The sequence below is a fragment of the Lates calcarifer genome, linkage group LG5 (genome assembly GCF_001640805.2).
Source record: "Lates calcarifer isolate ASB-BC8 linkage group LG5, TLL_Latcal_v3, whole genome shotgun sequence".
NCBI lineage: Eukaryota > Metazoa > Chordata > Actinopteri > Centropomidae > Lates > Lates calcarifer.
Window position 1 is genome coordinate 2,288,580 of NC_066837.1, and position 60,948 is coordinate 2,349,527.

Below are 60,948 nucleotides of genomic sequence, written 5' to 3' on the forward strand. Positions count from 1 at the left end.
GATCAGCACCACTGGGAGCTATGACACAGTCAGGGAGTGTACAGAGAATATTTGTACGAGTATGACTCACTGGTGATCTTACAATAAATAAACAAGCTTCAGTGTATTAGAAACATGGAACAGGTTTTGTTTGTTATGCTGTTAAAATGAAAAGATGCTTCTGTTTGTTTTTTTTTTTCTTGTGGTCACATAAAATATTGAATTTACTTTATTATTTATATTATATTATTTATGTTGACCTTTTAAAGTCCTTATTCATGAACATTATCACAGTTTGTGAGATGAAATTTTGGTCTTTGAATGCACCATTGGAGTATGACACAGCATATCTGTGTTCTATATCTGTGACTCCCGGCCCTTACCGTCCTCATCCACCTTTTGGATGGGCTCTGAGGGCACAGAGGCCTCGCTGGAGCCGTACATGTTCACCGAATACACTCGGAACTGGTACTTTTGCCCGTCTTGCAAATCAAAAACCGGGTAACGGGGGGAGTGCAGTTTGACTGCCGTGTTGATCCGCTGCCACGCTCCAGTGCCTGCTAAGCACTGTGGGAGAGTCGGGGAGGGGAGGGGGGTGAGAAGGTACAGCCATCTGCAACAACCTCATCAATGTAGCATGAACACAAATAAACTATATTAACTATAAACCTGTGATAAACCTGCATTACCCACCTGTACAGGTCAATTATTTCAATGACATTGAACATGTAAGGATCCTTCTATGGATTTCTCTCTGCGTTAATTACAACTAAGTGGAGCCCCAACAATGCAAGTACAGTAGCATGTGGTGAGCCTTCAGTATGTGTCTGTAATATTACATAAGCATAAAAACAAAACACATTTAACCTCTTAAACTGAGCCGATAGCTCCGTCTTTACAAACTGCATCTGAAAGTTTTCCAAAATAGAAATATGTCTGAGTGAATTTGAAATTGGATTTAATATTTAAAATGGTGCGACACGGTCACGCAGCGAGGAAGAAGCTTCAGGTAACATGGAGGATAATTTACCTCCCAGAGTTTAAGAGGTTAATGTCTTTTATTATATTTCAACTACAGCACTGAGTTGAACAGAGAGCTACATTGATGGCAATGGATGGCCAAAAGGTGAAGCGACACACACCTTCTCGATGACGTACCACAGCGGGGCTCGTCCGCGAGGGCTGGGAGGCTTCCAGCTCAGCACGACGTACGATTTGAAAATCTCAGACGCATGCACGTCGGTGGGCTCCCCCGGGATAGTTACGTAGCCTAGATTGGGAGTGAACGGTGTTGAGGCATAAAGTACATACAGCAGCAGCGACTGCAGAAGTCCCACATTATGCAGTGTTCTTTTTATTGAATGTTTTTAATGATGCATTTTAAATTTACTTTATAAAGATGCTTTTATCCAAAGTGAAGTGTCCTTGAAGTGAGAATAAATCTGTTCAAGTGGAAGGAAATCAGTTTAAAAAGTTCACTGAAAGTGCTAGTTAGGTGTGTTTTATAACAATTTGCCAGTAACAAGAAGTTTGTTTAAAAGAGGCACTACTGAATTAATTTAAAAAAAAAACATCCTTGATGGGTCGACAGCAGCATTTTGTACAACTCTAATCTGAGAGCTGAAGTGCCGTCCCCCTTCTAAAGCTGCTAAAGACAGATAATGTACAGTATTTACTTAAACAGGGTGCCTTCCAGTGGTCTTTCTAAAAAGCAGGACCATCAGTTTTCTGTCCCTTGTTACTAGACTGGTTTGTAAAATTTGACTTTTGCATTTTCCCAAAGGTAAGAATAGATAAACCTCAGCGTTCTATAACTCTAATGACCTAAAGTTTAATCAGTGCACGGCAGTAAAATGTGGGACTTCTACAACGGCCTCACGTGTAAAATCATAGCAACGCGTCAGTCAACGTTATTTTTTAGTTTTTAAATTAGTTTAAAGTGGAAAACGACTCGACACACTTTGAGGAAGAAAGAAAACTCTTTGAGTGGTTTAATTGAAAAGTGTTTTAAAAAGTTTCAGTGTATTAAAATGTGAAAGGAAGGAGGTGGAGTTAGATCAAAAATGGCACTGCAACAGAAAAAATGGAGGGATGGTTTTGATTTGCGTTAAATTCAAGAAGTTAGAGCAAATGACAGATTAGTTTTGAGCTGATGTTTTTAGTTTTTATATTTGTGTCCAGTGTGACGTTTTTATTTTTCATGAAAAATGAGAAAAGCTTGGCTGGTGTCAGTTTGTAGAAAAGTCTGGAACTTAAAGCAGAAACATCTTTACTGACATACTGTACAGTAAAGATGTCATAACATATTATCTAATGTAAGAGCTGCATGGAAAAGAATTATGATGTGAATGTGATACAGCAAATAAAAAATCTCTAATATTTTCATGTTAATCTCAGAATTCTGAGAAAAAATGAATCGAGGTGAATCCTCATCACTCTCTTTTGTACCATAACAAGTCTCAGTGTGTGGCTGTGAAGATGAGGGATGATGAAGGATGTTTTCACATTATACTCTGTTTTTATTTACGGTACAACTCCCCCTTCTAAAACGTAAAGCTCAAGTGTTATGATGGTGATGATGGATTTGGAAAGAAGGATTGTTGTTAGTATTTGGTCTGTGTGAGATTATGAGGAAGTGGTTTAAAGGATTAAAGGCAGATATCTGAACCCAGATCAGTCCTTGTGTACTACTGTACCTTCCAGGTCATCGTCCTTGATCACTATGTCGTATTTTCCTTCGATTTTAATCACTGTTGCAGGAAGTGACGACAACAGACCCATCAGAAAACATTTGCTGTCGGCTACCATCGTCGTATTTTGTATTTACCTTCCTCGGTACCTTTCAGCCTCTCGCTCTCGGCCTCGTCGAGCGCGGTCACCTTGTCTGACTTGCGGGATGGATTGCTGATGCCGGCGCTGTTCACGGCTCTGACCCTGAAGTGGTAGGAGTGGCCCACGCTCAGGCCGTGCACCGGGTATTTACAAACCTTCACCGGGGCGTCGTTGCATTGGACCCAGGTGTCGCTACCAGCTTCACACCTACACATCAGGACAGGGAGATGAGCGTCATCAGCAGGTAAATCTCATTTTCATGCCCCCAGATTTGAAAAAATAAACAGAAAACGGAGCAGAATTCACTATTTTCTTAAAGCACACAGTTTATATTGAAAGGAAAATTAACAATTCATTGAATAACAACAGTGAACTGAAACATTTAGACATTAAACTTTAACATTTTTTCAAATTAAAGCTGCAAGTAACTCTTTCTTTGTTGGCCACTTGGGTAAAATAAACTTCACAACAAGCTGCACACATTAGTGCGTGTCTCAATTCACATACTTCCATACTCACACTCACTATCTGAGTGCATCGTGTGTTCACACTGTCAAATAGGAAACATGCAATGCACTATAGGTTCCTGAACGGTGAGTCAGAACGGTCAAAAGGTCGAGCGTGGAACGACGGACACTTCTCACCCTCAACAGTCGCCATCTTGGCTGCGTAGCAGAAGGGGAGAGGCCGCTAATGTATTTTCAAACTTGTGAAAATGGCGGTGTAATTTACAAGAGAGTGAAACGTTGACTTTTAAATCAAGAGAGCAAAGCAGCTGGTGGATATTTTGGCAGGTAACAATCGCGGTCACATGTTGCGATGGTCATTTTCGACTAATAATTATAGTTCCAGAGAAACAGAGAAACTGCTTCTGATACAGAAGCAGCAAATCCTCACACTGGAGAAGCTGGAGCCAGACGATACTTAGCAGATTTGCTTGATCTAATGATTTAAATGATTGTTGCTGACTCTGTCAATCAACTAATTGATTAATCAACAAATTGTTTCAGCTCTAGTGCAGAGACTGAACCACTCAGTGCGACCTACACGAGGCTAAAAGGCTCTGAGCTGCAGAGTTGGTGATAATTGTCTGTGGGTTTGAGTCATTTGGTGTAAAATTAATAAAATAAAATATTGATTACTGCCGCTTTAAATACACACTATGACACCAGATCATACTTTTAGTAATTTCCTGTAATTTGACTGTATTCACGTTTATGAGCCAAGGGCTGAAGAGGTTTCAGGGTGCAGACTGACCTGTCCACAAAGTATCCGATGATTGGCGCCTCGTTGACGGTGTTGGGGGGTTTCCAGGCAACCAGGACGTAGTCCGAGTTGATGTCATACGCCTTCACGCTCATTGGTGCACCAGGGGCTCCAGGTGTAGAGGGAGCGGCATCTAGGGACGAAGAAAAGGAGGATGTAAGCTGGGATTCCTCCATCACCTCAGGGTATGGACAAGAAAATCTTCTTCAGTGTTAAGTTGATGGAAACATGGGCGAAGAATTAGAGGAAATAAAATATACTGCACCTCCTTTTATCTATTTTCCTCCTCATTTTTTCTTTTAGGCACAATAGATTTTAATCTTTTTGACTCTATTCCTATGCACCTCTTTGATATCTATGTAATTGTGTCATTTAACTTGAATTTGTATCATAACTCAAATATCTTACGCTGATTATCGTGGGAACTGCAGAGATCCTGACTGAAGCCCTCACTAATTAGCAGGTGCTGTGGCGCTGCAGTTATAAAGAAAATGATCCCTCATTTTGTCGTGTTGAGGCACATTCTGTGATCAGGTTTGGTGGGAACTGGGTGAACTCTGACTGTCTGTCTGCTACATGCTGTCTGCTACTGATGTGTGAGTGTAAAGGGCTGAGATTTAACCTGTAAAATCACCTGTCAAATCAAAAACACCTGTACAGGTGGAGCTGAGATGTATTTACATTAAATGAGGTGGACGCTCCTGTTTTGTGCTTTAAATATATTTTTCCACCGTAAAGACCTAAAAGACCAAAACCTAATCAAATGTTACAAATCTTTAAAATCAATATGGTGATGATTTATTGATATGAAAACGCCACATGATGCAGAGCGTTGCGTCCTACCTGAGACAAACAGGTAGGCGCTGTGCTCAGCGGTGCCATCCTTAGTAAAGATGAGGAGGGTGTAGAGGCCCTCGTCGTCCTTGGCCAGGTGGGACAGCGTCAGACGGGCTGTGCCTCCGCCCAACGCCATCTCCACCAGCTTACTGGGTTTCAGCAGTTTACCTATTGGCAGACAAGATGGAGGGAACAGTGAGTAACACTAAGCTACGCACACCAGCACCACAGATGAACGAAGGAGAGGAGGAGTGATTATTACCGTCTCTGTACCACTGGGCGAGGGGCGGCACGTTGGGGAGGTCGGGGATGACCACCATGGTACAAACCAGGCTGATGGAGCCGCCTTCCACACCGAAGCTGACGGGGAACCGGTCGAGCAGACTGACCTCCAGCTTACTGGCATGGATCTCAGTCATATGAGGCACTGGACCGCAGGGAAACAAGAAGTAAAACATCAAACAACTTCAAACCACCACCTTAAAAACAACTAGAATGATATGATTTCTGTCTAAAGGAGGTACTTTTATATTCATTTTCAGCAGGTTAGAGTACTGTAATGGTGCCTTCACAGGTCTTAGTAAAAAATCTACCACACAGTGGCAGCTCATCCAGTTTTTAAGTCCTTAAAGTACCGCGCTGCCTTCCTGTGCACCAAAGGATTTATTTTAAAATCCTATTTCTTTTCTATAAAACTCTACATTTGTACCTTACAAAACATCCAGACTCCTCAGTTCATCTGGGACAGGTTTACTAAATGATCCCAGAATCAAAAACAAACAAGGTATCTAAGATAACTAAGATAAAACTGTACTGACAATAACTTAAATCTGGTGTTATGCTCTTTTAAATGCACTTTTAACGTCTTCTTTGTGTCTTGTTCCTCTGTAAAACAATATGAATTGTGTCTGGAAGGTCCTTGTCTTTATCAGTAGATGTTGTTGTGTTTTAAAACAAACTGGGCTCATGATGATCATCATTACTCCACTGCCTAAATACTAAAACATATGGATGTTAACCCAGATCAGCACGTGTTCCTCTACACTGACTGTGTCTTAAACAAGGACAGCAGCTCCTCACAATAGTTTCCACTGCTTATCAGGCCCCTCACATGCACTGCTATTTGTAGCCAAATGATCCCATGTGTTACTGGTTTGTGTCCAGGCCTGATTCCAACCAAAAATGAAAAAGACCCCTCCCGCCCCAGCTAGATTCTCAGTTACCGCTCCCCCTCTCCTCTCACCTAAACCGAGCTGGCAGGACTCTCTGGCTTCTGCTGGTCCTGTGTGGAGAAGGATTCACGGTTAGAGAGAGAGAAACACGACAGGTGGAAGCTTTCTTTAATGACATGGTGTCAGAATAAGAGGATGGCTTACTCTTCACAGTGACTGTGGCCTTGCTGGTGGCCGTACCATGCTGGTTGATCGCCACGGCACTGTACTCTGCAGTATCCCTCGCTACACACCTACAAGAGCAGACGGCAGGGAAACATGTCAACATGTCAGTCAGATTTTAGCAGAAACTCTAGTTCTACACAGGCCAGCTTTCCCAAACTGATACCTGGAATATTTCCATTGAACGGAAAGGTGCAGCCTTAATCTATAAATAGTTATAAGGAAGAGTTGGATCAAATCAGTACTAAATATATATGTGATAAGCTCTGATCATAATCTAAGGAAGCAACTTCTTCCATGTTAGCAAGAGAAAGAACGAACGATTATGTGTTGTTTTATGAGCGGAGAAGAAAAAATATTTTTATCCACCTACTACTTCCTCAAGTAATTCACGAGTGGTGATTGTGTATTTGCTTTTACTGCTTTACCTATTCAATATGTTCAAGATTTGTGTCTTTTAGGAGTCTGTTTTAGTAGATTATTATAATTACATATTCTCCTCTTTAAATCAAAATGTATATTCAACCCTGTGAAGAGTCTGCAGGATAAAATATTCTGAGAAGCAAAACCCAGGCTGAGGAAAAGCTCACACACCTCTTTGAATAAAGCAAATTGTCAGGGTAAAAGTGGAGGGAGAAAAAGGATTCTGAGGAGTCCCCACATTCCCACCTGACTTTATGTAATTGTGATTTGTGACATATTCACATTTAACTTGACAGACGAAAAGGATCTGAGCAGGAGAGGGAAGAACCAGCTGAAAATCAAGCCCATCTTTAAGTCTTGCCACCGTAACACAGTCAAATGTTGGTACATGAAGCAGTTCAGCTCTTTCTTTCCTCAACAACACCTCGGCAGCTCTTCAAGGCCTTCAAGCGGCAACCTCCTCAAGTTAATGTTTGATTACTCTGTTGAAAAATGACCTCACTTGTTGGGAGTGTGCTGAAAAGAAGGTATTACCCTTGTGACAGCAACTGAAGAGGAGTCTGAGGGTGAGAATAGAAGGAAGAAATGTGACCTTCACTCTGCACAGGACTATTTTAACTGTGATCCATTTTCTCAGCTGTGGGTGACATCGTCTCTAATTGAGTCTCTGCTCCTTTGCTAACACAACTTTTCACTTTTGCACTTCAGAAAATTCTTGATTTCGATTCAGTTGGATACAGAAAACGTCACATCACTGACCCTGCAGTGTAATGACAGCAGGCCGGTGATATTCATTGCCTCAAAGAAAGAGAGAGAGAGAGAGAGAGAGAGAGAGAGCAGTGGGAGGAATTCATGGCTCGAATGACGCAAAGGTCAGCACTTCAACACGAACAGCTGAGGAGTCTTGAAGATGACGAACAGGCCAGCAGGCCGGGCCCGAACCCTGAATCTACACCTCCTCTCACTCTGTGTCCCTCTCCAGCCAGCTGTCTTTGAACTTTTGACACCAAATATCAACGCAGAGCTGAAAAATGAAAAGCTTCAAGTGCCTCAAAGGAGATTATTTAGCTTCACAATAATGAACTCTAAACCCTTCTAATCCTGCCAGTAATCCCTCTGTCTTTCTCTGTTTTCCTTCGGCTTTCCCTCTTGTGCCACAGATTCCTGCATGTTTTACAAATCTTAAGCAAACAGCAGCAAAAAGCAGTTTCAAACGTGGATGTATTAAGAGAGCTGGATACAGGGCACAGTTTTGACGCCAGTTTAGCACAGCGGCTGCTCGCAGCGCTAAAAGTATTTTCCCCAAAGACCACCATTATGTGAGAAACATCTGTGAACCGTGAACTACAAACAAACAACTACATTTTAAAAATACATTATATGTGTGTTAAACTTTCCCAAAGTGTGCAATATTGTCCCAGTGTAAAGGCAATAGGAGAAGCTAGAAACCTTTTTTTCTTGGTAACATCTTCTAGTCTGGTATCCAGTTCCAATCATAAATGTATGGTTTCTCTAAATGCATATTTCCTCCCTTGTTTTTCAAAAGATTTCTGTACACTAGGCCAGTAGATGGTGATAAAATCAACGACACGTCAAATATCACAGAGGAAAATTCTGAGCATGTGTAGCAAGGTTATTTTTCTGGCAGTAAAACTGAAATAATAGTGGCTAATTATTTATTCATTTCTAGTTATTTGACATCTGTGTCTTCAGACGTGTGTGTGCCTAAAAAGCTGTTTGTTCTCAGGATGGAGAGTGTAACTTACCTGCAAATGAGCAAACTGTGGACTCCATACTTGTTTTCTATCTTGTACTTTCCTGGAATCCTCAGTGGGTCGACCGGCACTCCGTCTTTATACCTGTGAACAATCAGCAGTCAGTCATTTCTTCTCAGGGTGTTTCATACCTACATGCTATCACTCGCAGCTGGTAAAGTTTGTGTATAGGGAGACAATAAAGCTAAATGTGTTGCGTATTTAAATAGCAGCAGATATTTACAAGGTGCTGGCTGCTGAGAGGATGTGCTAAATGTTATAGGGATTAAAGGAACAATGCTAACAATGCTAACAAACCTTTTTTGGGGAGATCAAAGGATCAATTCTAAATTTCTTCCCCACATAATTAAAAACAACTTTAAAAAGAGGCACTGTTTCTTATGGTTACTCCTGGTTCTACAGTATATGCGTGATGTGAATATTCTGACCATTTGACGATGGGCCTTGGGTTTCCCTGCACAGTGCAGAGCAGTTTGACAGGAGTCTTCACCCACACCGTGTGGGGCCGCAGGGCCACCAGAAAGTCCGGCATCCTGGGGATTTCCTCCAACAAATCCACCCTCCTGGTCATCATAGCCTTAGCCTGGAGAGAGGAAACTGCATCAAGTGAATGTATACAGCACAGTGGCCAGGACGGTGACATATTGTTTCTACACTTAATATAGTTAATACTCATTATAAGTACTTTAATACAACATGTTGTCATCAGCAACATTTCCCAGCTGAGTATCAACAATCTGCCCAGTCCAGAAGGATTAGAGAGGTGAGGTCAGCGGACAGCAGTCTGCTCTGCAGCCAGCTTTCAACTTCAGCATCATTTGTCTGTCCTCTTACATCTGCTACATGAGGCAGGGCAAGAAACTTTCATATTTAGAAGAAATTATTATTAGTATCTTTTACTGTATCTACAGCTGATGTATGATAAACAAAAGGGCTCATCATAATCTGCTATACCACTCTAGGAAAACCAAAGTGTTAGAAATAAACTGTGGCCTGTCGATACAGATAAAGGATAAAAGGAAGAAAACACTTCTTTCTATTTGTAAAACTATTCAGAGACATAAACTAAAAGGTATTTAAAGAATGATTAGTTCTACTTTATTAAAGCTTCTAGCAGCTGTCCTGAAGAGAAATGAACAGTAGAGTATCATCTGCATATTTGTGATATAAAATGTTCTGTAATTAATACTGAATGATTTGATCTTGGTTTGTAATTAAGTCAGTGATGTCAGGGTGCTAAATAAACACTGTTGGCTGTGAATAGGTAAGCTAATTAAAGAGAAACTCATTTAGTTTCAGTTTGTGTAACAAAACAAAAACAACCAACAAGACACTACAAAAGTGCAGCACCCCAAATATCGTCCACTTGGTTCCTTACCTCTCTCTGGATCTCAAGACTCTCCACTTGTGCCTTAGTAGCAATCCTCATCCTGTGGAGCTCCTCCTGAATAACAGCCAGTCCTTTCCCTACATTTGTGGCCACTCTCTGGTATTCCTCAGTCTCATCAGCACTCCTAATGACACATAAATCATATTAAATCTTCCACTAAAGTTGGAACCAGCAAACTAAACAAATAGGATTGGATGACTTCACTTGAGTTTCTGAGGGTATACGCCAGAAGTTAGACGTATTATAAATATTTAATTGTGATGTTCTACCTGATCCACAAAGAGGTTTTCATCTCTTCAAGCCTGACATTGGATAAAACTGAACTTGAAGACAGAGATTTAATAAATTGTGTATCTGATCAGTGGTTCTCTCGCTGTGCACCAACAGTAAGAGACCAAGTGTTTCCATAACCTCAGCTGTCAATCTAACACATTGTAGATACAGATGCTACAATCATATCAGCTCTGCAACACCTGAATCCAACACAAAATAATCACCAACGCTATAGAAATGTGCTGTCTTCACTGGGCTCAGCTAATAAGAGACTGTAGTTCAGTATTACCTTACACTTAAAATAGCCTGACATATGACAGCAGCCAACGGGAAAACTCACCTCTGCCGGAACGCCGGCACGGTATAGGCTGGTTCCGCCATAGCCTCTGTGGCCTGGGCCTGCTCCTGGCTCACCGATTTAGAGCTTGATTTCCTATTGAAGGGAATCAGAGTCTGTTATTATGAAACAGCAACTGAAGGAGAATCCCAGCATAATGGACTTTTGGGTTTTAGTTGAGCAGAAGCAGTTGCTGATCTAAAACCTAATGATGTTAAATAAGAGCAAAAAATGGCACCAAATTCCCACAAATGAAGGTCTACTTGTCAGTAATGTCATGTGTTAATATTCTTAAATTAAAATGGATGGACAGAATATGGCACCAATCTTTTTTTTGATCCTCCCTTGGACCTTGTTGTTGGAAACCCACTTTTCTCCTTTTCTGCATACAACACAATCCTATACTAGAAATTTGGTTTAGGGAGCAAAAACTGTGATCTGTCTGCAGCCAAATCTATTGTGAAAAGGTTGATGGTGGATAGTGTCCAACATGGACGTCAAAATTTGGATTTTATTTTAAATTATCAATCGATCAAACTGAATTTTTTTAAAATCACATTCTGTATAGAAACAAAGTAAAAATAAAAATTCAGGCCTCCGTGTTTTTCTTCTCCAGTCACTCTGATGGAAAACTTCATGAGAAACTCGGTCAGTACTGATATCAGTATCTACAGCTCTGGCCACTGGCCTCAGATGTAGGTCAGGTTCAGGGGAGTGGCATGTGCCCTCTGACATAAGGCAGCGACTACATGATAACATAGAACAGAACTTGGCTCATAGTGGCTCAGATCTGAGACTTGAGGCAGTTTTAGGTCCTGCGTATCAAACTCGGCAGAAAGCGTAACTGTAGTAAGCTGCTTGGCAGAGCCAGGTGAGGTGCAATGCTTCGTAAAAGCTTGACAGAATGGTAAAATAAATAGTTGTCATGTGTCATGACCTGCACAACAATACAAAGCTAAATCTGTTGGCTGAAGCTGTAGAGCATGAGGAGCAACTTCTGTGGTCTTTACCTGGAGCTCCAGGTAGAAGTAAGTCACCGATGTCCATCGTTAGAGCAGATACTTATTCTATTTTCCAATTCTTTCAGCTTCTCCAAACTATGTCGCTTGTACTTGAACACACAGGGTCTTAAAGTATTTCCTGAGTGCCTTTACTTTAACATGCGTCGTGTTTTATCTCAAACCAGATCATTGTCAGATGGAGAAACAAATATCAGCCTACAGAGGGCCACAAGCATAATCCAAACTGCTGAAGCTACATGAATCTGGAACAGCTTCTCAATATTTTCTTCAACCACAAACTGAGTAATCTTAAACTTTCGCTTGTCGTTCGCCATTTCCATAATTATTCAGTTCCACTGTGCTCAAAATGACGTAGCGCTTTGTGATGAGAAACACTTCTGTGGGAAACTTTGCACACAGACAGCTGCAAGTGGAAACAAGAGATACAGAATTTATAGTATCATAAGTCAAAGATTACCCTCTAAAGCTAAACTGCACATTTGATGCTTGCTGGAAACATGTATGAGACTGTTGAACTATACAGATGTAAAACCCAACGAAAACAAACACCAAACGGTTTTGAATCCACCTGTTTTGTTGACCTAAGTCTTGATTCGACGCTCATCCAACCTCATTGAGTAATTTATTGTGACTTTAGAGTATCTCAATGATTAAAGATTTATTTCTGTTGCCTTCATCACTTTGTACTGGACAGACTTGTTCATGAAAATCTGGTCCTGCACGGCTTCAAATCTGACGTCAGAAGACAAATGGACAGCCGGCTAGGAAGCAGACGCATATGCAGCAGGAAGTCCAGCACCCTCAGCAGCAGCTCTATGTTCTCTACCTGGCAAAGCAGCAAAAGCCGTACTCTCCAAAGTAGGTGGTGAAGTGCACCTTCATACCTTTCTGTCTGCTGCTTGACAACATGTTTAGTGTGATGATAAGCATAATCAGTTTTGACTTGGCTCACATGCTTCTTCTTATACCAAGGTATGACTTTGGAAGCCATGACTGGAACACTTCAAGGAGACCTGGCCGAGAGCACCAGGGGTGGGGGGGGGGGGTGGGGGGAGGGGAGACCAAACATGTGTTAGCCATGTTAGCAATGTCAATACAAGTCCTCCCTTTACCATTACTGTTACTGCAGCCGTTGTGGAGTCTCTGTGATACACGTTTACTGGATTAAATCAAATTAAAGAGATGCAGGATAAACAGATACTGAAAGCATCCACAGTGTTTCTTAACTGCATTCATACCTCTATACAACCTGCAGCGTTAATAATAATATCTGTGGCTGTATTCAAACTAAAACACTGATATTTAAAGAATCAATGAATACCATCTTAATCTAACAGGAATACACGTCAAAAGTCCAACATTTAGGAGACATCAGGACGGTTCCAACATATTGCCAGAGCTCAGCACTTCAAATGTTTCACCTTACAGCCTCACACAGCTCAGCTATGAATAGCTTGCAGCAGTCTGCCTCTTCCATGATTGGAATAATGAAGGAAATAAGAGTCATTACCAGTCGTGCACAGTCTTTATGCTATTTAATTAAAACTGTCATCTAGGAAATGGGACTGATCAGACTGTACAGGCTATTTTAATTTGAACAAGACTAACTTCTAAACCGAGCTGTCAAATCCAAACTCTAATTGTGCGTCCGTTGTGTACAATCAATTATTTCAACACAAGAATATTTTTACCTGAGTCTATTTGGCTGACACAAATTAGGAAAAGAGGGTCAGCAACCTCTTAATGCCCTGGTATGTAGGGAAGTACTGCTCTGGGAGATTACAACTGACTGCTGCTGCTTCCCCACACAGGAGACAGATTATCTACAGCCCATTTATTACAAACACATTTCACTTCGCCCACGTTTGACAGCAGATAACTTGTCTTCCAGCACTGATCTTCATTTTGCTAAAGTTATTTCTCCACTAAAGAAAAATCAGCCTATACTAGTGAGCAAATATAAAGAAAAGTGACTTACCCCAAGAGATTAAAACAGCGCAAAGCGGTGGCAGACCAGCCTGATGCCGCTTGGGAAGCACTTGCTGATGGTAACAAAAATATTACCCTCTCACTGGAGGAATGCTGTTCCCCTTCCACCCCATGTATGGAGGCACTTAAGACTATATATAGCATTTACCCCCAAATTTTGCTCTCATTCTGCACTTTGGAGATGAAGAGTGTGCATCTGTACCTGCAAATTTATTAAAGTATTTTGAGGTATGTTTCATCCACTGAATTTAACCTTTATTTTATTAAACTTTTAGTGAAAGATTAAGGCTTTAAAAATTTACAAACATTCATGGGGTCTGGATTTGTAAAATGAAATATTTTCACCCAACAATATTTCATTTCAGAAACAAATCAGTGTTAAAGTGTCATGATGCAAATCTTCACATTATTGACAAGAAGACTTCTAACAAGTTTACCAAGAGGTGTCTCAGCTTTAGATATCAAAAATATTCATTTATGCAGCAGCAACAAAGGTGTTTTGAGATCATTTTCTGGCAGATAACAACACTGAAAGCCTTATGAGACCTTTTTAGGTTTCTCAAGACAGCCTGTCCTCCTTGGCTCAACACTTGTGAGCAGCAGTCAGGCTATTTTTAACAGCAAGTCCTCCGTTACAGTGATACCCCCAAGAGCCCCTGGCAGCTATTTATATTCACACAGTCTATTTAAGAAATGAAATAACTGAGGATGCAGAATAAAAACTTCCTATGTGGCAGAGTTAATCAAACTCTGATGTGACAGGAAACGTCACAGTGAACACAGGAGGCCTCGAGTTTATTGCCCAGACCACCTGCAGTTGTTGCCACGTGGCTTCATTGGAAAGATCACCTGCATTTTTCTGTTTAGAGGAAACTGCTCTGCAACTTTACTTTACTGCAAATTAGATTCTCTATTAAAATACATACTTGGAGTATACAAACGTCCTCCTCACAACCCACAGTGTAGGATTTAGACATTTTTCAGATTTTGGCGACACCCAGTGGAAATATCAAGAAAGACACTGTGACATTAGTGCATGTCAGTAACCTTAATTTAATACATGTAAGGTGGGAAAGGGGACTGAAGGAGCAGTGTAAAAATAAACCTGACCTATCTATATATACATTTTAGCTGCAGTGTGGGAAGGTTTAGGTGGAATCAGGGAAAAAAAGAGAAAAATTCAAAGTGGTGATCAATCAATTAAGTAACTTAAAACAATGCAAACATAAGAAAGATGGTAAAAGGTTGAAGGTAACTATTGCATTGGCACTTACTGCAAGTGTGCTGACTCCAGAGCTTCATCCTCCATTCATACAAATGGCCTCTCCTGCAAAGACAAACCCTCAGTTCATCCACACATGCAACATAAAACAAAGACTGAATTAACACCTTCCTCTTACTGTATTCAAAAGGGAAAAAAGCAACATACAGTATATAACATAACCTCTCTGTGTCTGACCTCTGGTGCCTCCTCTACTTATACCTTTAAAATAAAATAAGAAACAAAGATAATAATGTATGCAAAACAAAAAAGTGTGAGGCAGCAGAGGCTGTGATACTCCAAAAACACTGGATCCTACATGTCCCATAATGCAACTCAGGCAGAGCTTCTGCAGTGTTGGCCATGACTGGTAAACTGATTATCATGTGAAACATTGGTGGAGTGCCCCTTTAAATCCACATTCAGTTTAGTGTTATTGTCTGTTAAATGCTGCCACCTGCTGTCTATTTTTAAGAAGTTGATGTGTGGATGATGTTTACTTTCTCTGTTACTAATGAGGACGACAGGAAGCAGGGAAGCTTGGAGCTTTGCAATTATTTTGAATTTTGTAAGTAATAATAATAATAATAATGATAAACTTTATTTGCTCCCAAACGTACATGCATAATTAAAGTAATGTTTGTTTTCTACATTTTCCAATGCAGTTAGTGTTGTTTCATCCTTTGACCCTGAACAGAAACTCTCTCAGGCTTATTTTAACTACAGACCACACTCACAGGAAATGTTCACTAACCATCACTACAACATCAAACTACATGAGTAAAGAGCAGATCGTCACCAACACGATGACCTGTGCTCCCAAAACAAAATCAGGCTGAATCAACACCTCTGACCTCTAAAAATCAAACATTATGAGCTTCATCTAATTGATCTTTTTTGTGCAGAGAACTCAAGCCTGGTATGTGTGTATGTGTGTGTGTGTGTGTGTGTGTGTGTGAGCCTCATTCCTCTCCCTGGCCCCAGCACACGGCATGTTTGGAATAGGACTAAAAGAGGTTATTGGAGCATGATAATATGATGATCGAGAAGTTCACAGGTTTGAGGGGCCTTGTCACAGCGAAGCAACATCCACCTCCGACTAAAGACTCTAATGAACTTTGAGACCATAAGAGACACAGCTGAAACGCATGATAACATTTCTGACTGAAGTAATGAGGAGAAATTCCAATATATTGCTACTGGATAATAAACAGGTCAATAACTTTTTCTTTCACTGCTGTTGTTCGTAATCTGGTCTGTCACTTGGTCCGTTTACTCGTCCAACACTTTGATCATGAGCAAGAATCTTAGCAGCTACTGACCTGATTTTCATGGTATTTGCCCTGGATATTTATGCCCCCTGCCCCAGAGGATGATTATAAATAATATGGGTGACCCCTTGACCTTTCCTTTGGCTCGCTGTCATGCCAAAACTTCCTCTTAGCAACACTTTAGTTAAGAGAAGAAATCTTGAAAACTACTGGCTGGATTTTCACAACATTTGTTGTTAATATTGATGGTTTCCAGAGGAAGACTCCTCATATTTTACGAGTACACAAGAAATATTCCTAGTGAGTTTAATGACCCCACCATGTTTCCTCTAGCAGCACTTACAGCCTAACTTTCTTTACAGATTCACTGAAATCAGTTAAAACAAACACACAGAGCAGAAAACCTCCAAAGGAAAGTTTAACGCCATCTCTTCCCCAGTTAAATGACACACATGCACCCAGCAGTCCACATGATGTAAAAAAAAAAAAACTTAAAACACATCACTTTCAAGAACAGTGACAGTTCACTTGCTGCACTAATGGTTTTAAAGTTGAGTCTGACTGTTATCCCTGTTTTCTTTCTTTCACTCCCACTCATTCTAAGAACAGATCATTTGCGTATAAATAAACCACATTTCCATAAAGTACAAATAAATTAGAATAAAATACTTCCATGCTAACATCTGCAGGTTTAAAAACTACAGTTATAGTCGCTCATTTTTGTCACTTCATAAAAAATAACTACATGTACTTTATAAGTCCTCAATGTGACTCTGATTATCCCTCCAAATCTTTAAAGCCCTGTCCTGGCATCAGTTCCTTGATTACATTGACAAAAGGTTTAGTTAGAGGGTGTATTGGGTTTCTGTGTCAGCAGGCTCTGAGTCAGTAGGGGCACTGTCACGACTACACAAACGAAGGTCACCCGAGAAGGTCACCCTGAAGCAGCCATGACACCAGGCAGGACATTCTGCCTCAGAGGGGAGAGAATGAATGCTAAGCCCTCCCTCCCCTCTCTGTTTTTTTTTGAAGGGGGAAAGGACAGGACAGGAAAGCCGTTCTTTTCATTCATGCACTCAGTGAGTCGTGGTTGCAGCCTGCAGGAGATGGGACAGAGGAGGAGGGAGGAGGGAGGAGGAGGGGGAGTTCAGGAAGGGAAGTCCTAAAGTGCAGTGGTTCAGGGGGGAGAAAAAGAGGGACGTCAGAGGCTCTGCACGTCACAGAGTCAGCAGACATGAGCTGTTTTACGCAGAGCGTGGTGACGTAACTGAGCTGCTGAGGGGGTGGGGGGTCGTGTCTGACTATGTATAGCAATTCTGAGATTTGTTGCATCAGGTCTCATCAGTAATTCAAAGAGGGCCTTCAAACCACGTGTTGTCTTTAACTGAAAAGGGTTTTCAAAGTGCACTGCGCTGATGAAAATGGTTTCCTTACAGCGGATTAATGTCACTCCTGTTGTCTGAAAGGCTGAATGCTTCACGTCTGACTTTATGTTCTTTTCTTTTTAGTTGTAGTTTTTACAGGAATTAAAAACACAGGTGATGCACTTTACTGTGCATTTGACCTTGTGAATATTTGACCTTCGTGCTGATAAAAGAATCCACCTGTCATAGCGTTAGATTCAGTTTCATTTTATCTACTTCCATCCAAAGCTATTGTTCTCCTAGTGCAGGGTGAAGACTTTATGTCGAGCATCAACCCTCTGTAAAGTCTATTCACACAAAAAACTGGCAAAGTAGAGAGATAAGAGATAAGGTGACAGACATGAACACTACATTCGATGAGAAACCCAAACTAAACCTCTCTGTTCTGTTCTAGAGGCCCAGAACTACACTAGCTTCTGTGTGAGCTTTCCAATCAGTCACTGATTTACACCTGGAGCTGCAACTGAATGTAATTAACTTCCTGGCAGAACAGAAAACCAGCTTTCTACTCAGACTACCACCATATATACTTTAAGTTCCCTGTTTTGACAGATATCACACAAGAAATAAATGTATTGTGTTTTTCTTACATTTTTTGGTGTAGATTAAAGTTTGGAACATTTTGTGTTTTTGTATAACAGAGCAATTCTCAAAATAAGGATGTTCTTATGCTGCTAACGCCAACCTTGCAGGCAATCCTTGGGAGTGAAAATACCACGTTCAGCCGTCTACTCTGAGTTTGGATATTTAAATTATCAAGCAAATTTTAGAACAGTTTGGAAGTTGCCCAGCATGACTTGGGGTATCTTTCTGCAGTGTGACTCTGCTGTGGGAGGGGAGGGGGCTGTTGCAGGAGATAAGAGAGTCAGTCACGAGCCTGTTACTCTAACTGTAGTACGCATAAAGCTGTGAGGAGATGCTTGGATATTTCAGCTTGTATCTTGACGCCCTTCAGCCCGTAGATGATGCTGAGTGCGATGCATCATGAGGAGAAATGATGACATCATCATGTGGTCGCCCTGCCCCTCCGCACGTCCACCTCTGGGTGCCGTGGCAACGTGAGAGACGTGCCGGCCGGGGGAAGTCTCTCTGCTGGGAGAGCGGCAGGTTATTGTGCAGATGCAGCTTCCTCCCTCCCTCCCTCCCTCTCTCCCTCTCTCCCCTGCTGCCTGCAGGAGAAGCCCCCTCCTCTCGTCTACCCCTCCCGTTCTTCCTCTCCCTCACATCCCCCAGCTCAGCCAATCAGAGTGCTCAGTGGGGGCAGGGCATTGGAGAACAACCATTCCAGTGCAGAGCTGCTGCATCTCCCCAGAGCTAACAGGGAGCTAGCGGCTCGGAGGGAGGAGACACGGTCAAACCCAGCCTCTGTGTGTGCTTGTGTGTTTAAGTGTGTGTGTGTGAAGCTGTGAGTGTGTGCCTGTCGCAGACTAGCAGGCACGGCGGCTGCTGCACTCTTGTTTCACCAGACTTTTTCCTTTTAACCTTGCCTTGCCACGGCGCCCCAGCGCAGGCCTGCTTCCTGCTCCACTTCAGGATAAAGAGGGATCAGCGTGGGGGGACAGGAGAGAACGGACGGCAGCCTTCCTCTCCCTCCTTCTTTACTCTCTAACCACCTCGTAGTCGCTGACAGCTCCTGGCGGACGTGCAGGCAGGATGATAGCGGCTCAGCTTCTGGCCTACTACTTCACCGAGTTGAAGGATGATCAACTCAAAAAGGTGAGTGAACGCAGCTTTAAACTGCCACGGTGGTGCTTTTGTGTTGGACTGGAGAGTTGTTACATATGACAGCAGCCTGGTGGACTGCCATGGATGCCGGTTAACGGTGGCTGCATGTCAGCGTTTGGCCTGTGGGGCGTATCAGGCTGGGAGAGGAGGATGCAGCATTTGGGAAGTAGAGGAGGAGGAGGAGGAGGAGGAGGAGGCCACGATTAACTCTAATTTAGATTTGATTCTATTTTAGTTTGTCCAGGGGTTAGCAGTGTTTGACGTGAATGTCCTTGACAAGTGGGCTGTGGTCAGTGATGGTGGGGAGGTGCTGCAGAGAGACCCTCATTATCGAGTGTTTCCGGAGCGCCGGTTGCCAGGGCGTCTGAAGCAGACAGGTGTCTGTGAGCGGCTGCTGGGAAAAGTCGTGAGCTTTATGATCTCTTTCTGCACACACTCATTATTACTCTCTCTCTTGTTTAACCTCTTCTCTCTTTACTCGGTTGTTCTTTTATAACCTCTGGTTATAAGACTCATTTAGCAGAGCACAGATGTTGCTCTGCATCAGTGAAATCTGAGCTGCAGCCTGTGGCCATCCAAACACTCTGACCCCTGGGTTCAGTGGAAATTAGCTGCTGGATGGGATGATGGACCAGCAGGATGCTCCCAGGGGTGAGGCAGCGGCGGGGGGGGGGGGGGGGGGGGGGATTCATGATGTCATGCGTGATGTCACAGCGCAGTATCTGCACGTGCCTCTGATGAAACAGGCCGCTGCAACTTGACTCGAGTCCCTGCTGGTGTGAAAGCATTCCTTGGATGGATGAAGGTTCAACCCTGTAAACCCTGGATGTGACTGGTACACTTAAGACCATATTAAGAAATGTAGTCAGATTTAGCGGCATGCAGAATGACTTTCTGTTGGTTACAGAGGAGCAGTGATAGGACAAAAACAAAGCGCTGAATTTGCAGCACACTTTTCACAGAACTTTTCCAAAGAAAAAAACAGCGCCTGACTAAATTTCCAGGTAATGTATCCAAAATAAAGCTTTATACAAACAGAAATAACGTGGTGTTGAATGTTGAATGAATGACCAGCCTCCAAAAGGCTGACGGTGAAGGACAGGAATAAAAATAAGGTGCTTCTCGTTTACTGGAAATCATCTTGTCTTGCTGAGAGGCTAATAATAGTAAAGCTACACAGGGAAACCTGATGAGAAACAAATGTATGGACTGTGTCTCATGCCACAGAATAGACTGCTGGACTGTGGCGTGCCTCATGGCATGCACTGTGTGATTATGTAACAACAACAGCGAGTGTCCAGCACAAATCTCCTCCTAACAAACCTTCCATTAATTAGATGTGCTGTAACTGTAACACAACAATTAAACTGCACAAAGCAGCTCATTATTACACTGTGTCACTTACTGATGTAGTGTTTTATAAAGGCAACATATCCAGTCATAAAACATGATGACAACATCTCCATCTTATGTTGCTCTGCAGTTATTTTTCACAGTTTTCACAACACATGGTACTTTGTGTTAAGTGAATCAATCTATTGACTTTTTAACTACCACTCCGCCTCAGGATCCAATCTCCCAACATGCCTCCAGTGCAGTTTGAAAAGCAAGCGGTAACACAATCTAAGGTGTCCTGACATGGAAATAATGGATGAGGCGGATGGAAACAATCCACAGTTAATTGTTACTTCACAGTGCTTTGCTGCATTTATACCATTCTGACGTAGTAAAGGAAAACAGGAGGACAGGAAGAAGTTAAATTAAAGTTAAGGAAAAAAGTTCAAATGTCTTGCTATGCCTTTACTTTATTGTGTATTTAGGCATGTTTTTCAATACTCCTTTGTGTCTGTTCGTCAGATCGATAAGTACCTGTACTCCATGCGGTTCTCGGACGAGACGCTGAAGGACATCATGAACCGTTTCCGCAGGGAGGTGGAGAACGGGCTCAGCCGCGACACGAACCCCACCGCCACCGTCAAGATGCTGCCCACCTTCGTCAGGTCCATCCCCGACGGATCAGGTAGAAACAGTCTCAGGGCAAAAACAGAGCATATAACTGAACACATATGTACAGTAAATCATCTTAAAACTTAAACTTAATGCACTTTACAGCTGAGTTTCAAAGTATTTAAAATATCAGGGGAAAGTTAGGTATTCAGGAACACTGTCGTCTGAGTTACTTTATATTTGTATTTGTATGTATTTAGTCTGAATATTCATAGACTGAACATTACTCAAATTACAACAGAAATGTATGAAAAATACCAGGTATCATCAGCATTAAAAGAGTTAACAAAACCATATTTTTCTTGAGAAAATTACCACCTTCTACGACCATGATAATCCATTAAAATGAAATGATTTCACATCCTAACTGTGAGGCTGTGGCTTTTATTCATGACGCAGTAAAATGCATGACATTTATATGACAACCCATTCAAAGTGAATCCCTTTCCTGTGTTTTGTCCTTTAATAGAAAGTGAGTTATACTGTATACAGTCCATCTATACTGTAAGCGTGTTAAAGCACATCCTGATGTATCTGTTTAAAAGAAATGTGCTGATGTGTTAAAATCGTCAGGCCTGTTCTGTGACATAAGCCTCTTTGTGCTCTGGATTTGGACTCAGTAGATCACTATTGTTTTAGCTGCAGGGCCAAACAGTTCAAACTGCCTGATCACATGCTGTGTTCATCTCTGAACATACAACCACTGCCAGACGAAATAACATAATCTCAGTTTTATTGATTCTGATTTAAATCTGATGAGGGACAATTTAATGACCTGTGGGCTCCTATAATCCATTCACAAGCTTGTACAAGTTATTTTCCATCATGATTGTGTCTTGTTTATTTTTAATATTGATAACAGACTAGGACAAACTAAAGCTGCAGTGTAAATGTAACTTCAAGATAATAAGATGGAGAAGTCATTCCACCATTAGCTGAAGAGTCACAGTAAAAAAAACTATAAAGTTGCAGGAAAACAAATCTGACTTTGCTTTAATTTCAGGTTATTTTAATAATGTAATATTACAGGTTATAGTAAGTAACTCACTGGAGAGAAGAACCAGGAATATGGAATTAATGGGGCAGTAATCTCATCTGAACAGCTCTTAGAGTCACAGTGGTCAAAGTCAAGAGGTTCTCTGCACAAATCAGGCCCGTACACTGCCGAGCTCAGTTTGTCCTTGTTAGTAAACAGTGTCCGTACACAGAAATAACATCGAGTGCCTGTTGGACATGTTGAGGCCCCAACAGGGCCAGTGGAGGAGGAGGAGGAAGAGGAGGAGGAGGAGGGGGACACTGTCTCACATTATAAATAGCCTCAGGTTTCAACAACTACATGAGGTTGGAGGGGATCAAGCAAAGGGCAGAGTTGAAGTTGTGGCCAAACTGATAAACATTAGATCAGGAAGAAGGCAGGAAGGAGAGATTTTCTTCTCCTGGAACTCGTACTGCAGCCTTTCTGTGTCCTTTCTGTGTGTCTCAAAGGAAAATGACTAAATTAAATCATGGCTAAGCTCCAATGATGTCAGTTCACACGGTACAGTAATCTTTACCGCCTAATAAGATTAGAATAAAAGTAAAAGCAGATGAAAATATAAATGTACAAAGACCAGCTCATCCTAAAATTTCCCTTTTCAGCCGCCTCACAAATCCAGTCTAAATCTCAGAGTTTAGTCTTGACTCGTCATCTCATCTCATCCATGACGGGCACGGTTTCCTGTGAATCCCCTGTGAGTTGACTCTTGTAAGGGGAGGGTGGACTCTTCAAGTTAAGAAAACTATACAGAGAAGCAAGTAAGCAAACACTTCAAACGGCTATTGCTGAAGGAAATCCAGCCATAAATCATCAGATTGGGTTTTGATACGATAAAAATACCTTAAAATCTTATCTCAAGGTCTACTCACTACTGACAGTGGCTTAGTTGTCAAAATGTTAAAGTGTAGTAGTGAATTTTGGTCACAAACCAACTGTGAAAATGCATCGGATGCTGTTGAAAGCCCCTAAAAAGCTAGTGAGAGGACTTTGAGTTAAGATTTTTTCGTCATAATGAACTCCAAACATGTCTGTAGATCTAAAATCAAGCAGTTCAGCTACTGCTAGACCTAATTCTTCTCAATAATAACCATGAAATTTTGTGTTTAGGATCAGTCACCACGCCCTTCCAGTGCAAAAACATCAGTTTCCTGCAAAGGAAATCCATATGTAACTGTCTTTTGATTGTTTACAAGCTTATTCAGTTGTCTTCAAAGTATTTTAGATGTAGATCCATTGACCATATATCATGGAAAAGTCCAGCAAGTCGTCCCAGACACAACACTTTAATCGATACTCCAGAGTCTTGGTGCTTGTGCATCTCTATTTCAAGCTTTTCTTATGGTAGTTTACCACCGACAGGACCATGTATATAACCAAGAGGTAGCACCACAGCTTACATATAGTAGCACTGAGGTTAGAGTGGGACATGAGCTATAAACTGGACGCATGCTCTGCAGCAAGTCAGTAACACGTCTATATGTCAAGCCTGGTCACATCTCATTCCAGTCAGGTCAAGGGGATAAATAGCGCAACGCAGCAAACACTACAGTCATGTCGGCACTAAATGAAGAACATTGTTTTAGTCTGGGAGGCAGGTGCTGGACATTTTATGTAACTTAAAGGTCACAGGTCAGATCCCTGAGACAGTAAACGCATTAATACATTAGTGTCCAGAGTCACTTTAGATCAGTGACAGAAAAACGTCTGAAAGATAAATTAAGAAGTTAGTAGTAATCTCCCTACCTGGATTTACAAAGTAGTAACATTTTAGAGCTGGTAATGACCTATATTTCACCAGTTCAGTTTTCAATGAATTGAAAGCAACTCTATCTAATGTTACGACAAAGCCTCTGTCTACAGAGCATCGATTTACATTTGGGCGTCTTGCCTGGAGCGACACTCTACCTCTCCACCTGACTCACAGCTCAGTTCACATAAAAGGGTTTTGTGGAAAAACGAGCTGAAATTAGGTCAATTTTTTTTTGTGTGTGTGTGTGTGTGTGTCTGTTAACAGGCTTTTCCCTTTTCATGTTTCTGATGGGTTCAGTTTGGGGTTGTTTCTCTTGCTGACTTTCATCGTAAGTTTGTTGTTTTTGTGTTTTATCACCTGTCACAGATCTAGATTCTTAAGACAGACTGCTCTGACCTGCAACCTAATAACGGCAAGAAAACCAAAATGAACGGAGCGAGCGCACTGCTCTTATTAATGTACAACTGCTGTCAGGAGGAAAAAGTCATGTCTTTAGCCTTTCTAATTTTCTAATTTTCCAAATAGATTTAAGGCTCCATTTGACTCAAAACCCTTTCTTTAACAAAGCCCAAACAGAGTGCTGTACAACTAAAACAACTGTCTCTTAATTTGCTGTTCGCCCCTGTTTTACTGTGCATATTAATGAGAACAGGAGACAGGTGAGCAGGTGGATCTGGCTGAGTGACTGAGGTGGAGAGGACAGTCTGAGGACATCTGGTGGACGGATGGAGAGTTGCAGGAGATGGAGGCCAAAATAAACAGGACTAAAACAGGAATCCTAACAGTGGGGATGGAAGGTGCAGAGGAGGGAACAAGAGAGGAATGGACAGTTATAAAGAGGTGTTGATTTAATTTTATGGGTATTTAGGAAGCTGTGGACTAAATAACACAACCACGATGAATGATGCACCCAGCAAATCAGAAAACAAGAATCTATCCCGCAGGTTAGCATTTTAAAATCTCTAATGTTTGCTGTGTGTTCTCACGCCGACAGAAAAGGGGGACTTCATCGCCCTGGACCTTGGAGGATCCAATTTCCGGATCCTGCGTGTTAAAGTGACGCAGGACAAGAAGCAGCCGGTTCAGATGGAGAGCCAGGTCTATGAGACCCCTGACGACATCATCCACGGGAGTGGGACACAGGTAATTACAGATATCTACTGTTTCCTTCTGGATATTTCCTAAATAGACCTGGTTTATATCATCAACAAAAACTGTGTGATCCAGGTCAGAGAGTCGATTGTTTCCACTCAAAATATTTAATGTTTGCCGTCTACACAGAGCTGAGCAGTAAGGTCAGGTCGGAGCTCAAATTGTGTAAAACGAGCTCCTTAGTAACGCTGAGAGTAACGAGTGTGACGTCAGAACCGTCGCTGACCTACGCTGAACTTGTAGAGAACAACTGGCAGCTGCTTTGTAACACGATATCCAAAACATGAGCGACCGTCTGAGGCTGTGTGATTGGTCCAGAGCACGACTTACACAGACAGAACAAGACAGATGCTGTTTAATGACATGTCGAAGCGACAGCTGGCCAGAAGTGTAACGTGATATATGAACAGGTTTGTTAACAAAGAGGTTTATTTGCGTCGTGAGTGACTTTGTCAGATATAACATTTTGGACGGCCTCTATCAGGATGAAGATGTGTTATTTTTATGCAAGTATACAGTTACAGTGACACGAGGCCTTTCAGAGAGCTGCTCTAGCAGCATATAAAGACAGAAACTTGTTGACATAATGTTATGAATTTTTGTGTTGCATCTTGTGAATTGGCCACGTCTAGACTTGTGAATCTGTTACTAAGCAACCAACTGGCACATCAGGCACATCACATATTAGCTGTTTATTCTGGAAACTTGCACCTCCTCCTGATAAAGGTTTCATGTTGTTAAATACAAAACCTGACACAGAAAAGATTCCTCTGCCACTGTAGAGGCTTTTAGACTAAAAGCCATTTGACTCCTGGTTATTCTACAGTGTTAAAGTCCTCTCTCTGTTTGCAGCTCTTTGCCCATGTCGCGGATTGCCTGGGTGATTTCATGGAGAAGCAAAAAATCAAGGATAAGAAGCTTCCTGTAGGATTTACGTTCTCCTTCCCCTGTGCCCAAAGCAAACTGGATGAGGTAAACACTTCAAGTTAAAGGGATAACTGTGCTTCACATGCTTATAAACTTGTTCTCATAATTTTAGACGTTAAATAAAGTCCCAAGAACACTTTCAGAGCAATGCAATGATATTATAGGATTGTATTTTCTGTGTATAAAACGTGTATAAAACACAAAAAGTAAATGTAGTGTGCAGTCGTTGTCACAGGATCTTTTGTAGAAACTTGGTGAATGTGGTTTTTGGAGATGGATGCTGTGGTTGGAATAGCAATGGGTGGACTTTTTGGACTTGCCAAGTCTGTCTAACTGTAACTTAAAGTCTGGCCTTATAAAACTTCTTGTTTTATAGGCGGTCTTACTGACATGGACAAAGAAGTTTAAAGCCAGTGGTGTAGAAGGCATGGACGTTGTGAAGCTGCTGAACAAGGCCATTAAGAAACGAGGGGTACGTTTTCTTTTTAAGTAATTAATTTGACGAATAGACCAAAGATTTTTTTTTTTTTAAACATAATCTTGTTTTTTCAGGATTATGAGGCAGACATCATGGCGGTGGTGAATGACACAGTCGGCACTATGATGACCTGCGGTTTTGACGACCAGCGTTGTGAAGTGGGCATCATTATAGGTAAAGACACAGACTACGTTTTTAAAAAAGAGCTGCATCTACTGCAAGTTAAAATTCCAGGAGAGGCTGTTTTAATCTTTTATCAGCGCACTTTCATTTGGGCAAAAAGCAAACAACTCAAGTGTCCAAACTACCATACGGCACCATGAACACAGTTCTACATGTGAGGGCGCCAGAGGAACTATAATGTTACCCTGGCGTCCCTCTGCCTACTGAGCAACACAGAGCCTAAGTCATGCAGCTCTGCATCCATTCAGGAACGGGAACAAACGCCTGCTACATGGAGGAACTGCGTCACATCGACCTGGTGGAGGGAGACGAAGGCCGGATGTGCATCAACACCGAGTGGGGTGCCTTCGGGGACGACGGGTCCCTAGAGGACATTCGCACAGAGTTTGACCGTGAGATCGACAGGGGTTCTATCAACCCAGGGAAGCAGCTGTAAGATTTGCCTTTAAAATTTCAGTTTTTGTTTTTGTGAAAAACATATTTAATGCCAGAGATACTGAGTGTACAGGACAGATGACATGCGTCAGTATTTCTGATTATGTAGCAACATCAGCAAACTACTACAACAAAGTAGATTTATCACTGTCCTACTTAACCCACATATTTTACACACACCACTCTAGAAAACATCTGTTTTTGTTCCTCAAGTGCAACCATAACATTATGTAAAAGAAAAAGAGGATAAAGGCCTCCCAAACTCCAACCAAGCAGAAGCAGCGTGTCGGTTCTATTGTGGGCCTTAAAAAGAGAGGATGAAGTGACTAATGCAAACTGTATCCATGACTCCTCATCTGAAAATGCTTGCTGTGTTTTGCTCTGCTCAGGTTTGAGAAGATGGCCAGTGGGATGTACATGGGAGAGCTGGTTCGACTCATCCTGGTCAAGATGGCCAAAGAGGGGCTACTGTTTGAGGGACGAATAACCCCCGAGCTCCTGACGAAAGGGAAAATTGAGACGAAACATGTCTCTGCCATTGAAAAGTGAGTGGGGAGAACGAATTCTAGTGTGATGCACAAAAGCTGTTTTTATAGAAATGTGCATTTAAGGGTTTGTGTGACTTTAAAACTCACTCAACACAACCAATCGTGGGAACTTAACTGGAAAAACTCCAGGCTCTGCAGTTTCATGGATTCAATTCTTAATAACGACAAATAAACCTTTGGTTTTAGGACTAAAGAAGGACTGAAGAAGTGCATGGAAATCCTGACGAGGCTCGGAGTAGAGCCTTCAGATGAGGACTGTCTGGCCGTGCAGCATGTGTGCACCATTGTGTCTTTCCGCTCAGCAAACCTAATTGCTTCAACACTGGGAGCCATCCTCACTCGCCTTAAGGACAACAAAGGCGTCGCACGCCTCCGCACGACTGTGGGCATCGACGGGTCTCTCTACAAGATGCACCCTCAGTGAGTACTCGGGAACTGAAGGGGGAGTTTAACAAAGAGTAACATCAAGCGATGCTAAGTACTACAATGCAGCATCTTCCATGTTTTACTTTATTTTCTCCCAAAAGACCAACAAAACAAAGATGAAATGACAACGACAGTGCTTAGGGACCACAGCGAGGAAACTGCCAGCTAAAATAAATTCTTGAAAACAACATCGTCTGGGGAATATAGAGGATGCACATGAGACTTTTCGTGGGGGGAAGATGTCAGATTCCCATTAATCAGTCTTAAATGAAAACTCCCACACAAATCCAGATCACGTCTGCTGATCTGATCTCATTGTTTTTACGATTCTAAGCAAACTGAAATTAAAAACTAACACAATTAGTTATTAAAGTTTTGTAACTGACACACACAACATGGCATAATGTAATTCATGACACTGAAATACAGGTCATTGCTTTGAACATCAGGTTTAAAATTTTATATGTGATTATGCCATAGCATCAGTTTACATTGAATAATATGCACATTATCAGTAACCGTATGTCCACTTCCTAAGAAGATTTGATGATTTGCAGATTAATATTCTGGTTATACAGATAAAGCCTCTCTCTCTTTAATGAGGGCATCTTCTCCTCTCTGCACAGATACGCTCGCCGTCTGCACAAGACAGTGCGTCGCTTGGTGCCCGACTCAGATGTCCGCTTCCTGCTGTCTGAGAGTGGGAGTGCGAAAGGTGCAGCCATGGTGACAGCAGTGGCGTACCGTCTGATTGAGCAGTCGCGCCAGATTCAGCAGACTTTGGCAGAGTTCCGGCTGAGCAAAGCCCAGCTGTTGGAAGTGAAGAAACGCATGAGGGTGGAGATCGAAAGAGGCCTCAAGAAGGACACCCACAAGGAAGCTACAGTCAAAATGCTGCCTACCTTTGTCCGAAGTACACCAGACGGAACAGGTGATTTAAAAGAGACATATGCAGAGAAGTGGAAGGGAAAGACCAAGTAGTAGAGTTTGTTTTCCGCTTTCCTCTCATCTCTGTTAAAATGAAGTTACTAAATATTTTAAATATATCAGTAAATCTATCTGTTGTCCTTACATCACACAGCAAAGACTGCATATCTAATGATTCAGATGAGTATTCATGCCATCAACAAGTACCTAAACTGAGCATGAATCAAGATGTGTCAGGTGATGATTCTCAGCTCCGCAGGTGACAAATGATCCATCAGTCACTTCAAACATTGTGGTCATTAATCAAAGCAGCTCGATGTGCTGTCTCGTGAGTTTTTACAAGATGAAAAAAAGTAGTTGCAAAAGGCCACATTCAGCTCAGGTTTTCAATTTACATTCAATTTCTCCAACCAGTCGCTGTCAGGCAGGGATGTGTGGGGACAAGCAGGACCTGAGGCAGCTGATGTTGGTTTGATCATTTCCAGCTGGACAAGTTTTACTCCAAATGATCTGTGAAAATCTGTGAGAAAACCTGCAAAAACTAATTGGAGACGCTGCTGCTGCTCAGAAATGTCAATCAGGTTTGTGGGGTCGCACACATCCTGGCTGACATCACCTACAAAGTACTGGTAAAACTAAGTTTGCCGTCATCGTCTTTGCCGTAGTTTATGGAGGGTGATGGCAAATCGTACTGTTCAGCCGTTGAATTCAGCTGAGGCTGTGTCTATTTTTCCAGAAACAGACTGAGGCAGAAAACACAAGTGAAGCAGGTTCCTCCACATTATCTTAAAAAGGTTGTCAATTTGCCCCGTCACGCAATTATCACATTAAACTGTCATCGTTTACAACAGCGAGGAGATTAACGTCACAGACCTAAACCAGTTCAGACAAGTGCATGAAGGTTTAAAAGCCAAGAAGAAGAGCCGTCTATTTCATCAGAAATTCTGAGTAAAACTTAAACAGTTAAATACTGTGAATCCTTAACTGCCTTCTAGACTTCTGTGCTTTTAAACTGAATCATTTAATGATCAGGCAGCAATATTTCCTCTAAAATAAAATCAATACAATGGAGGAAAATGTCTTCACTGATGACAGATTAAATTCTAACAAGGCCTCTCTTGTAACACAGAGAACGGAGATTTCCTCGCTCTGGACCTCGGAGGGACAAACTTCCGTGTGCTCCTGGTAAAGATTCGCAGCGGGAAGAGGCGATCAGTGGAGATGCATAACAAAATCTACGCTATTCCCATAGAAGTCATGCAGGGCACTGGAGAAGAGGTAATGAGGATTTCTCACTTATCTTATTCCTCTAATGACAAATAGAAACTGAAGTATCAACCATATCTCCCAGTACAAACCACTAAAAGCGCGCCTGTCTCTTCCAGCTCTTCGACCACATAGTGTACTGCATCTCCGACTTCCTGGACTACATGGGAATGAAAAGCGCTCGACTGCCGCTGGGTTTCACCTTCTCCTTCCCCTGCCATCAGACCAGCCTGGACGCAGTATGTTCTCTACAAATTATCTAAAAAAAACTCACATTTTGGGGGGGTGGTAAAAAAAATAGTTATTTCACAGTGAGTGTCATGCGCTCTGCAGGGTATTCTCGTAACCTGGACCAAAGGCTTCAAGGCCACGGACTGTGAGGGCGAAGATGTGGTGGAGCTTCTTCGGGAAGCGATCAAGAGGAAAGAGGTAATCGGAATGATTCACACACTACACTTTCAACACGTAACGTTTCATGTTACATTTACTGTGATATTACTGTGCTGAAAATTACAGCCGGTGAGAGAGAAATTTGTTTTTTAAAAGTATTATTTAGTCAAAATAATGTAACTAAACTGTCAGCTTGATTTAAAAGTAAAAACTCTTTATATCTGCTGATTAAAACTGACGTCTCACAGCTGCTTTACTGATGCACCAGTGCATTTTTTGTTTGTGTTGTCAAGAACTTGAAGACTTTGTATAATCTGGGCTCAGATTGCTGTCTGATGCTGCTTTAAAAGCTCTCGTATCGAAGGTGTGATTGACCTCTGACCTCTCTAATAGCTGATAAATGTTGCTTACTGGCACTCAAGCAGCTTCTGCAGCAGTGCTTTTTAGATGTGATTAAGTGATTTCAGATCCTAAGTGCTTTGACACGGAGCGTTTGTTTTGTCTACTCACTGCACAGAACTCCAGTTTTATTTTGACTAAGTACAGGAATGAAAAGTTTTCCTGCACAGGAACACAGCAGGATGCAAATACTTGTAGTAATACAACATATATTGCAGTAGGCAGCTAAACATCACATGCTGGTACCTTTGGACTGAAGGGCAATCTTGCAGTTTCAGCATAAAGACACTTAACTCAGCCACTGTTATGTCCTGGTATATTACAGCTGGGCAATTACTCTATAAATAAACACATTTCACTTACTTACTGTTGCATCTTTTTTTTGTATTCAGGAAATTTTAAAATTCAAATGTCATCACTTTTGAGTTTCTTATATTGATTTCACTCTTTTAGATGGAGAATCCTGTAAGTATTAAGTGACTGTAAATCATTAACCGACAGGTAAAGCAGTGCGGGACTGGAGCAGTGTGTGGTTATTGTTGTAATAGCATGTCATAACACCTGGATAAAAAAAAACACTACTTTCAGACATTGTGGAGGAGTGTGTCTTTCTTTGTCTGCAGTGTGGGCTCCTATTTAAACTTTTATTACCACAGCGATGACAAGGATGATTCTCTGTATTTTGTGTGTGTGTGGCAGCTCTCTGAAACAGCTTGTGTATTTTATCGTATAGTCTATCTAGGAATGTTGAGTGAAATGCATTGTGTGGCGTTTGAAAAGTTGCCAGGCCTGATATTAATCCCTCTGTCAACGCGCCCATTCAGCAGCAACTGTTGGAAAGAAAATGTGGACTTAATTTTGTTTTTATGTGGAGTGAAAACCTGGAAAAACACAAGTTAAATTATGTATATAAACAGTTACACTTCAGTTTTAGATTTTAAACTTTCCTCTGTACATTGACTTACTGGATTACAACAAAGCATGAATCTTGAATCGTGAGATTTGTGTAAAACCATATAAAGCTCTTATTTGAAGGTACATGTCATTTCATCGTACTTCAGCTTGAGACTAATTGTCCTTGTGTTGTTTTTCTTTGAAGGAGTTTGAGCTGGATGTGGTTGCCATAGTGAACGACACAGTGGGGACGATGATGACTTGTGCATATGAAGAGCCCACCTGTGAGGTGGGACTGATTGCAGGTGAGCTCAACACAGCAGCTTTTAAAAGGAAACTGTATTGTTATATTTTCCATACTTTTGTATATTGTGCAGTCTTCGTCACTAATCTCCAGTTAGAAATGTCTTGGATTTGTGTGTTAAAAAACAAAAAGCTCTGTAAAATGACGGTGTGTCCTGTCAGGGACGGGCAGTAACGCCTGTTACATGGAGGAGATGAGGAACATTGAGATAGTGGAGGGAAATGAGGGCCGCATGTGCGTCAACATGGAGTGGGGGGCGTTTGGAGACAACGGCTGCCTGGACGACATCAGGACAAAGTACGACCAGGCGGTGGACGAGAACTCGCTCAACGAAGGCAAACAAAGGTCAAGAAGCTTCTAATATCAAACTACATCTTAGTATCTCCTGCCAGCTGCCGGTTCATATCACAGACCAATCAAACAGCAGATGCTCTTTGTTATTCTGCAGTGATCTGAGCCCTGAATCTTTCTTCTACGTTCAGATATGAGAAGATGTGCAGTGGCATGTACCTGGGGGAGATCGTCAGGCAGATTCTGATTGATCTGACCAAGCGTGGCTTCCTCTTCCGGGGACAAATCTCAGAGACGCTGAAGACCAGGGGCATCTTCGAGACAAAGTTCCTGTCGCAGATAGAGAGGTGAGTGAATCACTTTTAATACCTGTGATTCATCTGTGGATTTTTGTCACAGCAAATCCCTAACTGCTTAACCAGAGGCAGACAAAGTATGCTGCAAACTACTCTGTCATATTCAAAGCAAAAACCTAAATACTATCTATTTTTGGAGCAAATGATTTTGGGGAAACTAAAATGAAGTTTTCAAAACATTTTCAGTACATCGTATGTTGGTGTGGTGGTGTCAAAGAAAAGTGGATTTAGTAACAATAAATTACAATAATTAACTATAGAATTTCTCATACTAGAGTGAACCAAACACAACAAATACATAAAGAAAAACAGATGCAGAAAGTATTTTTGAAATCAAAGGTGGATTGGACAATACTCAAATCACATCTTTTACTTTTGTATTAAACATTTTTATATGTGTTCCTGTTCCCTAACAGCAGGCATTCCTTTCCATTGATTTCTACTGTATGAAGATCAAGCTGCACAGACATACAACATACAATTTATATTACGATGTTTTTGTGTGATAACACACAGCAGGGTTTAAAGAAATCTGCACTCACAGCTGTACAACAAAACAACTCTAAGTCCTGAAATAGTTTTTGTAAAGGTAGTAGACATCATTTTGCTGAATATCCAAGTATATGAAGCAGGCGCAGGTTGATTTTCATACTGTAGATAAATGAATGGAAGCTGGTGGATGCCTGGAGGCAGGAAAAAACAAATGAAAACGCAGGAGAGTCTGCTGCCCTGTAAAATATTTGACAGTATTTGTTTATATACACTCTATGGGGAAGACATGCAAAACCACTGGTATGACTTATAGGATAACGACATGAGAGCATGTGTTTAAGCAGCATTGTTCACAGCAAAGTAGCATCTAGGGGGATAACACACCTAGGAATGAGAGGAGGAGGAGGAGGGGGTGCAATGTGACGACTTGAGTTTCTACACTGTTTAAGCCCACCTTAGCCTCTGGGAACAGCTGTGAGGTGTCCGGTGACTCTCCTGCTGTTGGCTGACCTCTGACACGCTCTCCCCCTTCTCCCCCCTCCGCCTCCCCCCCTGCACAGTGATCGTCTGGCGCTGCTGCAGGTCAGGGCGATCCTGCAGCAGCTGGGGCTCGACAGCACCTGTGATGACAGTATTATCGTCAAGGAGGTGTGCGGCACGGTGTCCCGCCGCGCGGCTCAGATCTGTGGAGCCGGAATGGCTGCTGTGGTGGACAAGATCCGTGAGAACAGAGGGCTGGACCACCTGGACATCACCGTGGGCGTGGACGGCACGCTCTACAAGCTGCACCCACAGTAAGACACAGGACAGGGACACAATAGAAGGGCGTGTTTGAACACTAACAACACTACAACACTGAGTTTTCGACAGCCATCACCTACTGACCCCAGACATACGTTTGTTTATGAGTCGTCTGGTGCTACATTTGCCGCCTTTACTAGAAAGCATCTCTCACTTCTTTGAGCGCATCACCTCCTAACCACAGTTTCCTGTTGCTCTCTTCCCCCAGTTTCTCACGGATCTTCCAGCAGACGGTGAAGGAACTCGCCCCCAAATGTGACGTCAACTTCCTGTTATCTGAGGACGGCAGCGGTAAGGGGGCCGCCCTCATCACTGCCGTGGGCTGCCGCCAGAGAGAGCTGGACGCGCAGCAGCACTGAGGAGCTCCACCCCCCCCACCCCCCACCTCCGCCGTTTGTCCTCCAGAACTACCTGCTGCTTCACCGTGAACTTCACCCACCGCACAGCCCAACTCCATCTCCCCTTGGCAGCCGTGACTCCACCTCTGCCCCACCTGGCCCCCCCACAGCCAGAGAGACGTGCTGCATGCATAGGGAATTAAAACTGAGTATCTGAATATTTATTTATACTGCTCCAGAGGGTTTATTATTTCCATGTTTGTACATTTTCCTCAACAGCTTGTCAATAATCTGATAAATCTAAACTCCTTAGGTGTGCAATATTTGTGTATTGCTAGTTTTATTTTTATATGGAGGCAAATATATAACTGTATTTATATAGCTGAGGCCACTTTGAATCCCAGAGGTCATTAGGCTTTTGCACCATAGACACAAGAAAATGTCTGCACTTTTTATATGAGAGTTACAACAGCAGCATTTCAATGTAACTTCCAAATGAAGGACGTCCTTCTTCACTGAATGAGGAAAGTCATTTTTACAGGCTCCACTGGTTCAGAAAACCAGTTCCAAAAGGGCTCGCTGCAAAGGGTTGAATGCAAGAGTCACGGCTGTTCAAATCATCCTCATATTACGCACCACACGCTCACACGACATGCTAGCCTACTAACCCCTCTTTGTGTAACCGTCAATGTGTACTCACATTATTATCGTATTCCAGCAGCACCGTACCATTTATTCCTCAAGAGCTGAGAAGGTAGAAAAGGCCCCAGCGGACGTGTTAGCGTATCCTGTTGCTATTTGTGAACTACTATACTTTTGGTGTTGTAATGAATCCCACCTCTACTCACTGTATGTGCAAAGAATAAATGTTTATTGGGTCCCAAGAAAAGAGTGGATACTCCGAGCGCTTCTGTGTGTATTTGTGGCTGAGTGTCAGTGTGTGTCTTCTGTAATGACCTGTAGCTTTCAATGTCCAAAGCTCTGTCAAGACTGCATGCCTTACATTAAGACAAAGGAGAGTACTGGATCATTTCTTTTCTCTTTTTTTTTTTTATTTTTTACATCAATATAGATTTGTGATCGACACAGTGAAAAGTGAATTCATTAAATTATATTTTGTTGTGGAGTAAAATCCTGGTGTCTCTTTCTTATGAAGCAACAGCAGAGGCATGCCTGAACTTGTAATACCAGACAGGGAACTCGATAAGACACATTAAGTACAGAAAATGTGGTGCACTCTGACACAAAGGAAGGGAGGGATTATCTTCTTATGAAGCTTTAAACTGTGGTGTTGATGTATGTTGTGGCTGAGCATTAATACCAAAACTGGCTATGGATCTGATGGCAGGCAGCTGTATTTGTTTTAGGGTGGAGGAGTCAGAGACTGAAATATTTAACAGTCAAACAACTAATGTGAAACATACAGCCAATTTGACTTGAGTTGAAACGAGCTTGGCACCACCAAACTACGAGATATATCTTTTAAAAGTTCTGCTTCAGATGCACATTTGAATAAATTCTCTCCTTCTGAATATTCTCTGTGCCATGTGGTGACAACACCAAACAAAATGGCCTTAAAACAACTTTATTATGCATCATGATTCATCCCCTGCAGCAGGCCAATCTGCTCTGTCTGTCGTTCCATCCGTCACGTACATCTTGAAGGAATGTGACAAACATTTGAGGAATGATGTTTGTTGTTATACTAAACGGAAAATGTGTTTTATTTTAATCTCCTAACATGTTACTCATATTTGATATATTATCTATAATCTGAGATTTATTCTCTTGACTTGGTGATTCAATGTTTTGTCAGAAAATAGTGAAAGTGCCAGTTTCTCAGAGCCCAACATCACATCTCCAGACTCTTTATTTAATCCTAAAAACAGTCTAAAACTCATTTGAGAAGCGCATCATTTCAGCTTTTTTCTACATAAAAAGATATTTGCAACCTGTGCCACACTTCACCTGCATTTTTTTTTACTAGTTTTCTCGCAAGTTTTCAGCACACAGTATGCGCCAAACAAGCCTCGTCTGTGCAGTACCGCATTATACTCACTTTCTACCTGCATCCAGGTGTCCTGCTGTGCTAAGATCTCCAGACCTGCTGCCACCGTCTCTGAAGTTTATCCACCCAGAACAAGACCACAGCACAAAAAAGACAACTCAGTTTACAAATGCTTTTTCATACACACACCCTGTCAACAATTCATTATGGTATGGTGCTCATTGTGAATCTTTGCCTTCATTATACTGTTGCTATACCTGCACTTATCCAATACAATGCATGCAATCTCTTGCATCTAAAATTTTAATCAGATGTATTGATAAGAGTTTAAACAATAGGCTACGTGTTTGCCTGTGTGCATCATCCTTTTGTTAAGGTATGCTTCCTCGTGTGTGTGGGTGGGTGTAAGTGTGTTTGCATGCATTTGTATGCATTCACGTCTGATGGCTCGGCCGTGTGTGGTTATATGGACTTGTGTGCAGGTATTTGTCCTACTTTTCGATGCGTGTGAACCTGCGTTTATCAACGCGTGAGAGAAAGTGTCGCATGCACTTTAACAGTTGTGGATGGCTTAGCTGCTGTTAAGCGGGAGAAAACTCCACAGCCCCTTTCTGCGCCCGTCTCCGCGAGTGTATATATATATATATGTGTGTGTGTGTGTGTGTGAGTCACAGTGTGTGTTTGTGTGCATGCATGTGTGTGTTTGTCTCCAGCTCTCACCAGGTTGGGTGCGTTGTACTGAGGGCTTCCTGCTGCATCCATCTGCCTGAAACTACCAAGCGCCGGACTGTCACTGCACACTGCAGGTATGTAGTCACGATTAAACAACATGTGGTGACACTAACTGTAAAGTACTTGGGTGTAACGTTGACGCGCCCCGCACAGAAAAAGGGTGGTAGTCCGTTAGCTGGCATGCTAACTTTACTAGTTGTCTCTTTGGCAATTTGCGCTAGCTAGCTAGTAATCTAGCTAGGTTAGCATTGTGTAGGAGCGTGTGGGTGAGCTCCGATAGCTGCTTTTATGTTACGCTAGGCACGTTGCCAGCGGCCATTCGACATTTAACAATTTACATTTGTGTTTTGGTCGACGGCGAAGCTCAGTTTGCATGAAGAAATCTCTACATTTCGTGCAAATTTCCGTGCGGGAGCTGAGCGGCTAATGTCAACAGCTAACGCGAGCTAACGTTAGCTCGTCTCGGGTTAACGCTGCCTGGTCAGTTACCTGTTTACTGGAGCTGGCAGTGACATTTTTAACTCAACGAAGTGTTTTAGCTTCTGCTAACTCGGTCGTCGTGTGTTTTGTTTGGCACAGCTAACGGTTAAAATGTCTTTGGTGTTTCGTTACCGGCCACCCACTGTGCAGAATAGCCGAATTAACTGACCCGGGGAGCGGTTGGTTGGACTCGCGCACGGCACGTGCTGTCATTTGTCCAAAACAGGTGTTTCAGACTGGTGCACGCGGGTTATTTGATGATTAATTGGCAGGTGCCCAGGTCGTCACCTTTGTCACCTTCAGGCGCAGCCCTGTGATGTGGCTTGAGAATGAAACAACCCCGGGTTTAATGTGTAAACCTGAGCTGCCACTAGTGATTATTACCATCATCGAACTATATGTTAATTATTAACCTGACTGATTGGTTTATTCTGTGCTGTACAGAAAGGTTTAGAAAGTGTGCCCATCATAATTTTTCCATCTCCCAAGGTGACATTTGAAATGTATTGTTTGGTGTGAGCAACACGAGTCTGTTCAATTTAAAGACATTTAAAACAAAGGAAAGTTGTAAATCCTTTTATTTGAGAGGCTGGAATCAGACATTTTTGCAACATAAACGATTTAAATGATCAATCAGCAATCACATTGTCTATTTTAATTGACTAATCTATTCATGGATTAATTGTTTAGCCGCTAATGTGCACATTTAACGCAGTGGCTCAGTGTGTGTCGCTCTCATTTTGATTTATTCAACAGGTTTTTAACAGAGACAGTGAATTAAAGAACCTCTTGACGTCCCTCCCTCTCAGGACAACAAAGGCAGCTCCTCACACACTGAAACCGCAGCAGAGCAGCAGTTCGACAGCTTCCATCAGACTCATGACTGTTTGAAGGGACACGGCCCCACCGTGGCCCATGCACTGTACCCGTTTCCCTCCCTGTCCTCCTTATCCCTCAAGCTGACGCAAAACCCCAGGCACCTCCCCCCCCTCCCCCACCCCCACTCCCACCCGGTCCCCAGCGACTCGCCCCCTCCCGCCATGGCGCCTGGCACAGAAACCGTGCACTACATCCACCTTCACAACTCCAGCCAGTCGGTGCTGGAAGCCCTGCGCACGCAGCGGCGCGAGGGTCTCTTCTGCGACGTGACCGTGAGGATACACGACGCCTCGCTCCGCGCCCATGCCTGTGTCCTGGCGGCCGGCAGCCCCTTCTTCCAGGACAAGCTGCTGCTGGGTCACTCCGAGATCTCCGTGCCGCCGCTGGTGCCCGCTGAAACCGTGAAGCAGCTTGTGGATTTCATGTACAGCGGCTCGCTGGTGGTGCTCCAATCGCAGGCCCTCTGCATCCTCACTGCTGCCAGCATCCTCCAGATCAAGACGGTCATTGATGAGTGCACTCAGATAATCTCTCAGAGGAAGGCGGCGGCAGGGGCGGCGAGTGCAGCGGCGGCAGCGGCGGCGGCAGCAGCAGCAGGAGGAGGGATGCTCGGAGGAGTTCTCCCCAAGCAAGAAGAGCGTGGCGGGGGCAAAGGGAGAGAGAGTGGCGGCAGCGGAAGCTGCTCTGTTGGTGGAGCAAGTGGGGGTGGGGGTTACGCAAACTTCTCTAACTTCATGGCTGAATGTGGGGCTAGCAACATGGGCGGGGGGCTGGGGGGCGCCAGCGTTAGTGTCACTGAGAGTGGCCCAGGCCCGATGGAGCAAGCTAACACCGTGAGTCTGATGGCGCTTGGCGACATGGGCCCCGGCTCCATGTGCGGCGACGGGATGGGCTCCGGGCCCGGCACAATCCTCATGAAGCAGAGCCCCAGCTGTACTCAGGACGTCAGGTACAAGCTCCGGGACCTGTTGGCACAGACGGCCAACGGAGCCAACACTAGTAGCACAGGGAACCTCTCAGCGGGCTGCAGCTCCGGTGTGGGCAGTGTGGACAGCATCGGCAGGGACAGCCTCCGCGGCAACACAACAGACCTCTCTGATGACCTGGTGGGGATGGACAGATACAGCGAGGAGGACGACTTGGACGGGAGGGAGCGGGGAAGAGATGGAGACAGAGACAGGGGGGCGAGCCACAGCCGCAAGCAGAGGCAGCCGCTAAGACTCCAGGTAGGGGGATAAGGGGAAGGGTTGCCATGGTTACAGCTTTCAGGCATGCAGAGCTGCAACGGTTTGCTTTTTCTTTCTTTTTCTGCTTTTCCCTCTTCTCGCACTGCATTGGCGTATATCGCTGAGATGTTTCTGCACTTTGCACAATTGAAGAGAAGCTCTCGTCTTAGTTTCAGCAGTAATTGCCTTGTTGATATTCTATGGACTTCTGCATATTTACTGTACGTCATTAAACTTATTAGTACCTGCTTGGAGGGGTCAATGCTCTGTTGTTCTTGTTGACTATCTGCTGCCTTTTAGCACCTACCGCTGCTGCGAATGCAATTTTTTCACCTCTCAAAAACAGACAAGGACCCTTTTCTTTCTTTCTTTTTTTAAATCTCTTTAGGTGCTGGGAGGAGAGGGAGTGGTGGTGAAAGATGAAGGGGTTCAGGACACAGACGGGACCGTCTACGCCTTGGAGGACAGGAGACGAGAAGGAGAGCAGGAGGGCTCCCAGGAATCCATGGCAAGCTTTGGACAGGTGGGTTTAACTCAGAGGTGCACTGCAGCTGAAAACAAAGAGTTTGTAAGATGTAAATCTGTATTATAGATGTAGAGCTTTTTTAAAAATGTCAAGCACTTCTGTTGAACGTTTTGTGCAGAAGGACAAGTCAGTATAAAACATCTTGTACATCTGAAGTGTTGAGCCTTGATTTCAAGGTGAGATTTCTTACATTTTTCCTCAAAAGGAAACTTTTAGAATTACCTTTACCGTGTTAAAATTACGCTCAGCATTTCTGTCACAAGTCCTGAAGTAAGTCGAGGGAAAAACATGGTGGAGCAGATTTATGCCGCAGCCTGCTGTACCCTGCAGACTACACAGGGAACATCTGCCACACAGTCAAAAGGATTCAGCTTTGCCTGTCAGTTTTCTCCAAAGTGCTGCAGAGTAAGTTGCGATTGGAAACGGAACGATCCACTCAGCTCAGGGAGGATAAGATGCTATGTTTTATGTTTTTCATGCAGGAAAAAAAAAGCATGTGATCATCAATTTACCCAGCAATGCTTGAAATAATCTAATTTAATAATAATCTAATGTGCTCTTTAGTTCACATGATGCGGAGCAGTTGCTTTCTGGTGAATCTCAGCACAGACTGTTTGAAAATTAACTTCTCACAGGTCATTGTGTTTCATGTTGGTGTAACACCTTTATGGCAAATGTTAAGTCTGATTATTGTGGATAAATTTAAAGATACAAACGTCCTGTATCTGTCGTGCATAATTTTTTATGCACAACTTGTGACTCTTGTCAGTAATGGTCTTTGGTGTTTGATGCAAACTGTGTTGGCCATTAAAACAGTCAAAACCTCGTGAGTTATATATTTATCCTAAAACTGGTTTGGGACTTGTGAATTGTAAAGTAAGCTAAGATGAAGAATAAATACACTGTGGTTTCTGAACTGGTAGAGATTTTGATTAATTACCTTCTTACTCAGGTAGTTTTCCCTTTAAATACCGTTTGTGCAGCAGCCCCTTGAGGACATGCCAGGTTTTTGCAGGTCTGCCAGCTACAGGGCTCTAATGTGCTTATGCATGAGCTGCAAGTACAGTGTTTGTATTCAGTACTGAAAGGAGAAGTATAAAAAGGGAATGTTATCTCATCTTTCAAATTGAAGCTTGCATGTTGCAAATTAGGAGGAACAAGGCCCTGATCACAGAGCTGGCAGAACTGAGAAACTGAGAATGCTTTCTAGGTCGAAATGAAAAAGTTTGCGAACAGATGTCAGATCATCCAGGAAACTGATACAAGTCACATGTTAAAGGATATCTCCAGGATTTTTGAACCCAGGCCTTATTTTCTCATGTTTCTGGGTGTAAATGATTGATCGGGACAAAAATCTTTTGTAATTAGTCGGCGACTGAGCGACAGTGGTGACTTTCATTGGTAGAGGACGTAATAGCACAAAGCAACTAACAGATTGAGGCAGCAGAAGATAAGCAGCAGCTTTTTTCTGCTCAGTAAAATCCCTGTTTTTGTCAGTGGAGTCTGGTAGTGATTTATAGAGATGTTTCTGGATCTTCCTCTTTAATAAAAAGCTCTGTCTCTGTAGGAATCCTCTCATCATGTTATCAGACACTGAGAAGAACAATCTGAGTCTGTCAGTGGTAAAAACAGGTACTTTAGTGGACGTACTTGACATGTTTCATTGTTCTTGTTCAGTACTGCACCAGTTCCAAAAATTCTTGTCCCAATCAATCGCTTACACCCAAATACATGGGAAAATAAGGTTCAGAAATCCATTAATACGAGGTGGAAATGAGTTTTATAACATCAATTTTGGTCAATTCATATGCAGTATTTGATGTACAGCACTGTATCAGCGTAATGAGGTGATGCAGTTTTTCAGGCATTTAATTCAGTCAATGAACCAAAACCAGACATTTCCCCTCTGATTGTTTTTATAAATTAGCTACTGAAATAAACGTTCTGTAAAATGATTCACACAGTTATCACAATATGAAATTACATATAATTATATATCTATAATCTGTGTTCTCTTTCCAAGTGGCTGGTGAAACTCCCATCAGCCTCTCTGACTTACAAACAGAAAGTTAGACTCAGTTAGAAGGATTTCCTTCTACCTTATGTCAGAGACGGGCTCCACCCATGCTGGTATTTCTGCTTAGATTACCTTCCCAGCCATACATCAGACTGTACTTTTGATCCACTGCTGTTTTGACAGTAATGCAGTTTGACTGGTCAGACCGCGACGCCATGAATTTATCTTTCCAGCGCCTGCATGCCTACAGTCAGGGTAAAGAAAAGGCTGCAAATGCAAATAACGAGGGATGTGGTGGGTACATATCGGCACATGAAGGGAGACACAGTGTGTAGTTAGAGGTTTGTTCTTAACGTATACAAACATTTGTTGAGGTGGGGCAGAGAGACAGGCAGGATTCACACCTATGGAGCAGGTAAGCGGTGTGCATCCTTCAGCAGGGGCTCATTATATTTATGTCGTGCAGAGAGCTGAGACTAAGGCTTAACAAAGGAAATGTTTCCTAGACAGATTTAATTAACTTCAGGGTTTTTTTTTCTCCAACTATCTTTGAACTGAAGCCAAAACAATGAATAGCACCAAAACTGGTGTTGTCAGATTTTTTTTGTGTGTGTGTATATGTGTAGTGGGATCTCTAATTACGTCTGTGTGTTTCTCTCGCAGGATTTCTACGATGAGCAGGGGGTGTTTTCGGAGAGTTTCTGGCCCCAGAGCGAGCCTGCTCAGGCCATGGCTTTCAACCCCAGAGGACGCGTGCAGAAGCCTCTGACTCCGCCCCCAACCACACAGTCCATCAACAACCAGGTCGGTGCCGTCAGCGTCTTATATCCTCTGTACTGCAGTCAGAAAATGTCGCCACAGACTGGGAGTTAAAAGATTGTCAGAGCAGAGGGAGAGTGTGCGCCACAGTCATCTACAGTTTCAAGTGTTTGGGATGTGCCATGATGCCACAGAAGAACCACGTGTCTGATTAGAAGTGCTACCTCCAGCTGCAAAGTACCTCATTAATGTTATCAGCCAGCCTCTTAGCTTTGTTTTTAAATGTGGAAAATAATCCCATTTAGCTGCTTTTACTTTTCGCTCTGACACCAAATCATCCGCCGTTGTCTTGTCAGTCAGCTCTCCTCTCGTCATGTGATGTGACTCTGCTGCTGTATGAGCACTCACAGCTTATTATTGCAGCATCCAACTAAGTATTGATAACTGCTATTTTAGAGTTTTTTATTTCATGAACGTAGGTGCATTTCCAGTGTTTTAACCAGTTAATTGATATTTTTGTGGAAAAATATATCAGATGCAGTTTAGTTTTTATCTCTTCAAAGTTTTCTGGAGGGAGAATTAATTCATTATTTAAAACTAATCAGGCACAAATGTGACACATTTGCTGGTTCCAGCTTTTCAGATGTGCAAATCTTAGTTTTATATCAACTTATCTTTGGTTTTAGAAGCAAAACTATCGTGTAAACAATTACTACAACAGATACGCTTACAATTAAATCATCAGCTGTAGCCTTATGTCCTTTGTTTAATTACATTTAAAGTTTTTTGGATTTATTTTGAATGCAAACTCTTTGCTGTCAAAGGTTATCATGAAATTAACTGCTGTCTCTGCGAAGGAAAACTGGCAGGATAAGGTAATTAAATTCAGAGTCACTTCATTTAGCTGCGAGGTGTACTGTATTTCCTCCAGTTTTTGTGATGATGAGGTGATTGACTGCAGCACTAAATAAAAAAACTCAGCTGAGAAGAGTGAAACAAAGATAAACATAGAAAGGTAAATGAAGGCTTCAGTTTCAGTGTTTCTTCCTCCAAACCCCTGCCTACACAGTTTGATTGACAGGTGTGTTGACTTTGAAAATGAAAATGCAAAAGAGTTCCTACATTTGCATTCGAAGTTCAGTATAGGCGGTGAGGCATGACCATGTGGAGAGGTAGAATGTAAATGGAACCACTTTACCGAGTTTTATTTATGTCCTTTGTACAATATTAACTCAGTGATGAAACAGAAAATTTAACTGTGGTTTACTTTTTGTTGTAGATACGTTGATTAAAGTTAGAGAGCGTTTTTTTGATTTAAATACCTGGATTATTTTTGACGAGGATAATTAATTAAACTTATGATTGATTACTTTTCATCAACTGAAGCCCCTGTCACACAGATGTGCAAACGCGACTTTAGAGTAAACAAACATGGTGGACGATGATGTCTCTTGTTTCCTGATTGGTTATCGTTCCGTTCCACGTGACAATCCACAGAGAGCGCGCTCAGCTCTCCTCTGTGTTCCCCCCCACACACAACAGGATTTCAGATCATATTGAACATGTTTAATATTTATCGGGGCCGCTGTGGTCGTTTTCGGAGCAGATCAGGGAGGGTAAACTCACTCTGAACGCACCTTACACCACAGGACGGCAAGATAATCATTAGAGCCATCAGCTAATCAGGCCTTTGCTGACACAGCTGGCTCAGTGGCGGTGATTCAACTCTCTGATTTCCTCCGCTACCGGTACAGAACAGCAAGAAGATCAGGAAACAGATGCAATATAGTGCTTCCCAAGAAATGAAAAGAAAGTGTTCAAAATGTTAGGAACAAAAAAAATAAGAGACATGTTAAAAGATAATGAGTGAATGCATCACAGTGCAGTGAATAAATAATACATTAGACTACACACAGTAACACATTCATTTGGAAATGGAAACTGGTCTTTTGCACCAAGATGCAGCAGATTCTAATTTTTATCCTCTGGTCCTCAGCTTCTGTTCCAGTACCCAGTGAGCCAGTCGCAGCCCGCTCCGTTCTACGTGGGCGGCCCCATGGGTGGGATTGACAGCATGGCGGGGACGGAGCCCAGTCAGCAGCCTCCGCCCCCGGCGCCGATGACCCCGGCCCCGCCTCCCTCCACCTCCTCCTGTTCCGCAGGCCCCTCCCCTTCCTCCCAGGGATCCGAGACCTCGTTCGACTGCACGCACTGTGGCAAATCTTTACGTTCCAGGAAGAACTACAGCAAGCACATGTTCATCCACTCCGGTAAGACACGCCTCCTCCTCCTACACTCTGATAAAGTTAGTGGAGACCAAAAAACAGAGCTAAACACAATTCAGATTCATCAAGGTGGACACCTTTATTTCTGTCGCCTGTTTCACCTGTTTCTCATTGTTAAGCCTTTACTTTTATATTTTGTCTTTGTCAGAGAATGTAAATATCACTTGATTACGCTCTGCATTAGGCAGATGCAGCTTAAAATAGTTTGTCAGTATTAATAAGAATGTTTCTCTTCTGTGCACATACATTATGACATGGGAAATGTGTGCGTTACATATAAGTTAACAACTTAAAATCTCAAAAAGTTTTTGGATGACAGCTCAGTTGAAATGAGACAAGATTTTCTAATGATGATCACAGTATTGGCTGCAAATCAGTGCTGTAATTGTGCTGTATTATTGCTCAGACGCTGCTCTCTGTGTGTGTCTTCCTGTTTAGGTCAAAAACCTCATCAGTGCTCCATCTGCTGGCGCTCCTTTTCCCTGCGCGACTACCTCCTCAAACACATGGTGGTGCACACCGGCGTCAGGGCCTTCCAGTGCTCCATGTGCGGCAAGCGCTTCACCCAGAAAAGCTCGCTCAACGTGCACATGCGCACCCACCGTGCCGAGCGCACCTTCCAGTGCAACGTGTGCCACCGGGCCTTCACCCACCGCACCTTGCTGGAGCGCCACGCCCTGCAGCACGCCCACCACGCCCCCCAGGCCCAGGGCCAAGGCCAGGGGCGTGGAGCCGACATGACCTCACCTACCAAGCACAGTCCTCCGGCTCTGGGAGGGCCCTCAGGTATGGCTGGCGCGGCTGGCATGGTCGGCAGCATGGCCAACATGCCCAGCCACGGAGCTTCCTCCACCTAGAGAGAGGGAAGGGGAGATACGGGAACGGGGAGAGGGGGAAGGTAGCGAGCCCATTCCTTATTTGGTCCTAACAGCCTTGTTGATCTTTTGTTCAGGCGGAAGCCGCGCTTACAGGTTCCCATTGTTTTAGCTTAACGCCACCTTCAATCAGGGTTCCTACACAGCGCCGCAGGTTTGAAAACGATGTACATTTATAAGGTGTTTTGGAATTGCACAAAAAGCCTGGAAAAGTTAAGGAGAAAAAAAAAGGTAGTTCCCGTTCCAGAAACCCATCCTAAGTAGTTGTAACCCTACTGTCATTTCCTGTGTCGTGACAGCTAATCATAAGCTAAAGGGCCACATTGCTAACAGCCATTTAAAATCCAGCCCCAAAAAAAAAAGTTTTTGGTGGAGATAAAGTTGTGAATTTTGAAATGGAGGATGTGTAGGAACCCTGCTTCAAAGACACCAGAGTCACCAAAGAGGTTAGGAAAACAGCGGGTTTGGGAGTGGGTGAGGGAGTGGGTGAGGGAGGGGGGGAGGGTTTGGGGTCATAGGGTTTCTAGGTGGAGGTGAGGGGGGGGCGGGATGGGGATTATATAGAGATGCAAGTTTAGGAAATAAGGGGAAGAGATGGGTTGGAGAGGAGGGGGTTTGCAGGGGTTGGATTCACCTTCAGTTCATTTAATTCATGATGAAAATTGGAGCTCACATCTTTGAATGCAAAAAAATCAAATCACGTGAACGTAAGTTTGGGACGTTCATGTCCTGTTGTAGCAGAGATCTCAGCAGAGCAGGTGAGTAATGTCACTACGAAAGAAAAAAGCTCACTAACCAAAGTTAACTTTGCTGTCAGTGAATGGGATCTCGTCTAACCTGACTCATAACAGCTCGTTATGTTTTATTATCTTCCCTCTGGTGCTTTTTAACCATGATAATAAATCCATACTTAGAAAATTATAAATAATAAGAACCAGCCAAGAGTTGAGCCAAGGAAAAATATTATGGCCTCATTATACAACAAGTGAAGCCTTCAAAATATTGCTCTTAAGTAGCACAACAAAGCGCTTAACTACGGAGAATTAACATTTTCTGCTGTTTTTATATTAAGCTGTTAACAGAGTTTGAAAATTAGAGTCGAGCTGAATCCATGCGAGGTCAACATCGGTGTTAATTTGAAATGAAAACTATAACCAAAAACATTTGAAGACGACAAAAACAAGACTAAAGCTAAATTAAAAGTCACCTTTGAAAATGAGAGTTAGGACAAAACACGGACATTTTTCATCAGTGAATTAAAAACTAAATAGTATTGTGAAAAATAGACAGATGTTTTAATTCAACAACCTTATGTCTCTGTCAGTAACGTTACCTGCTCTCAGAGGAAACTGAACTTTTTATGGCTCTCAAAACAGCTGAGACAAACCACAGAACATTTCTAAGCTTGTTCCTGAGTGTTTCTATCAGGAGTGAGCGAGTTAAGCTCCAGCATTAATGTCACAGTATTGATGTTACTGTGACGACACAGCGTCTCCTCTCAGACTGAACCCAGACAGAGTGTTTCAGTGAGTGTGAATGAGTCACAGGCTCTGCAGTGAACAGCACAGTCAGCTGCAGTGATGCCAGGTGAGCAGGAACAGCTGCACTACATCACATCACAGAGAGCGGCTCTGTGGATGTGGACACCTTTGCGAGAAATACCTGTAACCGTGGTAACTACAGAAAGATGGCGACAGCCGAAGCCTCAAAGTACCGAGCGGGCGTAACAACGTAGAACTAACAAAAATCTAATGACTCAAAACCAGTTAACGCTGGTCGATAAAATGTTCCGTCGGCTTTAGACGCGTTTTAATTGTTGAAAATGTTTCAACTTTGCACATATCCCACAGCTGTTTTAGTTCGCCTCATGAAAACAGGAGGAAAATAAGAGAAAGAGCCAGAGTTTTGAGCATGAATTTAGTTGAATAAGTGCTGTTAGCTACAGCTGGTGACTTTCCTGTCACATTCTTTGTCTGTTTGTGGATAAAAACACAGTCTGCAGCAACAACCCAGCGCTCAGATTCTCCCAGATTTTGCTTCTCATTCATTCTGAAAGAAAAAAAAAAAAAATGCTCTTCCTGAATTAACTGAATTGAATGTGAATGGAGCCCCAGCACTATTCAGGAGCAAACTAGGGTGACAAAGAAGGTTGTTGATGAATGATTGGATGAAGAAGGAAAGTAGTCCGAGCGGAGTGAGACTACAGCAGGGAGGGAGGGGGAGGAGGTGGCGGCAGCGGCGTGACGCACAGCAGCGTGAATGAAATTCACCATCATCCATCAGACAGCTTTGTAACATTTTCCACAGGCGCCACCGGTCGGCCCCAGGATCATATACCTCGAACCAGGACGAGCCCCTGACGGCTCGGAGGGACACTATTTTCTCATTTGAAATGTTTGGGAAACATTTCAGCATGTTTTACATACACACACACACACACACACACACACACACACACACCTACAATTACCTCGGTGGTCCAAAGACAGGCATTATGCTTCACATCTTTTAAGCTACATCAAACGAAGAAACAGTGAAAACTAAAGCTAAGATAGATCCGTTTACTTTTTGAAAGCTTACTAAAGTACATCTATGTAAAATTCCTGTACATCGCTATAACGCTCAGTTTGTTATTTGTTGCTCATGTGATTCTTTGATGCAGAAATAAGGCAAAACATTTAAAAAAAACTTTTAAAGTGAAAGAGCCATTCACAGGAAGTTAAACTTGGTTGAATAACTATGACAAATCAGTGACTTTTATCAGGATTTTTATTGAGTGTTTGGTTGTGTTCGTCTTTTTGGGGCTCTGGTTAATAATAAATGGGAAGTGTTTGTTGCTTAAAAAACAATAAAAGCTTTTCTCGCAGCACTATATTAAAAAAAAAAAAACCTTTTTAACATTTTAGTAAAACTAAATTAATCATGAAAATGTACAATCACCCCTACAAGTTTTGACAAAGTCAAACTCGTGATAATGTTAATTATCACATTAATATTTATTACAATTTGATCTCTATGCACAATTAAGTTTGCACATCATGTTACTTAGACCTAGATGTTGTTGTTGTTGCCCCTAAAGTATTTGGCCTAAAATTGTTTTTGTTTTTTTTTCCACCTAAAAGGTGATCCTAAAAAGACCTTACGTGTCCCTGCTTTTTGCTCATTTTCCTTAATGTTTGTCAGTCGAAGCATTATATGATATTCAGTAGTTTACTTAAGCTTTGTAAGAGCCTTCTAATTGACATGATTTCATAAGTGAATACCTCCCTAACGAGTTTTGAGATTGAGAGCTTTGTGAGTGATGAGATAATTTGATTAAAAACAAAAAAGAAATCACTTTAATAAAGATTTAAAAGAGTGAATCCAGCGAAGACGTAGATTCAAATCCTCTCAGTCTGGACTTCACTATAAATATTGACATTAAATGTCCCATTTTAAATGTGGAAAAACTGCTTATTTACGCGGAGCAGGCCTGGCAGCGTGTGTTCATTGGCCTCTGAACATTGCAAACAGATTTGCAGACTCAGTAGTTAGTTTCTCCAGTGTTGTGGACGGGAAAAAAAAGATTTAAAAGAAGGAACTGAGAGCGAGAGAGAGCTGAAGAGAGACTGGACTGAAACTCCTCCAAACTCACTGTTGGTTATAAGCTATATATACAATTCTAACGCCAAACCTTTGGTGCTTTTTTGGAAATATTTACCTCATTTGCCAGTTGCCAACACCATGCTGTGGTCTGGGTTTGGTAAATAAGCAGTGTTGAGCTGTTTCAGAGGTTTGATCTATCCTCAGCAGTGGAAGTGGTTTTGGTGCATTTTGTCTGAGGCGGACCCTTGTACAGTACTGTAATATGTGTGCTTTGAAGCCATGTCAGCGCATTGTAACGTACTGTGTTATGCCTTTTTTTGTTTTGTTTGTTTTCTGTTTTTTGGTTTTATCGGGAGGGAAGTTGATAATTGTTTTTCTACATTAATATTTCTTTAACAGATGTTAAATATGTCAGAAGAAGAAACAGTCATTTTATAAAAAAAAAAAAAAAAAATCACGTCATCGTAAAACCGCATCTTTTATGTATAAAAAGACTAAAGGCATGATTTTAACTTTTTCTGAGAACTTAGATGTCGTACTCAATGAATTAATTGAATTTTAAAAATGAGTGATTTCAAAGATTTCTTTCTCCAAATAAAAAGTCTTCTATGGCTCCAGGCCAGCTGTTTGCCATGGACATCACTTTGTCTGTTGACGTCGAAGAGTGTGTGTGTGTGTGTGTGGTGTGTGTGTGTGTGTGTGTGTGTGTGTGTGAGGTCACCGCCAGGAAAACGTGTTGTTTGTTTACATCATCAAACGGACAATAAGTCATCTGTTTGTTTCTGGCTGCTAGCGTTAGCGTTAGCAAAATGGCTGCCGCTAACAGCCTGGCTACAGCCCCAGTTTGAACTGTAAACCCTGATCTCAGTGCTGTGGTAGATGCTTGTATATTCTTTCAGATGTGAAAAATAACTTCACATAGCTTTCAAACTGACTGACTGTGTTCAGAGGAACTGCAGCACTTCTGTAGTTTTTTGTCTGTATTCATTCATCACAAACACAAACCTGGTGTCCTCTTATCTCTGTCCTTTCTCAAAAATCCCGACAAATTTATCAGGACAATATAAAAGCTGTGTTTTCTTGAAGGCCCATAGATAATCTTTTTTTTCCCCCTGCAGTTTGAGCCTTTGAAGGTCTGGCTGGTCGTAGCTGAACCCTGGCCAGAAGGCATCTGTTACTCAACAACATCTGTTCCTGTTACTCTCTTTTCTCCCAGCATGCCGAGGGACACGCAGGCTCTCCCAAGGGTGGCCTTTTGTGTGCCCCATTGTCAATTCCATCATTGTCTGCTGAAGTCTGTTCCCATAATGCCACGGGGTTATAAACCCCACCAGAGGCCAGCTCTACCAGGGCTGATGATTTACAGTTATTTGTGTCTGAACACAATCAAAAGTCTTTGTGGGGCAATTAAGAAAGAAAACTGAGGGGAATTTAAAGAGGTGATAGGAGAGGAGCAGGAAAATGTAAATTCAGAAATGTAAAGTTTGTTTTTTCTTCTACACAGAACAGTCGTCGTGTTCAGATATAACTTTACTGCTGAGGAAAGGAAAAGCTTTAGTTTATTAGCAGTGGAGAAGCCACTAAAGATGGAAACAGGAAGGGTGGAAAACCAAAACCCAAAGTGCTGGATGTGCAGTAGGCGTTTCCTCCACATTGATCTGAATTTTAGAGCCATGAATTACCTGACTTGTTCTTTAGGAGGAGAAATAGGAGTGGTAAATCTAGCGTAGGGACATTGTTTTTTATGAATAGGCCCCCTCTCCCGTCTCCAGGGAGACACTTTCAACTTCTGGCAGTAGCCAACAGTGTCGGCATAGAAAAGCCCACTATGGGGTCGCCAGGGGAAGACAACAGATGTTACTGATTAACTTTGCTCACAGACCCCTAAAGAAGTGTTTTTCAGAGCACTCGCAGATGGACCAAACAAAGTTAGGACGCAATTAAGATTTCACGTTTAGCAATATTTATTTGGAAAAATAGTCTTGGCTAATTCCTTCATTCAAAAATGGTAAAGGAGACAGTAACATAACAATTTGTACAGTACAATCCCTCTTAAATAACATTTTCTTAAAAAAAAAAAAGTCCCATTGACCTGAAGTGCCTTTGCAAATATCATCATTAAAAAAAAGCAACTTAAATAATCATAACAAACATCACAAATATACAATACAAAATAAAAATAACACAAAATCATTAAATTAACTTAAATTAAATCATAATTTTAAATCATAACTTTTTTCTTGTTTTTTTTCTTTCTTTATTTTACAAAAGGACAATCTGTATCAAAAAGCAACATTTTTTTTATCAAGACAAAAAGTTTTCATGTCCCCAAAAAAAAAAAAAAAAAGAAACAGAAAAATGAACAATACTATGTCATAAATGGTTTGGAGGGCTTAAGGAAGAAAACGCACTTCAGTTAACACAGTGATCAAGTATACATACAGTCTTCACAGGCGTGGTGATGGGTGCACAGCCCATGTGAACAGCCTCATGAAGAACAGGCCAGTATGGCCAAACATCCACCGTTTGATGCAGTTCCTGCGCTCAGCAACGGCGTGTGGGTTAGAGAAAAGGCCTGGGTGCAAATATTGCAAAAACAAACCAAAAAAAAAATGGTAGCATCGCGTGCTTTAATATTTCTTACTTTTACCCCCACTCCTCGATTTAAAAAAAAAAAAAAAAAGAACAGAAAGCTAAGTGGCAGTTTACTTTTAACCGTAAACTTTCATTTATTTTGTTTTTTTTAAAAACCCCTGCCAGTTCCTATCCCACAGGCCGCCGCTGCCTGCGCTTAGTTTCCAGTAGAGAACCAGCTCACTCTGAATATCAGTTAAACGTCTCAGTATCAGCAGCAGTCTCAAGGCGGGACACCTCCCCCTAGGGTTAGAGCAGCATCTGAAGGAGTATAAAAACTCTCCCATAGAGCAAATGAGCAATGGGCAGCCCATTGGTGGCTCGTTACACCTGGAGAGACACAGAAAGACGAAAAGAAAGTTAGTGTTTGTTGGTCGAGTGACCACAGAGAGAAGTCTTTTCACGCTGAGATTGTGAGCAGGATATACGACACAAAACTCACCTCAGTTGCAATTATACATTCGTCCTTCTCTTCTGACATCACAAACACAGATTTGTACTTGGTGTCCGCACATGCAGACATTTCTGGAGCTTTCTTTTCTGATGCATCGCTTCAGGAGAGAAAGAAAGGAAAAAACAGATGTCAGCTTCACCACACGCACAGCCTCAGTTTCAGGCTTTCTCTGAGAGAATGTGTAAATATTTACCATTTTAAACGCTTGCTGCGCTTCTCCTCAAACTCAAACGAGTCCAGGGACTGGCACTTGTCCTCGCAGGCTGCCTCCAGCATGGCCTCTTTAGCCGCCTGCTCGTAGTTGACCTCGTGTACGAGGTTGTAGTCTGCAGGCGGATGGCGGCTCTTGTAGCTGCTTCTCCCTGGTGAAGATCCCTCATCAGGGTCACTGCTGCAGAAGTCCATCTTCTTGTTGATATTTTTGACGCCTGGCGTCGGCATCACGCTCACTGCCAGGTCCCTGTCACTGCGGTGACAGTTGTTAGTAAGGTTATTTATTGTCTCTCCCTCACCGGCGGTTTCTGTCTGACCGCCGCGCTGGACTTTTGATCTGAAAAATCCAACAAGCACAGCGCATCCCGCCAGCAGCAGGAGCACCAGGGCCACGCCGGACCCAACGGCCATCCAGGGCACTTCAGACCCGCGGATGGCGGCGTGCTCCGGCAGCAGGAACTGGCAGTTTCGGCCACCGTAGCCAGGAACACACGCGCAGACGTAGCGGTTGTTTCTCTCGTGGCAGGTGGCGCCGTTGTGGCAAGGGTTGTGTTCACAGCGGCTGATGGGGTGAGCTGCAGTTTTGGCCCGTGTATCCCGGCGGGCAGGTGCAGGTGTAGCCGTCAGGACCCTCCTGGCACGTCCCGCCATTCTGGCAGGGGTACGTCGAACACTCGTCCCCGGTGTGGTCGCAGTTCATGCCAGTGAAACCGTCTGGACACTGACACAAGTAGGAGTTGACGAGATCCACGCAACGTGCACCTGAGGACAGCGACGAAGAGCAGCTTTAATGTTTGGCTTCATGAACATACCTCACAGAAGAAATCTGCTCATCTCCAGAGCCTGAGACGTCCTGTGGGATCATCCTCTTACCATTGGAGCAGGGGCTGGAGGTGCAGTGGTCAATCTTCTTCTCACAGTTGAACCCTGCGTATCCCGTGGGGCACTGGCAGAAGTAGCCTCCGTCTGGGTTGTCAGCACAGCGGCCGCCGTTGGAGCAGGGCCCGTCTGCGCACGTCATGGCACTCAGCTCGCAGTTGTTGCCATAGAAACCGTGAGGACAAGTGCAGGTATATGTGTTTTCCAAATCCTTTGGGGAGAAAATAGAACAGGCTCGACATCAAGATCTGCAGCTGCGACAAACTGTGCACCTCTGAATTTCAGCTTGCTGCACGCCGTGTCTGTTTGACTGTTTTAAATGTGTCTGCTTTAATGTAAAGTCTAGTGTGTAGAGAAGCAAGACAAGAAGGGATAAAGGCATGTGACACATTCACACACAGCTGGCACTGAGCCGCAGTTTACAAGACGTCTCTGTTCTCTCTCCAAGTTATTGTTAACCAAGGCGAACCACACTTACAGTGCAGCTTCCTCCGTTGCGGCAGGGGTTTCCAGCGCATTCGTTGACCTGGATCTCACAGCTGGCCCCAGTGAAGCCCGGCCTGCAGGAACAGGTGTAGCTGCCCTGACCAGTGTTGCTACAAGTGGCTCCATTCATGCAGGGCTTGTGGTGAGTGCAGTAGTTGAGATCTGGAAAGACACAGCGGCACATGTGGATTAGCCACAGCACAACACATGGCAGGACAACAGCAGCAGTGACAGAATGTCTTTTTGTCCTCTGGCACACTTGTCTCTTTCTCTTCTTTCCAGTGGTTTTTTTTGTCCGCCCTCCTGTCTCTGCTGTTTATCTCCACACAGCTGCTGCTCTGTTGTCTCTCTACTGAACTGTTGATACTTGAATGTCGGTATCTTGATGTCTTTCCTAACTCTTTCTCCTCTCTCTCAGTGATGAAAAAAGAACACTCTGTCCACTTTCTCTTTCTGTTTTTTTAAGTGTAAACTCACAGAAAAACATTTGGTGATTTGCAGGTCAGAAGATGTGCAGCCAAAACTGGGCAAAAGTTGCTTGAAAAGTTGTTTTATTTTGGACGATGAAGCTACAGATAATCATTGTTTCCAAAGCATTTTCACGCAGCCTGATCTTCCACTTTGGAACCAAATCTAGACCAACTCTAACCCAGCTGTCATGTGACCAGCAAATCACCCTGTCAGTGCTTTCTGGTTTCTTTCCCCTCTGTGTTTCCTCATCACTCATTAACCCTCTCCTCTCCTCACCTTGGTTGCAGAACAGCCCCCCCCAGCCCTCCTGACAGTTGCACTGCCAGGGCTGCTGGCAGGTCCCATGGAGGCAGCCCGGGTAACGAATGCACTCATCGCAGTAGCGGCCTTTGAATCCCACTCTGCACCTGTTGTTGTCCAATTAGGAGAGAACACCGGTCAGTCCACTCACATTACCTCATGTCTCCCACTAATTAATTAATGCCTCAGTGAGCTGCTGGAGAAAACTCACTTGCACTCTCCAGGTTTCTCACAGAAGCCGTGCTCCTCGTCGCAGCCTGGCAGACAGATCGCTGTAGAGGAAGAGAGAGAGAGAAAACACACTCAGACACTGGGTCTTTGTTTGGTTTTGCTGTTGAAGAAATAAAACTTATCACCTAAATCCCACAAAGTCATTAAAACAGGAGAAAGGAGGGGCTCCTAAACCCATTAGCTGTTACCTTAAACTCAATCTCCTTATCACCGTGGAAGAATTTTCTGCTTAACATAGTTCAGAGACAAAGGAGGGAGTGTGTGAATGTGTGTGTGCCACAGAGTGCACAACACACACACACACACACACACAGACCCCCTCAACCCACCCCACCACCCTCTTTTTTTTTTCTTCTTCGCTGCGGGTCAAAACTCTTTTATTCATTCTGTGCGCACACACACACTCACACACTCCCCTTAATGTCTCGGATTGGGGCAGATAAGAGTGGACAGCTGGCGAGTGTGTTGCCAGTGCGCGACAGCTGCTCCATTGTCTCCTCTCTGCCGGCAGCTGCCCACTTCAAACAATACCTCCCCCGCCTCGGCCAATCAGCGCCCGGCCCACTCCGAGAGTAACGAATTGGAAGGTAGCATGTAAATTTATGGCACGCGTGAGATTATTCCCAAAAACTTTCCTTAGAATAAATCAAGTGGTCGTGTGTGTGTGTGTGTGTGTGTGTGTGTGAGGGGAAAGGAGGGGGAGGAGGAGGGGAGGGTGCGTGTGGTGTTTACGCACAAGTTGCCTTCTAACGGCACTCAGAGGATCTGATCATAGACCCAACATAGAAAAGAACTTTTTTACTTTACTAAAAGAAAAATCTGCTCCAATGATCTCAGCATCTCTTTAGCTTAAATTTAAAGCTGCTTCATGTTTAAAATATGTTTTGAGGTTCTTCCACCGTCCACACACTTTTACGCACATGCTCGTGATAAAATAACAAAGTCTGGTCACTCACGTTCAGTGCAGTACTGTCCCTTCCACCCGGCGTCGCACACGATCTCCCCGCGCTCCCCACAGGTGAAGTGGCCGAAGGCGTCATCTCTCGGCCGGCAGAACACCGAGCAGCCGTCCCCGTAGTAGTGCTCGTCGCACACGAACCGGTACGAGTACTTGAGCTCCGTCCTGCCGCCGGTGTGCAGGTCCTGGGACCACTCCTCTCCCACCGTCAGATGCCTCTGGGTGGTCATGGTGCTGATAACGCGGTCTGGGTTCTCTAAAAGTGCGCGTGTGGAGGCAGAAAGTGAGGGAGGGTAAAGGAGGGAAGGTGCGTAAATGTGGGGGGAAGGGTGTTTATTTCCTACCTGTGGAGAGGTCGTCTTTGGAGTCGGTGTGTAATGCCTCAATGATCAGCGAGAAGGTCCCCTGGGAACACAAATGGCTTCATGAGACAGGTGGCCGGCGGAGATGTGGCGATAACATCAAGCACAGGCCCGAGGCGATTGTGCCATACACTGAGTGTGCTGAGCACAAACTGATCTGATCCTGAAACTGAATACCTGTAAACTTTCTGCGCTCTGAGCAGCTTGGTCACTCATTGTGCCGCCTGCGCGTTTTTACGCACGGTCCCCCCCTCCCTCCCCCAAAATGGCGCGATTTCGCTGCCCTGCGTTTCTGCTGTAGTGAAATGGGACGGGAACGGCTGCGCTTACCGGCCACGTGAAGCCGAAGTTAATCCTGATGGGGTTGGTGAATGAGCTCTCCGGGATGACATCGGGGACCTGGAAGGAGTTGGAGCCGAGGACGGGCGTCACAGCGCCGCCGTAGGTGCACGGGGGCTCCGGGGACGCGTTGGGCTGGTAGTGCTTGAGACAGATCCTGAAGAAGGTTTTACATTCGCACTGCTGCTGGAAAGACGAGGTCAGGCCTCCTTTACAGCAGTTCTTGTTGCCCTGTACTCCCTTCTTGTTTAGGAACTCCTGCAACTTCAGCTCAAACACTCCGGAGCAAAACCCCTGCGGAGGAAAGCAGCTTATTATCACCAGCTATACACACGGTGCCGCTCGTGTGTGAGTGTGTTGTGGTGGGAGAGAGGGGAGGGAGAAGGGGGGTGATGGTTCATTGTTTGGAAGAAATAGAGATTCAGTGGCTTACCTGGCACAGCAACATGGACATGACGGCGAGAGTCAGCAGGATGACGCGCCCCATATTAAATAAATACATCATAAATAAATAATAAATAAAGGAAAGAGTCTCGGGGCTCGGCTGTTCCTCAGGGTGCCTCCTCCTGTTCAAACCCTCTGACGAAGATGCATTGAGCACGTTTCTGTCGCCTCTCGGGGTTTTCTCATCAACTGCTGCCGCTGTCAGCCGCGCCGCTCTCACTCATGTCCCGAGGAACAAAAAAGGATAAATCCCAAACCTTCCAAAAAATCAAAATCAAATCACCAAACAGGATCTGACAACTTGTGCGCGGTGGTGCGGATTAGAAAAGAGAGAAGTCCTGCGGTTCCGTTATAAAGCGTTAATCCAGTGCGTAAAGAGATGACGGTGCTTCCTTGGTTTTTGTTTGTTTGTTGAGAAAGTGACAGGTTTTAGGAAGTAGCTTTTTGTGTGAAGGTCTTGGTCTAACCCAGGACAGATTTGTCACTGGTCCAACATGCTTCCTTCTACTTCCCAATGTCTTTCCTCACTGTGAACTGTGCGTCTGTCTCCAGCCAAGGCCGCCTGCAGCCTGTTATATACGGCCTGACACATGCTATGGTAATAACATGCAAATGCGGCCCCCCCTCCTCCCTCCGCTCCCTCTCCTCCTCCTCCTCCCCGACTTCACCTCCCAATCTGGCCCGGCTCTCCACAATGGGATCCCATGCAAGTCCCCCCCCCCCCCCCCCTCCAACAGCCTCAGCAGCGCAGCGCACACAGCGTTAATATCTGAGCCCGAAACGGAGACGTGTGAAAGTATCTCGGTCAAATGAGAATTTAGAAGAAGTGAAACTTGATGTGAGGTGAAGTCACATGAATTCACTCACGTCCGCTGTTGACGCGCTGTTTCTAACGGGCCCGTTGGACTAAAGCAGCGTTATTCAAGCAGGAAGCTGGAATAAATAAACTGCTGTTGACGGCCGTGGAGGCCTGGAGGTCACCCCCCCCACCCCCACCCCACCCTGTATGATTAAAGTGCTTCAGATGGATCAGGACCGTGGCCCCACTGTAAGAAGAGGTGGCAGTAAAGCCAAATGCAGAGTGCTGAACATCGCACAGATGATGGATCTCCTCCTGGCATGTGGATGTTGATGACATGTGGCTGCACTGATCCGTCCAGCTGTTCCCTCACTGGACAAACTCCTTTTTGCTTTTGGCGACTTAAAGATGTTTTTTTGGCCAAAAAGAAAAAAAAAAAAATCACAGTGTGAAGTTGATTCAAACAAAAAAATCTTCCCCCAAAGAAGCGAGAGAGAAATGTTTCTTGGTCAAACCCTGACTCAGTTAATTGTTTACACCCCCTTCCTCCTCCTCCTCCTCCTCCTCCTCCTCCTCCTCCTCCTCCTGCATACACACCCTCGAAATTTTGGTATTTGTGGTTGTGGGAAGAATTTGATGCTTTGAATCGACTGAAAAGACTAAAGAAAACATTCCTTGGCAGAGGCTCGCGCTGAGGTGAACGAGTCGAGGGGCTGGACTCCTGCTTTTCCATTTTGTTTCTCTCCCTTCTCCTCATTCTCTGAGCTAAGATTTAAAAAAACGCGCGTGTGTGTGTGTGTGTGTGTGTAGGTGCAGTGCAAGGGGCTGCGCGCGCGCACCGGAGTCGCTCGCGTGGCCAACATGTTATTGTGTGTGTGGTGAAGGAATAAGTTTGCTCTCTCTCTCCCCCCTCAGCTGTATGGTAATTCAGCCAGCACCTGCTCACCCCTCAATAACAGCGTGCGCGCGCTTCCCTTGGCTGAGCGCGCGCCCACACGTCCCATACACAATACTCACAACACAATACACACACACACACACACACACACACACTTTTCGCTTCACATCAAACAAACACAGCCGGACAAACACCGCGTTTTCTTCTTCTCTTCTTTAAATATTGACTAAATTCTGCGCAGCAGCACGAGGACGGAAACCGCCGGAGCCCATCTTTAACTTATTTTTGTTTGTGTCTGTGTGAAGGTGGTGTGCGCGCGTGCTCGTGCGCGCGCGTATGAATAAGGAGCAGGAGGAGGTGGGGGTGTTGTTTCTTAATTAGTTCGTTCATTAGAAGTGTGATTCCTCTGCTGTATATAGTTGGGGTGGGGTGGGGGGGGGGGGGGGGGCTATATGGCGAGCTGCACGCGCGGGCTTACCGTGCACGTACATTGCGTCACTGTGCTCAGATATGCGCGTCACGGCTCGTGTTTTCTGGCGTCTCTCCGGTGTCCGTTACCTGCTGCTGGGAAGCGTTCACCCCCCCCCCCCTCCTCCTCCCACTCCTCCTCCCCCAAAAAAGTGACATGCTTTCCCTTTCTCCTCCAAATTACCTTCACGTCATATGTCACAGAACATGGCTGATGTGTGCGCAGTTACTTATTACCTCTAATCAATGGCAGCAGCATCCAAACAAAGTCCTCCTCCGTTAATAAACCTGTTCATCTCAGAGCAAACCCGGGCCGAGCCGTGACCACCGCGATTAGCTCAGAGAGAAGAGACACGGGGGGAGGCGGCCTGACCTTCAGAGGGTGAGGTGATGAGGAGCTGCAGGTTCACCCTGCGAAAGGCCACAGGCTGGAAACTGAAGGGGTTTTGCTCACTGCCTCGTTAATACCCGCTGCTCTCACTTTTGTGAAACTGAACTCGAGCCAGACCAAGAAGCTCAGGGAGAATCAGCTCACAGAGATCTGAGACTCAAACCAAACCAAAACCCGAACCTGCGAAGCTCCAATAAAAACCCTGCCCACTTTGGACACAGTTGTCCCTTTACTTTCTTGCCCCCCCCCCCCTCCTGGCCAAGATGCTGCTGGCTGAGCTCTGACTGTTTAACTAAAGTGCTACTGTAGGGGGCTGCTGTAGTTTAACTCCTGCCCACCAGTAGCTGCGCCAAACAAAAAAGGGTGACTCGGGGTCTGACTATTCATCCATTCTCTGCGCTTTAATTTCCATTGATTGTGAATGCAGGAGGGAGGGAGGGAGGGGGTCTTCAGTGAAGGACCACGACACGCCTTCAGACGCGGACAGACCCTTACAAGCCATCTGCCACTAACTACCCCCCCCATCCAGAAAACGACGTTTATTTCCCTCCCTCCTCCTCCTCCGGCCTGAAGCGCACGTCTCTATGCGCCTCTGTCCACCGGGCTCCGTCTACACTCAACTGGAAGCATGTTAAAGGACCTGTAACGGTA

The 60,948-nt window shown here is 43.6% G+C and overlaps 4 protein-coding genes and 2 long non-coding RNA genes across 15 annotated transcripts in view; 3 read left to right on the plus strand and 3 right to left on the minus strand.

The window, feature by feature from the left end:
- Positions 1-13,646, minus strand: part of myom2a (myomesin 2a) — a 24,926-nt gene extending 11,280 nt beyond the window's left edge. The window contains exons 1-15 of one of the 4 annotated variants that reach the window (XM_018672523.2): positions 13,507-13,646; positions 12,413-12,541; positions 10,510-10,602; positions 9,885-10,020; positions 8,935-9,089; positions 8,498-8,590; positions 6,291-6,379; positions 6,158-6,196; positions 5,177-5,341; positions 4,921-5,082; positions 4,069-4,210; positions 2,819-3,018; positions 2,676-2,729; positions 1,122-1,249; positions 363-546 (exon numbers count right to left, since the gene is read on the minus strand). In XM_018672523.2, coding sequence (XP_018528039.1) covers positions 363-546; positions 1,122-1,249; positions 2,676-2,729; positions 2,819-3,018; positions 4,069-4,210; positions 4,921-5,082; positions 5,177-5,341; positions 6,158-6,196; positions 6,291-6,379; positions 8,498-8,590; positions 8,935-9,089; positions 9,885-10,020; positions 10,510-10,602; positions 12,413-12,519 — 1,747 coding nt within the window. In that variant the 5' untranslated portion in view covers positions 12,520-12,541; positions 13,507-13,646. Of the gene's footprint in view, positions 1-362; positions 547-1,121; positions 1,250-2,675; positions 2,730-2,806; positions 3,019-4,068; positions 4,211-4,920; positions 5,083-5,176; positions 5,342-6,157; positions 6,197-6,290; positions 6,380-8,497; positions 8,591-8,934; positions 9,090-9,884; positions 10,021-10,509; positions 10,603-12,412; positions 12,542-13,506 lie in introns of all 4 variants that reach the window. The other 3 variants (XM_051070374.1, XM_051070375.1, XM_051070376.1) reach the window with 3 other exon arrangements.
- Positions 13,647-18,766: 5,120 nt separating this feature from the next.
- LOC108880812 (hexokinase-1) lies at positions 18,767-35,494 on the plus strand. 3 transcript variants are annotated; one of them, XM_051070377.1, is made up of 19 exons: positions 18,767-19,189; positions 21,056-21,218; positions 24,986-25,134; positions 25,996-26,115; positions 26,447-26,542; positions 26,623-26,722; positions 26,980-27,163; positions 27,556-27,711; positions 27,901-28,134; positions 28,767-29,071; positions 30,197-30,345; positions 30,453-30,572; positions 30,667-30,762; positions 31,576-31,587; positions 32,222-32,321; positions 32,482-32,665; positions 32,803-32,958; positions 34,020-34,253; positions 34,469-35,494. In XM_051070377.1, the coding sequence occupies exons 1-19, from the start codon at positions 19,127-19,129 to the stop codon at positions 34,617-34,619; spliced, it is 2,772 nt and encodes a 923-aa protein (XP_050926334.1). In that variant the 5' UTR covers positions 18,767-19,126; the 3' UTR covers positions 34,620-35,494. The 3 variants fall into 3 exon arrangements, with proteins under 3 accessions (XP_050926334.1, XP_018528034.1, XP_050926335.1); XM_051070378.1 differs by lacking the exon at positions 18,767-19,189 and adding an exon at positions 24,644-24,831 and having other exon boundaries at positions 21,086-21,218; XM_018672518.2 differs by lacking the exon at positions 31,576-31,587 and having other exon boundaries at positions 18,770-19,189.
- On the minus strand, positions 35,413-38,564 carry LOC108880816 (uncharacterized). Of its 2 annotated transcripts, XR_001960540.2 has the most exons (4): positions 37,828-38,564; positions 37,327-37,406; positions 36,658-36,717; positions 35,413-36,256 (listed from the first exon to the last, which is right to left on the minus strand). It is a non-coding gene; the product is annotated as an uncharacterized LOC108880816 (long non-coding RNA). The 2 variants fall into 2 exon arrangements; XR_007813182.1 differs by lacking the exon at positions 37,828-38,564 and having other exon boundaries at positions 37,327-37,813.
- zbtb45 (zinc finger and BTB domain containing 45) lies at positions 36,956-46,876 on the plus strand. Of its 4 annotated transcripts, none has more exons than XM_051070379.1 (7): positions 36,956-37,088; positions 37,320-37,412; positions 38,575-39,923; positions 40,312-40,446; positions 43,130-43,270; positions 45,222-45,495; positions 45,949-46,876. In XM_051070379.1, the coding sequence occupies exons 3-7, from the start codon at positions 38,859-38,861 to the stop codon at positions 46,365-46,367; spliced, it is 2,034 nt and encodes a 677-aa protein (XP_050926336.1). In that variant the 5' UTR covers positions 36,956-37,088; positions 37,320-37,412; positions 38,575-38,858; the 3' UTR covers positions 46,368-46,876. The 4 variants fall into 4 exon arrangements, with proteins under 4 accessions (XP_050926336.1, XP_050926338.1, XP_018528037.1 ...); XM_051070381.1 differs by having other exon boundaries at positions 38,628-39,923; XM_018672521.2 differs by lacking the exon at positions 36,956-37,088 and having other exon boundaries at positions 37,113-37,412.
- An 11-nt stretch (positions 46,877-46,887) lies between these two features.
- Positions 46,888-50,598, plus strand: LOC108880814 (uncharacterized). The gene is made up of 2 exons (XR_001960539.2): positions 46,888-47,116; positions 47,187-50,598. It is a non-coding gene; the product is annotated as an uncharacterized LOC108880814 (long non-coding RNA).
- A 1,312-nt stretch (positions 50,599-51,910) lies between these two features.
- LOC108880830 (delta-like protein A) lies at positions 51,911-59,127 on the minus strand. Its single transcript, XM_018672548.2, is given in 12 exon segments — positions 51,911-52,934; positions 53,047-53,155; positions 53,252-53,841; positions 53,843-54,033; positions 54,145-54,361; positions 54,629-54,798; positions 55,384-55,514; positions 55,619-55,679; positions 56,595-56,852; positions 56,941-57,001; positions 57,289-57,591; positions 57,731-59,127. Coding segments are annotated over 12 exon segments (2,169 nt in total). The 5' UTR covers positions 57,803-59,127; the 3' UTR covers positions 51,911-52,928.
- Positions 59,128-60,948: the final 1,821 nt, after the last annotated feature.

Coding starts and splice junctions, on each gene's coding strand:
- LOC108880812 (XM_051070377.1), top strand. CDS start 19,127: ATGATAGCGGCTCAGCTTCTGGCCTACTACTTCACCGAGTTGAAGGAT. Junction 25,135..25,995: donor TCCACGGGAGTGGGACACAG/GTAATTACAGAT, acceptor CTCTGTTTGCAG/CTCTTTGCCCATGTCGCGGA. Junction 32,666..32,802: donor CTCAACGAAGGCAAACAAAG/GTCAAGAAGCTT, acceptor TTCTACGTTCAG/ATATGAGAAGATGTGCAGTG.
- zbtb45 (XM_051070379.1), top strand. CDS start 38,859: ATGGCGCCTGGCACAGAAACCGTGCACTACATCCACCTTCACAACTCC. Junction 40,447..43,129: donor CCATGGCAAGCTTTGGACAG/GTGGGTTTAACT, acceptor TTTCTCTCGCAG/GATTTCTACGATGAGCAGGG. Junction 45,496..45,948: donor GCACATGTTCATCCACTCCG/GTAAGACACGCC, acceptor CTTCCTGTTTAG/GTCAAAAACCTCATCAGTGC.